The 70,978-nt window shown below is 42.8% G+C and overlaps 3 protein-coding genes and 1 long non-coding RNA gene across 5 annotated transcripts in view; all 4 read left to right on the top strand.

The window, feature by feature from the left end:
- LOC113022546 (uncharacterized) overlaps positions 1 to 2,249 on the top strand; it is a 2,699-nt gene extending 450 nt beyond the window's left edge. Inside the window, exon 3 of the long non-coding RNA XR_003272435.1 lies at positions 951 to 2,249. This is a non-coding gene — a long non-coding RNA (uncharacterized LOC113022546). The remainder of the gene's footprint in view (positions 1 to 950) is intronic.
- An 8,280-nt stretch (positions 2,250 to 10,529) lies between these two features.
- Positions 10,530 to 17,554, top strand: LOC113022544 (ADP-ribosylation factor 3). The gene is made up of 5 exons (XM_026168035.1): positions 10,530 to 10,601; positions 12,142 to 12,387; positions 12,472 to 12,582; positions 12,683 to 12,807; positions 15,409 to 17,554. The coding sequence occupies exons 2-5, from the start codon at positions 12,240 to 12,242 to the stop codon at positions 15,568 to 15,570; spliced, it is 546 nt and encodes a 181-aa protein (XP_026023820.1). The 5' UTR covers positions 10,530 to 10,601; positions 12,142 to 12,239; the 3' UTR covers positions 15,571 to 17,554.
- A 3,407-nt stretch (positions 17,555 to 20,961) lies between these two features.
- LOC113022543 (receptor tyrosine-protein kinase erbB-3-like) lies at positions 20,962 to 39,526 on the top strand. 2 transcript variants are annotated; one of them, XM_026168033.1, is made up of 16 exons: positions 20,962 to 21,054; positions 21,135 to 21,394; positions 28,931 to 29,088; positions 30,448 to 30,634; positions 31,035 to 31,160; positions 31,903 to 31,968; positions 32,190 to 32,308; positions 32,421 to 32,562; positions 32,767 to 32,880; positions 32,975 to 33,098; positions 33,227 to 33,300; positions 33,429 to 33,519; positions 33,655 to 33,672; positions 34,575 to 34,786; positions 34,880 to 35,012; positions 37,002 to 37,173. In XM_026168033.1, the coding sequence occupies exons 2-16, from the start codon at positions 21,307 to 21,309 to the stop codon at positions 37,036 to 37,038; spliced, it is 1,689 nt and encodes a 562-aa protein (XP_026023818.1). In that variant the 5' UTR covers positions 20,962 to 21,054; positions 21,135 to 21,306; the 3' UTR covers positions 37,039 to 37,173. The 2 variants fall into 2 exon arrangements, with proteins under 2 accessions (XP_026023818.1, XP_026023819.1); XM_026168034.1 differs by lacking the exon at positions 37,002 to 37,173 and adding an exon at positions 37,187 to 39,526 and having other exon boundaries at positions 20,962 to 21,394.
- A 6,141-nt stretch (positions 39,527 to 45,667) lies between these two features.
- crbn (cereblon) lies at positions 45,668 to 63,983 on the top strand. Its single transcript, XM_026168032.1, has 6 exons — positions 45,668 to 48,096; positions 48,198 to 48,282; positions 52,411 to 52,526; positions 55,636 to 55,700; positions 58,746 to 58,877; positions 60,295 to 63,983. Exons 2-6 carry the CDS (start codon positions 48,207 to 48,209, stop codon positions 60,476 to 60,478), a joined length of 573 nt encoding a protein of 190 aa, XP_026023817.1. The 5' UTR covers positions 45,668 to 48,096; positions 48,198 to 48,206; the 3' UTR covers positions 60,479 to 63,983.
- Positions 63,984 to 70,978: the final 6,995 nt, after the last annotated feature.

The raw sequence follows: 70,978 nt of genomic DNA, 5'->3' as shown, positions 1-70,978 counted from the left end.
AGATGGACATCCATGTTCTGCTTAATGTTTTATATATGTGGCTAAAGACCGGCCATGTACTAGTTCATTCTGTTCATCTGGACGTAGCGTTTTTAGTGGGAGAAGAAGTGTTAGGTCATTCATCCAAGTGACTCCTTCAGTATCAGCTGACTGCACATTTCCCCAACCTTATAAACAATACATTTACATATTGAATGAAACTAGCAACACTAACGAACAATGGGCTGTGAAGTCAGTTTCTTGATCAATAATATCCATATTGTCATGACCATTGCATTGATCAGTGATCACTGACAAATGGCTATGAGTACCGTTCAAAAAGTTGGGGAATGTCTGCAATCACAACACTGTAAGATGGTGAAATATGTACCCTCAGGCCCCCTCGATTCAGAAATGGTCTTTCCCTTTTCACGTGGCCTCCTTGACTCCCCACTCAAACCAGCATTCCTCCCTGTCCAGGATGTGTACATCCTCATCATTGAGTGTCTACTGGCCTGTAGGTGTAAATAGACTGCGGAGTTTTGGCCTGACGAGTTAGCTCTTGTGTGTTGTGCCATCCGCTTAGCCAGAGGTTGTTTGGTTTCCCCCATGTATAAATCACGGCAACCCTCGTGGCACTTAACAGCTTACGCTACATTACTCTGTTTGTCCTGGGGGACCCGATCCTTGGGGTGGACCAGTTTTTGGCACAGCTTGTTTTGGGGTTTGAAAACCACAGAGATGCTGTGTTTAGAAAAAATGCGTCTCCACTGTTTCAATACTCCTGACACATTAGCGAAAACCCTGCCAGCAGCCTCATCCAGATGAACAGAGTCACCTTTGTAATTTAAAGATCATAAATTGATCTTTCAAGCTACATATAACCATTTAACATTTGTACATGTGTTTTTTCATAATCTCTTTTTTATTGTGTCTCCCCTCCCTCATCTCCACCACCTCTCCTCCTCAAGCCTCATTTCCTGAAAATATGTACGAACATGCTTGTCAGCAGCAGACATGTGACCCCACCCTCTAAGGACAGCTGACAGCGAGCCGACCAAACAACAGCAATAGTTGCATATAAGATAAAATTATGCCAACTAATGTTAGACTCAAGTGTCCTAAGAATCACACTTTCCTTCCGATAAACAGTTTCATTACATTCTCACATTGTATGAGAGTTTATTTGGTGTTTCAGAGTCCAACAATGTTATCTCCACTTCAAAGTAAGTTTCACTAACGCTATCTAACAGCAGCTAACAGCAGCTAACAGAAGCTAACAGAAGCTAACAGCAACACTTTCTGATTAAAAAAAAAGTGTTAAAATAATATCCTTAAGAATTCACCTCTGTATCACTGTCATCAGACAGAAATGAGCTTTACTGACTCATCAATCATGTTAAACTTCTTTCATAAAGTTTTACAGCCTCCTCCAGCGTAATTAGACATGGACGCTTTTCACCCAGCGTATTGACAGCTGAGGTAAACAGGCTGGCAATATACAGTCACTAGAATTATTTGTAGTACAGCACCTAGTGTAGCTACCATCATGCACTTGAAGTGGGAGGGGCAAGAAAACCAAAATTATTTGACTGCAGTCTACTGACATCCACTGGTGAGATTTTACACACTGTAACTTTAAAGGGGACAGAAAATCACGTGCAGTAAAATACAAATGAATGAATAGACAAATATCCAGAAATGCTGTACTGGGCTGTGAAACATAATGACATCTTTAACGTAAAGAAAATGTGAAATGGTATAAATTCAGGTACAACTGGTCAAAACATCCAACATTTTAATTATGTCAGTCTCTCTGTGCCACCCCATATAGTCACAGTCATGCATGCCAAATTGATTATTTGTATCGCAAATCTGTTGTGTTTCATTTCATTTGTATTTTTATGTCTTCCTTAAATGCTGCCAGTTCTCAAAGCAAATTTTAAAGAAATGGCCTTCAGTCTATACACATTTAACTCAGGTTCTCTGCAAGAACACTGTCCCAGATTGCAGTATTTGTGCCACATGCTCATGTGTTAGACAAAGGATAGTTTTTCGTGCAGAGGAGTTAATTATAGTATTTAGCTCTGGTGTTAACTAAAACAAACATATAGTCTTGCTTGCTATGTGATTCTTCCAACACCGCATGCCGGGATGAAGCACCATGTGGCTTAGTCATATCCAGAGACCAAAATCTAATTATTTGACTGAACTACAATGATGGTGATAATATTCTGATTTGCCATTATGCGTCGTGGTACAGTTCGTATCTACATGATAAATCAGGTTGATTTATGCTAAACTACTTCCTCTCGTTTATGCAGTCCAGAATGATCATTTGCCATGTTACTGTTACGCAACAAATGCTTTACTTTGTTCCCCATCTGTGCAGGGAAGTATTGCACAAGTGTTACTAAGTTCTGAAAAACAATTTCAACCATTTCCTGAAAACCAAGTAATTTTGCACATAACAGAAGTTTTATGTAACATTGTGTCGGGCACAGTGGCACTTGGATTTCTTTCATTTACAGTTGCACCCATGCTGAAGCTGATGGTGATTGACTCATTCAAAATAATTGAAGTAAATCTGTAGCTTTTAGTTGTCTCTGGGTGAACCTGCTGAGCTGGTTTAAGAAGTTGTTTTCTCAGCACTTGTTATTGTGACTGTTGTTTGAACCTGTCCTAAAAATGCTCTAGCTCCATTAAAACAATTGCATGTGCTACATTACATGTTTAATTTTTTTTGCTTGTGCATTAGTGTAATGCAACATATTATTCACAATTTCAGTGTTGTCATAAGCAAGAATACTTCTATGTGTTATGTAGTACCATCAGGGAGCAGTCTGATTGGTCACAAATTCTTTCTACAGTATGTCAATGACTTTCAGCATACAGCCTGTTGTAAAAAGTTGTCTTCATGAAAAAGAACCATGAGTTCTGCAAAAGACAGTCCCAACATCATGAACTCAGTCTGGTCTCAACAACACAACGGTGGAGGCCCATAAATATACTATAAACTTATTCATGCAAACTTTTTATTGAATTCTACTGATCATTGAACTCCAAAAGTCAGCAGAAAATGCCACATGTCTGCTTAATCAACCACACTGGCTGCCTGTACCACAACAAATGAACTATGAAATACTCATGATAACATTTAAAGCTCTTCATAGTCTCTGCCCTGCATATTTTACTGATCTCCTCCAGTCTTGCACTCCTCCCCCACTCCCTGTTGTCTCTAGGTGCTAGATTGTCCTCTTATGCTACAATAAAACGTTCTAACTCTACTGTTCAGGAACTGATTTGTTTTCATATTGTACTTTGCAAAATCAAGATAAACTAAAATTGTAAGAAGAGAACATCTACTTAACCCCAATCAAGATTGTTTTAATTGAGTTAAAAACAGGTTTGTTATTTCATTAAAGATTATACATCCATAGTTTATGTAATTGAATGCATTTATGCTTAATAGGATCTCCACAAACTAAACCACTTTAAAAGAGTATTCCCTGAACTGGGGCAATGGTGGGTTTTGTGGCATCTGGGAAATGTTTAGAAATTCCCATGTGTTACAGCACACTGTGATGTGGGTGTCTGAGAAACTGTGCAGCTGATAGGCCCTCGAGGCACTGGTGATAAAATGAAGAGCACAGGTGTAATTAATAACACTGACGAAGCGTCTTTTCTGTATATTTTACCTCAGTGAGGAACAACACTGAGACCCTAAAAATGTTAAACCTAAACTGACTGTGACTGCTGTTGGTGTTAGTGCAGTTCCCTTTCAGTCGATTCACTCGGTACAACACATAAGTATGGGATATCACGCCCTCGCGTGTCCTGGCTGAAGAAACCTTTATTCACGCCTTTACGGCAGATGACGTGTGATGACACGCGCAAGGCCCCGCCCGCACATATAGCCGCTGCCATCACCGTCATCCCTCAGTTCTTACGCTCTTCACCTCGCTGAGAACACCTCTGCTGAGTTGGGCTAGCTAGCTACTGCTAGTTAGCTCCGTTGTCTGCCAACTTGAACCTAGCTTAACTGCCCCTGTTGGTGTTAGCCTCCACCGCCCAGCTGGTGCGTAGGCTGCCCGCGGAGCGCTATTTTCAAGTTTTTCTTGTGCAGCGTTTCGCTTTGCGTTTTGGGAATGGACTCCAAACCGAAGCGAGCAAAGCAGAAATCTTCTGTTCGCCCCTGTCCTCAGGGATGTGGTTTCTCTTTGCACGACAGCGACCAGCACGATGCCTGCCCTGTCTGCCTGGGGATCGTCCACGCTAGGAGAGCGTTGACGGAGCCCGAAGCTTGTGCGTTTTGTCGCCAGCTCCGACGCTCGACCCTGGAAAGACGGGTGACGTTTGTGGAAAGAGTGCTGGGACGCTCGGCTGTCGCACGGCATGACCCTCTTCTTTCCGAGTCTGGAGCCCCGGCTTCGTCCGAGTCCGAAGACGAAAATTTTCAGGTCGATGTCCCCGCGATTAGCTGGGCTGACCACATGGAATACGTTGACGGGTTAGCCGATGACGGACCGGAACCATGCAGGAGCGCTGACGGGCTTCAGCCTGGGTTGAAGCCCGCCAGCGCTCCCCAGGAAGACGATGACGTGCTGGACATCGGCCTGGACATCCATGGTTTGTCGGAGGATGAGCAGGAGAGCTCATTGTCGACCCAATATGCCGCCGCTGCTGCGCCGGTCGGCCACGATGACACCTCTCTTTTCTCCCTGTTTCGCCGTGCCGCTGAGAAGCTGCAGGTGGACTGGCCCTCTCCTCCACCAGCTCGGAAGCCGTCGCGGTTTGCGGGTTTTTTCCTTCCACCGGAGCCCGCAACGGCCAAAAACTGCCTCCCCATGTTCCCAGACTTTCTCTGCGAGCTAACAGCGTCATGGGACAAACCTCTGTCTACCCGCGTCACTGTGCCCGGCTATGGACAGTACATGGAATTGGACGGCGCCGAGGGAGCTGGTTTAGCTAACCCACCCCCTATGGAGCCGTCTCTGGCTGCTTATCTGGCCCCGTCCCATAACCATGGTGTCGGTGGCCCCGCAACTCTGCCGTCCAAGCACTGCAGATTCTCGGCCTCGCAGCTGGAGAAGATTTATCGGGCTCAGGCCGGCACCGCTCGAGCCATGAGCTCCGTCACCATGCTCCAGACGTACCAAGCAATGTGCCTGGCGGAGCTTGGATCGCTGGTTCCGGAGGACAGCCCGCTGTCACCTCTTCTTAACGAGGTTAGAGTCACCACGGATTACATCCTCCGTGCGTCTCGCTGTGCAGCGCTCTCCCTGGGCAGAGGGATGGCTTCGACAGTGGTGGCGCAGAGGCACCTGTGGCTGACCCTCTCCGACGTCCCTGATAGAGACAGAGCTGTGTATCTGGACGCACCAGCGTCTGCGGCTGGGTTATTCGGACATTCACTTGAAGCCATTCAGGCTCGATTCGATCTGAGGAAGAAGCAGACGGAAGCTCTGCGCGACATCATCCCCAGACGCCAGCCCAAGCCCACTGCTAGCTCTCACAGGCCCGCCGCTCCTCTGACAGCTGGCAAGAGACCGGCGCCCACTGCTGGAGTGGGAGGGCCGCCGGCGAGAGCACGTACTCCGGCCCGAGCTCCACGCCAGTCGGCCTGGGGCAAAGGCCGGGAGACGCAGGGAGACGCTGCTCTTACCCCTCTGTTGCCGCACAAGAGGTGCCGCTTAAGTTCTGTTCAGGTTGTCAGCCCCAGAAGGCGCTGCACTTCCCTATCGCGGTCTCCCAAGCACATAACCCCTGCACACGGTTCAGATGTGTTGAATGTTCAAGCGACCACATCGAGTGTTCCCGCTGTTTTTCATTGTTATGCCCCGGAAAAGGTGCACCCAACAAAATGTATAAATGTACATGTTCCCATGTTGCAATCAATAAAGAGTGTTGTTTACTCTCAAACAATCTCAAATGCTCAACCTGCAGGCGAAATGAGCCAGGTCAGGCAGGGGATGCAGTCCCCTGCAGACACACTGGGGGGCGACGGCGCCCCGCCGTCAGTGCTGCAGGCCAGCCGGCTGGCTGCTCACTTCCCTCAGTGGCGCGCTTGCGCCCCCTCTCCGTGGGTGCTGCAAACCGTTGCCATGGGTTACCGGTTGCAGTTCCGGGTCAAGCCGCCTCGTTTCCAAAGAGTCGTGAACACGATTGTCAACCCCGAGGCAGCCTTGGTACTCAGAGAGGAAATACAGGCGCTATTACAGAAGAGAGCAATACGGGTGGTCCCCGCTTCGGAGACGGACAAAGGTTGGTACAGCCGTTATTTTGTCATTCCGAAGAAAGGGGGAGGGCTTCGTCCCATCCTCGACCTGCGAGTCTTGAACACGTACCTGCGAACGTACAGGTTCAGGATGCTAACACTCAGACAGCTCCTGAGTGCAGTCGGCCCGGGAGATTGGTTTGCGACAATCGATCTAACAGATGCTTATTTTCATGTCGCTATACACCCGAAACACAGGCAGTTTCTGAGGTTTGCGTTCGAGGGCGTAGCCTACGAATACCTAGTGCTGCCGTTCGGGCTGTCGCTCGCTCCCCGCACCTTTACGAAATGTGCCGAGGCAGCGCTAGCGCCCCTCAGGAAGAGGGGCATCCGCATCTTGGCCTACCTGGACGACTGGGCTCTCGTGGCTTGCTCCAGAGAACAGGCGGAGACGCAGCTGTCGCGGGTTCTGTCACACATTCAGACACTGGGGTTCTCTGTGAACTTTCAGAAGAGCTCGCTAATCCCAGGTCAACAGATCGCTTTTCTCGGTCTGGAAATATGCTCTCTTTCCAGCCGCGCACGGTTGTCAGAGCACAGAGTGGCCGCGTTTCATCGCTGCCTCGCTCAATTTCAGCTGGGACGCAGACTGCGTTTCCAGACGATATTGCGCTTGTTGGGCATGATGGCATCTATGATCGCCGTAGTGCCGCTTGGGCTGTTGAAAATGAGAGCGTTTCAACGCTGGACTCTCTCTCACCGTTTGTGTGCTTCGCGTCACCTCCGGAGGAGGCTGCCGGTAACTGCGTCTTGCATGCTAGCTCTCCGTCCTTGGAGGGAGCCCGGGCTACTGCACCAGGGCTCTCGGATTGGGAGGGTGTTGTTTCGCAAGGTGGTGTCCACAGATGCTTCCCTAAGTGGGTGGGGAGCGCTGTGCGAGGGTGCGTCAGTGAGAGGGATCTGGTCCGCGGCTCAGCGCCAGCTGCACATCAACCACTTAGAGCTGTTGGCAGTGTTCTTAGCTCTAAAGCGTTTCCGTCCAGTCCTGCAGGGCCAGCATGTCTTAGTCAGGACGGACAATTCAACAGTGGTGTCTTATATAAACAGGCAGGGAGGAACACGCTCTCTTCCCCTGTTGCAGCTGTCTCGCTCTCTGCTGTTATGGTGCAGTGTTCATTTTCTGACTCTAAGAGCCACCCATGTCCCGGGCCACCTGAACCTGGGGCCGGACCTTCTCTCCAGGGGGGGTCCTCTGGTGAGAGAATGGAGGTTACACCCTTCAATAGTGGCTCAGATTTGGGATCTATTTGGCGAGGCGCAAATAGATCTTTTTGCTTCCAGGGTGAATGCTCACTGCCCCCTGTACTTCTCCATAATCGACCACGATGCACCCTTGGGCTTGGACGCGCTAGCGCACCAATGGCCAGACGTGCTCCTGTATGCATTTCCCCCAGTGGAAATGATATCTCCAATTCTGGAGAGGGTGCGTCGGCATTCCCTCTCTCTGATCCTGGTGGCCCCTTGGTGGCCCGCGAAGTCGTGGTATGCAGAAATAATCAGCCTGCTTGCAGCAAGTCCTTGGCAGCTTCCTCTCCGCAGGGATCTCCTCTCTCAGGCGGGGGGGGAAGTGTTTCATCCGCGCCCGGATCTGTGGCACCTTCATGCTTACCTGCTGAGAGGTTAAACTTGGTTGCTAAGGGTCTGCCACCTAGTGTGGTAGCGACGATTCAGAGCGCCAGGGCCTCGTCTACTAGAGGCTTGTACGCTTACAAATGGCGAGCCTTCGAGCGATGGTGCCAGGACCGCCACACTCTCCCATTTCAGTGCTCTATTGTGGATGTTTTGACATTCCTGCAGGAGCTGTTGGATAAAGGCCTTTCGTTTTCAACGATCAAGGTTTATTTAGCGGCTATATCTGCTTGTCATATCGGTTTTGACGGGGTGACACCAGGTGCGCATCCCCTCGCCGTGCGTTTTCTGAAAGGGGTTCGCCGGCTGAGGCCCGTGCTTAAGTCCAGTGTCCCGGCTTGGGACTTGTCTTTGGTGCTGGAGGCCCTTTGTGGCCCTCCGTTTGAACCCGTTGAGTCGGTAGATATGAAACTTCTTTCGTATAAGACCGCATTACTTCTCGCTTTGGCCTCGGCGAAGCGAGTGGGGGACCTTCATGCGCTGTCTGTGCATCCTGCCTGCACACAGTTTTCTCCTGATGGCCGCAAGGTCGTATTGCGTCCGAATGCCGCCTATCTTCCCAAGGTCATGCCTGCATCTTATAGTTCAATGGAGTTTGAGTTGCTGAGCTTTTGCTCCCCTCCTTTTGAATCTGAGGAGCAGAGGAGGGTGCATTCTCTTTGTCCGGTGCGTGCGCTACGCACCTACATTGAGCGCACTCGGGATGTGCGTTTGTGTGACCAGTTGTTTGTCTGCTTCGCTAATCCGAATAGAGGTAGAGCTCTGTCCAGACAGAGGCTGTCCCACTGGATTGTGGAAGCTATCTCGCTGGCATACGGCACCGGAGGTTTTGCGTTGCCCCACGGGGTGGGAGCTCATTCCACCAGGGGGATGGCGACCTCATGGGCTCTTTTTAGAGGGGTGCCTGTGGCTGATATTTGTGCAGCGGCTAATTGGGCGTCGCCGCACACTTTTGTGCGGTTTTATCGGTTGGACGTTACAGCCCCTTCGGTGGCTCATGCTGTCCTTTCTGCTGGGTCTACCACTCACTAAGGATGTGGTGGTCCCGTTCCGGTTCGGTGGCTGCTCTGCGGGGCGTGTATATAGGTCCCATACTTATGTGTTGTACCGAGTGAATCGACTGAAAGGGAACGATTAGTTATGTCTATAACTTCTGTTCCCTGAAGGAGAGGAACGAGGTACAACACAGGGTGGCCCCACTGAGCAGTTGGCTCGGTGAAGAGCGGCTATCGAACTGAGGGATGACGGTGATGGCAGCGGCTATATGTGCGGGCGGGGCCTTGCGCGTGTCATCACACGTCATCTGCCGTAAAGGCGTGAATAAAGGTTTCTTCAGCCAGGACACGCGAGGGCGTGATATCCCATACTTATGTGTTGTACCTCGTTCCTCTCCTTCAGGGAACAGAAGTTATAGACATAACTAATCGTTTTCCTGCTCTGACATGTCAGAATTTTGCATTTAATCCTAATAAGGACCCCAACTTTTGGACTTTTTCATACATGGAGCAGCTGGTTGTTTTTCCATGGTGTGCAGTGTAAATTTATATGTCTCATTCATGTTTCAGACTATTTACATGACTTAAGATTTCAAAGATCCAAAAGATTGCCCATTGATTTAAAAGCACTGCATATCTATACAGTTGTTTTCCCATAAACTGGCTCATTTAAATGAGTGACCTCATTTAACCAACTCAACCAAGCATGAGGTAAGGTAGAATGCTATGTGTAATAAGTATTCTTATTTTATTTCACCCCCTGCAAAAGACTGGAGGCTCCAAGCAGCTCCTTAAGCAGCATGCTGTTACAGTGTGTGTGTGTGTGTGTGTGTGTGAGATAGAGAGAAGGGGAGTGTCAATGAGTGCTTGTCATGAAACATACTTGAAAATGAGGGTGAGAGACTGCAAAAACTCCCCCCACCGAGAGCCAGAGGTGGACAGAGAGACACACAGGAGACCCTGGCTGTCCACAGCCCACTGAATAATGCTCAAGACCCAAGGTTTTTATTGTTTCTAAAATATATCTTATTCACTTTTTCTTTCTGACCCTTGTACTGTTGTAAGAAGTGAATTTCCCCAGTGTGGCGTTAATAAAGTCTGTATCTATCTGTTTTCACTCCTCACTTCCTTTTTTAAAAAATCCTCTTTACTTCCTTTACCTCTTCCTCATTTAGCTGTTTGTATTAGTTTTGGTGTTAGTTTTAACCTTTTTAATTATTAAAGGCTGAACAGATAGTTAGTTTAGAATAGATAACCCATTAAAGAATTTACTGAATCGAGTTGAATCTCAGTCATAGGCATCTCAAAGCCTCATGATTAAGGTTCAGACAACCCATTTGCTAATGAGTAAAATAAAGGACAGCTTCCCTATACATTTTTAAATGTTTATTAGTGTTGAGTAGCTTGCTCAGCATCCTTTCACAGAGTTCCCGGTTTTTGTGTTTCAGTCTAGTTTCTATTTTTATTTCAGTTAACCAAAATACTAACTAAAATTCACGGTTCGCTCTTTTACGTGACGTTTTAGTTAACTATAATAATCTTACAGACAACCTGGTTTTGTTTTTAAAAGAAAAGAAAAACAGAGAGAAGAGTTTTTACAACCTTTTGGTCGTACTGTACTGTTGAAGTGACACCTGCTCTCGCGAGATCCCGCTTGCTGCTGAGTCGCTTCTCTCGGAAAGTGTCGTGAGACGTTGATAGTAGAGGACTGCTCGGCTAAGGTAAGTGAGGATACTGGCTCCACCATCAGCACGACAAAAATCCATGTAGTTCCCGGCAGGTGATGAAACTGTAGTGGAGCAGATGTCTGTCCGGTGGGGGATGTATTAAGCTCCGGGTAACAACGAGTGACGGCTCGCTAGCAGCCGGATGCCCGCTGAGGTGATGAGCGGACGGATGGATGAATGGGGCGGATCAACACGCTAGCTACGGTCACGTCTAATCGATTCCGCGATTGAAGCAAACTAGACTGATAAATAGAGTTATTATAGAAGCGATAATTCGGGGGGGAAGGCGCGACTTTGTGCAACTAAGCTTGGGTAACGACGAGAGATTTTACAGGAGCCCCGTGTAAGGGTTACCTAACGTAGCATTCCGGGCTAACCTGAGTCACTGGCAGCTGAATGAATTCTATCAGACCGGCACATCGCGGCCCTTCGCCCACCTAAGATCACCATTTAATGAAATATGCCGTGTTTGAACCTGCGGTAGCTGGATGAGGAGAGGAGCTGGTGTCAGAAACAGCAGCAGGGTGCCGATCGTGTTCAGCACCATGGACAGGGCTGCGGGAAGTCCTCGTTTACTTTTATTTTCTAGTCTTAAATTTCACCTTACTGAGCCTGTTTACTCGCTTTCTGAATAGCTGTCAGCATAGGACTGTTTAATTACTGCACTTACAACATATTAAAAACTAGGCATTGGGCAGCTCTTGTCCACATTAAAAATAAACATACAATCAACAGTGTTTGAGTACCTTTTATAGTTTCATTTGATTTGTTCGTCTTTGGCTTGTGTGACCTTACTTGAATACTTAGGTGGTGGAGTGTGCAGAGCATATTTTGCAGCCTTAGAAAAGAAATCCCACCTGTGTTGAGTATTTTTAGTTATTTTTGTCCCTTGAGTTGTCATTTGACTATTTCTACTTGCTGTGTCCACCCTGAAAGAAATATCCTTCCTCTTGCTGCTTTCCCTGAGGTTATCCCTCCTTTCCCCTTCGTGCTGTATAGATTTTACACCCACCTAGGGCACTTTTTTAAAAATCATTATTTGTGTCTGATATGACTCGGTGTAAAAGTAATCTAAAGGGAGAATTTTAGTCATTTGTCCCTGGTTATGACCAGATGGCTTTGTTATAGATGTGTTCAAGCCACGCTCTGTAATATAGGACATTTTTCATGTGCTTTAAGGGCTTGGCACCATTACAGGCTAACATTTGAAGGAGAAAAAAGCATCAGAAAGGGTCTGAACAGATTGTGCTGAAGCCTGGAGTCATGGCATCTCCATCACCCGCTCTGTGATAATGACTGTGGGCGAGTAACACAGCTTTGCACCTGTCTTGCTGCGTGCATGTAGAAGTGAGATTTCTCTGGCTTGATTTTGTCATTTTAGTGTTTGAGAGGTGAGAGGAGGAGTGAGCCAGAGTATTTACTGGATTGTAATTTAACAGACTTGACAGTTTGGCTCGTTAATCATTCTGTCTCATTCCAGCATGTTAATAATTAAGACCAGCATGATTGCTTCTCAATGTCTGTTTCTTTTCAGCCCTCCTAAAAAAAAAAAATCAATCCCCGCTGGACAACTGACACTTTGCAGAAAGGCCTCAAGCACTTAAACTGACGTTTAGGAACATCGTCTGAATCATGGGGAACATTTTTGGGAATTTGCTGAAGAGCCTCATAGGGAAGAAAGAGATGAGGATCTTGATGGTGGGGCTTGATGCTGCTGGAAAAACAACGATCCTCTATAAGCTCAAACTGGGGGAAATAGTCACCACAATCCCAACAATCGGTATGTGAAAGCAGCTTTCTACTCGCATCAGCCAACAGTGGATATGATGTTTTGCTTCACGCACTGTGTGACCTCTTATTTCAGGGTTCAACGTGGAGACAGTGGAATACAAGAACATCAGCTTCACTGTGTGGGACGTGGGTGGGCAGGACAAGATCCGTCCTCTCTGGAGACACTACTTTCAAAACACGCAGGGTGAGCAGAGCTAATCAGAGGGTCACAGCAACATAAATGCTTGCATTTCTCTTCTTCTAATGCAAATGGTTTATTTTGTTTCTTACTCTTGCCGCTGCAGGTCTAATCTTTGTGGTGGACAGTAATGACAGAGAGCGTGTGAACGAAGCGCGAGAGGAGCTGATGAGGATGCTGGCTGAGGACGAGCTGAGGGATGCCGTGCTCCTCGTGTTTGCTAATAAACAGGCAAGAGACTCTAGTGTTACGTATATTCATACACATAGCAGGCTCATAGCAGAGGGTGAGCCCCCAAATACCAGCTTCCTTATCTGTGTAATTTTAAAGCAGTTCTGGAAATTAGGTGGCATTAAATTATAGTGTGAGTTGTAATCATTACCAGGGTAGTAAAAAGGTAGTAAAACAGTCATTGTGACATGAACTAATGGGTAATCACAGATGTTACTAGTCACATTAGTGAGGTCAGTGATATTTAGGTGCAGACTTATAATTAACATCATGTGATATTCCACATCGAGAAAGGTTTTCACAGGAGTATTAGGGAGCAGTTACTTTCTAAGCTCTAATGTCTTAAGACTACTCTCTAATGAAGCAGGAATATTATAGAGCAGTTTAGAGATTAGTTACTCTGTAATAATACTATTATTATATGTTATAATACTATTGTTATGCTTTGTTAAAGAGCTCTAATATTCCTGTGTTTTCACAGGACTACTCTTAGACTCTACTACAGAAAAGTTACTCTCTAATACTCCTATGAAAGAAGAAGACTTAGAGAATAACTACCGTATTTTCACGACCATAAGGCGCACTTAAAAGGCTTAGATTTTCTTCAAAAAGTGCGGCGCGCCCTATAGCGCGGTGCGCCCTATGTGTTGTAAGGAGGACGTAGTAGAGAACACCATGAGAACGTTAAAGGGTGAAGTGTGGGCGTTGATCGTATATACCGGGACAATCGCACATACCTGTATAAAAGAACAGGTATGTGCATTATGCAGGACATCGTTGTTTTAACAACCCTGAAAATGGCAAAGAGACACGCTTACGAAGCACAGTTTAAACTGAAGGCCATCAGCTACGCGGAGGAACATGGAAATCGAGCAGCGGCGAGAGAATTTAAGATTAACGAATCGATGGTTCGCAAATGGAGGAAGCTGGAAAACAAGCTCCGGCAGGTCAAGAAAACGCAGCTGAGTTTCCGCGGACATAAGGCGAGGTGGCTCGAGTTGGAGGAAAGACTCGAGCGGTGGATCATCGAGCAAAGAGCGAGCGGGAGAAGCGTTTCGACGGTCACCATTCGGCTAAAAGCAGTTTCACTAGCTGAAGAGATGAACATTGAACATTTCCAAGGAGGTCCGTCTTGGTGCTTTCGTTTTATGAAACGGTGCCATTTTTCCATCCGGACCAGGACTACGGTAGCGCAGCAACTTCCAGCGGATTATAAGGAAAAGCTGGCCATCTTCCGCTCCTACTGCAGCAAACACATCGGCGACAAAAACATCCAGCCCAGCCACATCACAAACATGGACGAGGTCCCACTCACTTTTGACATCCCGGTGAGTCACACTGTGGAGAAGAAGGGGACCAGCACGGTAGCGATACGCACAACGGGGTATGAAAAGTCTTCTTTTACTGTTGTGCTTGGCTGCCATGCTAATGGACAGAAACTGCCGCCTATGGTGATTTTTAAGTGAAAGACTTTGCCTAAAGAGAAGTTTCCAGCAGAAATCATCATTAAGGCAAATGAAAAGGGCTGGATGGATGAGGAAATGATGAAAGAGTGGCTGAGGGAGGTGTATGTAAGGAGACCAGGTGGTTTTTTCCACGCATCACCATCGCTCTTAATCTGTGACCTCTATGCGTGCCCATCTCACAGCCGATGTGAAAAAACTAGTGAAGCAAATGAACTGTGAGCTTGCTGTCATTCCGGGAGGCCTGACAAAGGAACTCCAACCGCTGGGCATCGGTGTGAACCGCCCGTTCAAAGTAAGGCTGCGAGCGGCCTGGGAGCGATGGATGAGCGGTGGAGACCACAGTTTCACTAAGAGTGGAAGGCAGCGCCGGGCGAGTTACGCCACAATTTGCCAATGGATTGTAGATGCTTGGGCTAACATGTCTGCTGGCACTGTTGTTCGAGCTTTCGCAAAAGCCGGCATCGTTTCCGAGGAGCCGCACGGCACGGAAAGTGACTCTGACGGTGAAGACAGTGAACCTGGCATGTTTGATGGAGATTTAGCGCAGCTGTTCAATTCAGACACAGAGGATGAGGACTTCGATGGGTTTGATTGATGATAAAAATGTGAGTACCAAACTTTGTTTTGCTCCTGCTTTATTTTTAAATACGCACACTTGTATGCTTGTGTGTTGTTGATGATGACGATTATTGGTAATAAAAATGTGAGTACCAAACTCAGTTTTGCTCCTGCTTTATTTTTAAATACGCACACTTGTATGCTTGTGTGTTGTTGATGATGACGATTACCGGCAATAGAAATGTGAGTAAGGTACCGAATTCAGGTTTGCTCCCGCTTTATTTTTAAATACGCATACGGTACTTGTATGCGCCCTATGGTCCAGTGCGCCTTATGTGTGTGTTAAATACAGTAAGGGCACACATAACTGAGACTGCGCCTTTTAGCATAGTGCGCCTTATGGTCGTGAAAATACGGTACCCCTCATACTACTCTCTAAAGCTCCTGTGAAAACACTGGAGTATTGCAAAGTAGTAATAATAATACTCCAGTCAAAATAAAACATGCAGAAAATTCATCCACGCAGAGATGGAAAGCGCAATTTTCTCTCCTCACTGACCCGTCTGCTCTTTGACAGGACTTACCAAATGCCATGAACGCCGCAGAGATCACAGACAAGTTGGGCTTGCACTCTCTGCGTCATCGCAACTGGTACATCCAGGCCACCTGCGCCACCAGCGGCGATGGCCTCTACGAGGGCCTCGATTGGCTGGCCAATCAACTCAAGAACAAGAAGTAAGAAGAAAACTGGAAGAAAGCATCCAGCGACCACACCCATACCAACTTTTTATTTCTTTTTAGGGATGAGGGTGCGGGTTGAGCACCGAGGTTTTTGATTGATAAAAGATTCTGGGTCTTGGGTGGGGGCGGCGGGGTGTCAGATTTAGATTTTTGGTCTGGTCCTTCTGGTTTTCTGTGGTTATAAAAAAAACACATTCTCATGTTCGTATCTAACCAGTCACTCACAGACACACACACATGCACACTAACAATAAGCAATCACAGCAGGCACTTGCTTTTCCTCCGTCCACCTCTCGTCCACCAATCGTCTTTAGGTATATAATGTACTGTATGTTAGTCTCTAGGTGCTGTGTCGAGTCACATGGGACTCCAGCAATGAGTCCAATCTGACTTTGTTGATGTATGTTTTCCCGTTGTCAGTGGTCCATGAAAGGAACTGTTCCACGTCCTGTTTTTTTTTTCTTGTTTTTGTTGTCTTTTATGTCTTTTCCTACAGAGTTCCAGAGCCATGTTTGAGAACAGTCACATCTGGCAGATTCATGTCACAATGATTAATATGATTGCTTTGCTTTTCCTTTTGACTTGCGAGCGTGTACTTGAACTCCGCAGCCTAGACAGTATTATCCCAAGCAGCTCTCTGACGTCTTTTGATATCTGTGCCATGTTTCTACTCCCCGTGTGGCAACCCGAAGCGTCGAAGCCGCCCTTTTTAAATATTTTAAAACGCACAACACTCTTTCTCAGTTGCCTCACCTGCATGCATCCTGCCACCACTGTTGGGTACTTCTCCATCCAGAGAACCGCATAGATGTTATTTGTATGTTTTCCCCCCTCATCGTGTTCTCGCGCCGTTTACAGTAGGATGCGCAAAACTATCCGAAATCACCACTTTTAGTGCAGTTGGTGGCAACATTTGCTCAGAACAACAACAACAAAAAAAAGCCAACAAAAAAAGCGACTAGTCAGCTTTATGGTCTTTTTAGATGTGAAAACAGCATATAGCACATTAACTCAGCACAGATGGCCTGTGCTGCTTGTCTATACGAGTACTCGAACTGCGTCAGGTTGCTCTTGCTTGTGTGGATTTTTTTTTTTTTAATTTTTTAATTTTTTGTGTCTAATTTGCATACCGGGGGGGGGGGGATGGGGAGGGGGACGATGCTGTAACTGATAACTCCGTATTACTGAATGTGAATATTGTTGATGAATCTATAAGTGGCTGTAATGATGTTTATCTGACATGCCATCATTTCAGTGATGTATCTGCATAAGTCATGCAAAACGAAGCAGGGTAACCGGATTGGTATGTTGATTTTGTAGTTTGCAGAAATTCACAAACCACCAACTTTCCGAACAGCAGACGGGATTGCGGCGTCGCCACTGATACCAGCAGAATCCGCAGACTCCTGTCAATGAAACGATTCCTTTGTGCCACACATGGGTACTGCTGCCACTCATATACCAGTCACAGTGCAACACGCTGTGCATCCGCCCTACCAACTTATCAGCACATATCCAGCATCTGTTGTAACCATGAGTTAGATCCTTTGGTTTTTGTGGCCTTATATTCCGATTGGTTTCCTCTCACAGAGTTTGGTTTCATACTTACCAGTAAAGAATGATTTATTCCTTATTGCCCTCTAACGGCAGGTTTCGCACCACAGCTCACTATGGTAAGGCAAAGATTTCGTCGTATAATGTGTTCTTTTGATTTTTGCCCGTATACTTGATTCATATTTGGTGGTAGATTTCTTCAGTTCTCTTTGGGGTTTAAATGAACTTTGATGTAGACTGTGTCTGTGAAACAATCAGTGCAGAGAAATAAAAGATTCTGATGATTCATTCTGTACCGTTATAGTTACACAAGTAGATTTAAAAAAAAATGTTGAAGACCATGTTTCAATGCTGAATGCATGGAGACATCTGTATGTGATGTAAGAAACCAAAATCCTGCTGTATTACGAATAAACCCATTTTCTGAATGATCTGTCTCATCAGCTGGGAGCGGGAACTAATAGGCTTCAATGCTACATACGTACAGCTTCTTCTTCTTGTTTTGGCTGATTTCACAGCAGCTCATCTGCCTCCATTTCACCCTGGCATTTTCCTTTGTCACACCAGCTCTTCTCCACATCCATGAATCTTTGCTGTCTTTGTTTTTTTTTCTCTGGCAGCTTCATAGTCAACATGCTTTGTCCAGTACATTCACAATCCCCGTCTCTGACTTTGTTTCCAAGCTGCTCAACCTGACCTGTCCCTCTGATGTTCCAATCCTGTCCATTATGGTCACTCCTAGTAAAAATCTTATCATCTCCAACTCAGCTTTCAGTCCTTTTCTCAGTATCACCGTCTGTAAACCGTACATGGCAGCAGGTCTCACTACCACCTTGTAAACTACTTCCTCTCTTGCTGCTATTCTTCTGTCACAAATCACCCCTGACAGTCGTCTCCACCCTACTCCACCCTGCCTGCACTCTCTTCTCATTCTGCACTCACCTGTCTTGTGCACTGTCCAATATCTTGGATTGCTGACCACAGGTATTTCAACTCCTCCACTTCATTACACTTCACTGTTACACCTGCCTCTATGTCTACGTGACAAATGTCTTGCTGTGACAGGCTCCAACCAGGAGAGGACACTGTTCCACAATGATATCTGTTCGGTCAAAGAGGTCCCAAAGCATTAATCAAATCCATTAAAAATTGAAAGGTTTATTTGTCCTCTGAGACACCCCTGCTGAACAACATGCAGTAGCTGACATGATTTTAATTGTTCATCTCAGGCAAGATCGGTTCAATCTTATCCAAAAGAAATAGAGATGGTCATAAGTGCGTCCATTTCCTCTAAATCAGACTATTGCTACTCTTTAAACACATGCTTGAGCCAGCAAGAGCTACTTAGATTAACGCTGAAGTGTGCTGCAGCTGGACTCCTCAGAAATAGATATATATGCATAACTCATACATCACAAAACATATGAAATAATTCCTAAATCTGCAGTGAAAGGGGAAATATACTGTCATGTGAAAAAGGAAGTCCACTGTTTGTAGAGCCACCTTCAGCAGCCATAAGCTGAAGCAACTGTTTTCTGTAATCAGGGTCTCGTTTTGTCGTAGAGCAATTTCAGCCCACTCTTCTTCTTTTTTTTTAATTTAAATTTTCAGTCCATTGAGGTTTGCAGGCATTCATTTATGCACAGTGTTGTAAAGGCTCACCTTTCAGCACATTCACTTGACCAGATGCACCTTGTTTCTTTTCCTCACCTTTGATTGGGTGTGGTGCTTGCCCTTAATTGCACTCACCTGTCACTCGTTATATAAGGACTGCAGTCACCTACAGCTCACTCTTTCTTCACTCCCACATGGGGCAGCAGCTGAGGTGAGTTTCTGTTTGAGTCTCCTGAGTTTATGTATTATTTTGAGTTACTTAAATCATATTTTATTTCCTTTCAGAGATGGCAGTCCATGTGTCTTTCCTTTACTGATTTGAGAATAAAAGGAGAACCCTGTGAATGATTGATGACTGCTTATTTTCATTCTAATCGGATGAGCCCATGATGATGACTACTTAAATCCTGAGCCTTCCTCCAGAACACACAGCTCCCTTATTTTCAGGCATTCTGTTGTAGATTTATTGCTGTCCTTGCAATCATTGTCCTATTGTGTGATTTACATGTTAGACAGTCTCACTGGCCTCTAAAATACTTTGGTACACATGGGAGTTCATGGTGGACTCAATGACTGCAAAGTGTCCAAGTCCTGTGGCTGCAAAACAAGCCCAAATCATCACCCCTCCACCACTGTGCTTGACTCTTGGTATGAGGCGCTTGTGCTGATCCTGTGGTTTTTGCCAAACAGAGCACTGTGTATTATGCCCAAACATCTTCACTCCAAAGGGATGTTTGAGAGGTCTTGTGGTTTATTTAGATGCAACTTGATGCTAACCCGAGCCCTGCTGCCATGTTCTTTATCCTAGCAACCTTTCCAAACAACCTCTCAGCCCGTGTCTAACTGTAGTTTCATATCTAACATGCTAGCTGAGTCTTGTAGAGTTTGAGACGTGGCTCTTGGGTTCCTTGCACCCACTTACCTTTCTGAACTTTTAACTATGCATATGCCCAATGACAAATATTGACATATGGAAAAAGTGCATATTTAGGAGCTGAACATTTTAGTGGTGTGTACAAAACAGTTTAATGCACTTTTTCAAGGTTTGCATCAGGTGCAAAACGAGTCCATTTACTTTCACTACTCTCAGCTTTGCCCTGAAGCACCAACATACTTCAGTTACACTTCAGTAGCTTTCTGTGAGATTTTTCTTTGGTAAAACAGCCTGAGAGTAGAGTGTTAATTTGAGCATCAGGTTCCATTAAAGATGTTAAAGTCTTTTAATGTTTCTCTGAACTTCTGTTCCTAAGCAGGCAGCTTCTGTGAAGAGAAAAAGGAAAGAAATGCTTTTGATAATGATTCCTGTCATTGGTAAAACATTAACCATTTGTTTTTGAGTTTCCTTCTTACCTTTAGGCAGGGGGGAGAAAGAGAGGTTATACATGTGAAGAAAAAACAAACTTGCATCAATCAGATTTATGCAATCAGTGTGTCAGTCTTTGTTTTCCACTGAAGTTATTTTGTATGGCAGTGTGTGCGTGACATGAACTGGAGGTTCAGGAAGAGCCAGTTTCCACAGAGCTGTTCAGCTCGCTCATCCACTGTAACTGGTACACGGTGTTTGTGTGAAGATAAACAAGATGACAACAGATATGTTTTTGTTTTTTGTTACAATACCTCACATTAGTTTGGTTTAAACGTGCAGTTTGACTTACTCCCCTGTACTGAAACTATTCAAGAACTGCCTTTGTTATACAAGCATTTAACAAACTTTGCAAGGAGTCCCAAGTACAACTGTAAAATCACGCAGGAGCAATGATATGATGCAGCAATAAAAAAATAAATAAAAAAAAAGCAATCGTACATTTTCAGACTTTGAGGAGGTCAAAGTCCTGTTATCAAGAAAACAGATGTAAGAAACATGCCATCAGATCATATGTGGAACATGCAAAGAAGCAGAGAACAAACTGAAGACGTCAATCTAAGCATTTGTTGTTTTCTGTAGCAAAGGAATATAATGGGAGGGAGTGACTTGCATGCGCTGACTGTAATAATAAAGCTATTTACACGAGCAGGAAAACAAGACGGATAAATAAGGGCTGAATTTTACGTGATTTAACGAATGATAAAAACAACAACACAAACTTGTTTGCCTGAATAATGTTGGGGAATTTACCCACTCAAAGTCTAGCTACATTTAATCACTTTACAAATTATGATAACAGCAGACACACACACACGTTTTGCTCCCGCCCACAAAAATCAGTGCTAGAGGAAAACAGCCGCTCCCGCTACTGATTGGCTCCGCGGTGCGCTCCAATCACCGCGATGTAGTGACTCTTCTCCACACAAACCCGAGCGGTCGACTAGTAAGGTTGTGACAAATGTAGCGAAAACACAAACAGGTTTTGTTTGGTTTTGTTTTTCTAACTGGATGTACTCCTGTTCGTGAAGACTAGAACAAGTTGAAGCAGAGGATTAAGAAAACGACAGCCGAGTAGTGGTCTAAATGGTCAGACTCGGAAGCAACGAGGGGATTTGGGAAGATTCAAGGACACATTTCTTCTCTATAAATACGATGGTGATGTTTATTTGATTCGACGCCAGCCTGGAGATTTGAATAAGAATGAAGGTCCTTGTGAAGAAGGTGCAGCAGGTGCTCTACGTCCTGCTGCCGTGTGTACTCCAGCTCTGCTGCGCTCAGACTCAAGGAGGTGGGTATAAACACCCGCACACACATATTCACACACGTTTATTTTTATCATTAGCCTGGGAGAGGAACGATGAATACAGTGGCGGTCCTAGGCTGTTTGGAACCCTGGGTGAACACTCCCCCCCCCCCCCACACACACACACACTAATTAATGTTATCTTGTTGTATCCCTGTTGTGGTCAGTGCTATCCTCTATGTTGTTGCATGCTGGGGGCAGCAGGTTGAGGGTCACAGATACCAACAGACTAAATAAACTGATCCACAAGGCCAGTAATGTTGTGGGGATGGAGCTGGACTCTGTTAGGGTGGTGTCTGAGAGGCAGATGTTGTCCAAGATATGGATAATACCTCCCACCCATTCCATGACGTCCTGGCTACTCACAGGAGCACGCTCAGTGAGCGACTGAGTTTACCAAAAAGCGCCACTGAACGACACAGGAAATCATTCCTGCCCGTGGCCATCTCCCTGTACAATTCCTCCATCTAATACACTGTAAACACTGCAATAGTTACACCCTTTTTATACACGCTCTTTTTTACTCTGTAATATTCTTGTCATATTTTTTTTTATATTTATTTCTAATCACCAATTTTAATCCTTGATATTTAAAACTGAGTGATCCGTATACAGGGCTGGACTGGGACAAAAAATCGGCCCGGGCATTTTGACTAGAGACCGGCCCACCAGGTATTATACGAAAAAACATTAAGCCTTTGAATGAAAACGAACGCTGTTGTGACAGTGATGTACGCTGTCTTATTGGTCTATGTATGATTTCTATACGTTGTAAATCAGATAAAAACTTTGGTTGTAAGATTCAGATAATTATTTAATAAAAGCGAGATATTTTAAATGAGAATAAGAAAGAAAAGTATTTCTTTGTGCCCCTCTCCCTGTTAATGCCATACCTGGCCCCTGGCAAAACTTTGCTAGACCCGCCCCTGCACAGTTACCAGCTGTCAGCTACACAGAAAGGATCCTGGGGTTATTTGTCGCTCAGAAACAGTTCATAACTTCCCTTCAACTCATCCATGTCACCTAAAAGGTAAACCTGTTTCTCCATCACCTGTTCAGCTCTGATGATTCAATAAGGAAATCTCCTGGTTTCATCTTCATGTTTCCCTCTCACCAGATAACCAAACCGACATAATGACCAGCAGCTTTTACAGCTGTGGTTCCAGCAAACATCAGCTGATACTAGAAATTAATATGAAATAAATTCTAACAACAGCTGATCAAGCTTAAACATGCTGCTGTTGTTTAGCGCGACAACCGCTGGTTTCTCCTTTCTGGCGCAAAGTGGGCGATAAACAAGCGAGAGAGAAAAGCCGATCAGCTGATCATTGATCAGTTTCACGATTGAATGAGAGAAGAAGAGACAACTGACAGCGTAAAGACAGAGAAAAACTCCAGCTTTGTGTCTTTTTCTATTCTAGCTGAAGTCCGGGACAAACTGCGTTCCTTTTCACCTCAATACGAAACGCGTAATATTTTCTCTGAATACGGAACAATTCTGTTTTTTAGGGGACAGTTGGCAACTCTAGTAACTAACCTTATGAATAAAATAAAGTTCACTATCAGTAACATAGCACCATAACCACCCAGCTGTAGAAACTCCGTCATGCTAGCTAGTACGCAGTACAAGTTATTGTAACTGACGGGAAAAAGTCAGCACAACGAAAATAAACTCCACCTAAACTTGGTTTATATCTGACCCAGATAGACTGCAGGTCATAACTTCTTACCTGAAGTTCAGTTCACCTGACACTCGGACCGGCGGCCGCCTCGGGTCTCTCCTCCTCCTGCCTCACCTTTCCCTCATCCACCTGGCCTCTTGTAGCAGCTCCGCCATAGCCACCACCAAACAACTGAGTTGTTTTTACACATCTGTCAGCATCTGGCCAATCCACCACCTTTCATTGTTTATACTGTTATAAAAATACATTTTAAAAAAATCATCGGCCCATAAAAACCAAAAATCACCATCGGCCCACCGGGCAAATGCCCGGTATGCCCGTGGCCAGTCCAGCTATGTCTGTATATATTAGTGCTATTTCTTAGATGTGTAAAATCTGTAACATCATTATTGTTTGGAGTTTAGTCTGTTACTGTTACTATTTTTACAATTTCTTCTTGGACCAACTGTAACCCACATAATGTCCTTAGGGATTAATAAAGTGTTCTGATTCTGATTGTTTCAGGATGACCTGCCATTATCCAATGACACATCTGCTTACCTGTATCTTTTGCTCGTTTCTCCTCTTCTTCTTTGCTCTTTTTTTTTCTAAACTGAGCACCTGATGGCTTAGAAGTTTTCTTGTCCATCTTCCATTGGTTTGAATTTTGCACTCCAGTATGACCCATCCCCTAACCCAAGGTTCACAACAACATAACCTAATAAATCTACACCTTAGTTCACAGATTTGCTTTGTCTGGGTTTATTTCTGGGATTTCACACAACCCAGGATTCAAATCATGAATACATAATGGGCTTGGATTTACAACATTATGAATGAAATGTGCTCTATTTGGAAGCAGCCGGCCCCCCTCCCCTTTCGACGGGTTGTGTGAGACTTTAAATCATCAAACTGTAAATTATAAATTTTAAATTGTTATTGATCCGTTTACCCCTGGTCCTAAAGTGTATATTTATTTTCTTAATCTTTTTATATTTATTGTTTGTTTAATTGCACTTCTGCAACTGGGGCCTCGTCGTCTCATCTCTCTATATACTGGACTGTATATAGCGGAGATGACAATAAAGTTTACATTGACTTCAGCACAGCAGCAAGCAGGCGCACAGAGGGCTCTCGCGCTCACTTGCAAATTATAAGTCTGTATCATAAAGTATAGTGTTTTCGTGTTTGTTGGTTTGTTTTTAGTTTGTTTTATTTTGCGAGCAGGGCCCTATTTCAGGAAGCCGGTTTAGAAAACTCAGAGTGAAAAACGATACTCAGGGTTGAGTAACCCCGAACTGTCCAACTCGGAATATTCGGTTTCAGAAAGGCTGATAACAATTAGTTCAGTCAACGCGGAGTTGCTTTAACCCCAAGTTAAACGCGCGCACGAGGATACATAAAGCCCTGATTAGTGGAGCACAGATTAAGCGAGTCACCATGGAGACGGAGGGAAAGAAGGCGCGGTCAATGTATTTTACAGCGCTTGAGGCCGAAATTCTGATGGCAGCATATGCCGATAACATGCAAATTTCGCGGAAAAAAAGTAACACAGCCTCAGCTGCAAAAGAAAGGGAGCATGCATGGCAAAACATAGCCGACAGAGTCAATGCGTGAGTGTTAATTTAAACATTGATCTAGGGATTTCCACCCATTCAACACGTTATTTTATTTTATTTTATTTTATTTTTTTTATTTCATACATTTTATTTCGTGATGTGATGTGAGCGCAGGTGCAACCCAACAGGCCCCCAATGTTCCTGGCAGCAAGTAAAAATGAAATATAAAAATATAGTCCAAACAGGTAAGGTGTAATTGTATTATGAGCCATAGTGCTTGGTCTGTTTGTCCGATGTAAATCAATTGCAGTTAGAGGCTACATTAATTTCCCCTCTGTAAGCACTTATTGAAATTATCTGAGCACATTACAAGTACATATTTGCTTACTCTGTATGCTCAAATGTGACCCGTTATAGCCAACAGAAAAAAAAGCGGAGGCCCGAAAAACAGGTAGAGGTCGTCCACCACCACCACTCACAGAGGCTGAGCAGTTGGCTTCCATATTTGTGATAATGTTGGCAGCATCACATATGATCTTCACAGTGCAGAGAACACAAATTAGCATCCATTACTATAATGGAATTATTTGTTAGTTTGAAATGCTACAGGGAACTATGTACCTGTATGCTGTGGAAAGACTTCCTGTTCACATAGTCTCCTTCATTTACTGAAGGAGCAATGATTGGAATGTGAGTGCCATCTATACAGCCAATCACGCCTGGGAACCGTGAAAATAAATGTAAAATTTAAGTAGTAGGCCTAGTTCAAATATCACCACATCATGAATTAAGTTTCGTTCATCCTGCTACCTGCAAATTTGTGGCATCCCTCTTTGATAAATCTTGTGGGTCTGTGACCGGGGAACACCACAAACGAGTACAGGAGACGTTTCAGTGCAACTGTAACATTCCTGACTGCCCGACAGACGGTAGCCTTGGAAACGTGCTCAGCGTCACCAATATTATACAGAAAGCTCCCGTTTGCAAGAAACCGAAGTGCAATACAAATAATATGTACAGAACTGAGAGAATGTCCACGATGTGTCACATGAGCAATATTAAGCCTGAGGATGTTATTCAAATAAATTATAGATTGTGCTGAAAAACGGTAACGTTCACACAGAAAATCATCAGGAAATGATAAAATGTCCGAACGCGCTCTAATCACTCTCTCCTGGCGGAGAGCTCTGTGGAGAATTTGGGCTTCAACATCTACTGGCTCTTCAAGGAAGGAGCACGCCATGTCTGACACTTCCTACAGTCAGGTTTCCGACAAAGAGGCGGAGAAAGTCAGGGTTAGTTGAAGTAAACCTGCTAGGGGGCAGGTTAGCTTCACGGAGTGTGTCGTCATAGTAACTCACTCAGAATTAATCTAAACTCGCTTTGTGAAACCGAAAACCCAGAGTTTCCGTTAACTCAGGGTATACTTACTCAGAGTTTGCACTAAACCGGCTTCCTGAAATAGGGCCCAGGGGTCCGTTCTTCGTATACCTCGCTTACTACATCCAAGATCAAATCATCGCGCCAACTTTGAGCTCGCTATTCCGGTTCTCCGAACACATCTGTTGTTGACGATTATTAGTATAGCTGGATGAAGTAATGTGAGATCACTGGGTGGCTTAACAGGGGCTACGCATCGATAGTAGAAACATTGATCGGCAACCCTTTGATTGGTCGGCGAAAATGTCGAAGGAGCGCGCTCAGTATTTTTCGGCAGCAGAGCAAGAACTCATGATTGAGGGATTTCAGGAGTTTCAGAGTTTAATTAAAACGCAAGGGAACACTGCAAAGGCTGCAAAGGCAAGGAGAGAGGGCTGGCAGAAAGTTGCTGACAAATTAAACTCGTAAGTAATTTAATAATAATAATGGTAAATGGCCTGCATTTGTATAGCGCTTTTCTAGTCCCTAAGGACCCCAAAGCGCTACATTCAGTCATTCACCCATTCACACACACATTCACACACTGGCGATGGCAAGCTACATTGTAGCCACAGCTACCCTGGGGCGCACTGACAGAGGCGAATAATAATGGATTGGAGTTATATAGCGCTTTTCAAGGCACCCAAAGCGCTTTACAATGCCACTATTCATTCACTCTCACATTCACACACTGGTGGAGGCAAGCTACGGTTGTAGCCACAGCTGCCCTGGGGCAGACTGACAGAAGCCAGGCTGCCATATCGCGCCATCGGCCCCTCTGGCCAACACCAGTAGGCGGTAGGGTAAATTTATTATATTATATTACATTATATCCTCTTTCACATTAGAGCCACAACAGGACCCACTAGAACATGGGAACAAGTAAAGGTGAAATATAAGAATATTCTACAGAATGGTACTATTTATCACTAATATTGCTTTTAGTCTCTTGAAAAGAGACCCTGAAATAATCTGTTTGTTTGTTTATCAGAATCAGAAACTTTATTGTCATTGTCACGAGAACAACGAAATGAAGAATGGTCCCCGATCATTGCATCATCCCTGGCAATATCAAAATATAAATAAAACAATAAAATTCAATAAATAAAATAGATGGAATACTTAAAATACTAATAAGATGTAACAGTAAAACATTCACATACATTCCCACACACATGCTATAACAGCAACCAAGAAAAGGGCAGAGGAAAAAAAGACAGGTGGTGGTCCTGCACCCCCTCGTCAACAAGTTGGTTAAGTAAATAATACCCTCACGGGGAAATCGATATGTCTCTATGAGCACACTGTCGCGCTGAGCTAAAGGATCCTGTCTATCCCGCAATATACGCTGAATTCTGAAAACTCTCCTTATCAGTCTTGCACCTTCCGCAATGGGTGGCTCGCGTAAACGGACAGGACATGGCTGCGACAGACTTCCCAAATCCACCTTCGCTTTTATAGCCGTGGTCTCTCATCTTGATTACACGAAGTAATTTACTATTACTACTCTAAAATATGAATTACATCTGAAATAATCAAATACATGAAATAGAATGATTAATAGTACATTTCCCTTTTTTTAGGAAATGGCCTGTATGTATCTGTATGAAATCAATAAAAGAATCAAGTACTGCATTATCTTTAGTTACATTGATAATATTTATTTATGGAAAAACAGTGGAAAAATATTGCTGTTGCTTTCGTATAAATGAAGCGGACATACCTGAGTGGCCGCGATCTAATCCTGTTTACATAAAGTAAACCTGCTCCCGAGCAGGTTTACGCTTACAGCTCTGTTGCTATGACAGCAAGTCCCGGATGAGCTTCGGAGAACCGAACGATCAAAGATCACGCGAAATCGTCAACAATCTAATCCAGCTAACTTACTTAGCGAGGTACGAAGAACGGGCCCCTGGTTATTAAATGCCGCTCCAGCCAGCCAGAGAATCCCCCGTCGCCCCGCCCCTCTCCTCCCTGTGCCGCAAGCAGCAGGCACACCTCGCAAACTGAGGGCGCCCTTACTCCCACCGATCGGTGCCTATGACATCCCCAAAATGCGCTCGCATGATGTTTTCTTTTCTTTTCTTTTCTTTCCTTTTTTTTCCTCCTTTTTTTTTTTTGGCCGATGCCCGTGATGCTGCCCCCACCACGATGCCGCCCTGGGCAACCGCCCATGTCGCCCTTATCAAAAATCGCTACTGTCTGTGGGTTTTTTTTTTTATAGTTTAAAAACGGCTCTTAAACTTGCAAGTTGATCTTTAAAATCAAGCCAGAAAGGTGTGAACAGATGCCTAGATACAGATATCCAAGAAACCAAGTAGCTGTGTGGCGTCTGTTTGTCAAACTAAAGACTTCCACTTTCTTTTCTGATAGGAGCCAGTTTGGTCTATCTGAAGGTAGTGGCACGCAGCGCCGGCACTACGGTTTCATAAGTCAGTTTTTTGGGATTGTACCCTGTAACCAGATTGTAGACTGTAACCAGTGTTGAGGTCATTACCCAAAAAAAGTAATGTATCGAACAATTTCACCTGAAACTCATTGACACATACACACACCAGTTAGCTATGTAAACCTATAGGCTAGAGTCAAACACACCAACACAGTGAGGAGACAGCCCAAAGCCACCCCAGAGTGATCTCCACAGCCACACAAACAGCCACATTTCTAAATATGTTTCTTTAATTGACAGAACATCTCTCTGCTGTGCTAACGTGAATGGAAAGTGTTTATTTTTAGCTCATTAATTAAACTGTTAAAACTGAACATGATAAACTAGGTAACGCAGTGTGCTGGAGGTTGTGGGAAATGGCTCGCTGTATACTGACGTGGATAGCCTTTTAAAAATCAGATGATTAATGAATTCGAACCTTTGCTTTTCACAGTGACCGTTTGTGACGGCACCAAGAACTTTCTGAGCACGACTGGGAATTCAGAGATCCAGTACAACTTGATGAAGACGAGGTACAATAACTGCGACATTGTGATGGGCAACCTCGAGATCACCATGATGGACCACACCAGAGACTTCAGCTTTCTGGAGGTGAGGTTGCAAACATTACAAACAACAAACCAAGAGAGAGTTTGACTACCATTTTCTCCAGCTAAACAAAAACAAAGCTGAGGTAATAGTCTTTGGCGCCAAAGAAAAATGATTACAGGTCACCAGAGAACTTCAATCTATACATCTAAAAACCACAAACCAGGCGAGAAATTTGGGTGTAGTGATGGATGCAGACCCAAACTTAGAAAAACACATTAAGACAATAACAAAGTCAGCTTACTATCACCTCAAGAATATTTCAAGGATAAAAGATCTGATGTCTCAACAGGACCTGGAAAAACTAGTGCATGCATTCATCTTTAGTAGGCTTGATTACTGTAACAGCATCTTTACAGGTCTACCTAAAAAAACCAGTCAGACAACTACAGCTCATTTAGAACTCTGCTGCTCGAGTCCTCACTAAGACCAAAAAAGTGGACCACATCAGTCCAGCTCTGAGGTCTTTACACTGGCTGCCTGTCCGTCAGAGGATAGACTTTAAAGTTCTGATGCTGGCCTATAAAGCTCTGAATGGTTTAGGACCAAAATACATCAGTGACCTCCTGACCCAGTATGAACCTTCCAGATCCCTCAGGTCATCTGGATCCGGTTTTTTATCAGTTCCCAGAGTCAGAACCAGACACGGAGAAGCTGCATTCAGCTTTTATGCTCCTTATATCTGGAACAAACTCCCAGAAAGCCTCAGATCAGCTGAAACACTCAGTTTATTTAAATCCAGGTTGAAGACTCACCTATTCTCAGCTGCATTTGAATAAAGCACCAAATCCACACGTTTAAGCTTAAATTTCAAAACGTATATTTTAACTACTGATTTTATCTACTGTTCTGATTTTATCTGTTTTGATTTTATATACAGTTTTGTTTGTTTGTTTGTTAATTAGTTTGTTTGTTTGCTTGTTTTAATCAATTTTAAATCATGCTTTTTATTTGGTTTTGTTTCTAATGTCTCTGTAAAGCACTTTGAATCACCTTGTTGTTGAATTGTGCTATACAAATAAACTTGCCTTGGCTTGCCTTACCATTATTCCTTTCACTGCAAATTGTGTCACTGACAAGATGAGTAAGTATGTGAATCAACCATTTTCATTCGCCCAGGAGAACACAGAGGGTCAACACTTGTTCTGTTTGATCGCTCTCTGTAATGGATTTTGTCTCAAATCCAGAATGAGCTCATTTATGCCCCCACTCCTTTTGTGCTAGTCATGCCACTGAAGTCAGTGACTAACTCAGTAAGCAAACACGCCCCTGCTGATTTGTGACCCTGATAACAATTTGATTGAGCAGAAGAATTGACAAACTGCATTTTTCTCTTCCTTGTTCTTTTCTTTTGCCTTGCAGTCTATCAAGGAGGTGACAGGGTACATCCTTTTTGCTATCAATGAGTTCAGCCGCCTCCCACTGCACCACCTGCGCATCATCAGAGGCAGCACACTGTATGAGGACCAGTATGCCTTGGCTGTCATGGTCAACTATCAGAGGGATGGGGAGCATGGCCTTCAAGAACTGGGCCTGACTCACCTCACAGGTACACAGAGAGTCACTCATTTGATGTATAGAGTGTGTTTAACATGTGGGAGGCTGGATTGGAGCAGATAAGAGGTCAAGTTGGATGTGGCACTCTTACTGTTGGAGCTCCCACACCTACACAGTTCAGCCACACCTTTAGAATACCGGTTGTTGAAACGCAGCAGTGTGTGTGTTTGTGCCCGTGTGTGTGCTTGTGTGTGTAGGAGTGATATGAAGTCCCTGGAATGTACCATGTGCTCAACCGCTCAACTGCCAGTGTAACATGAGCTCCAGCACATGATACGTTTGCTGTGTAGTAAACAGAGAATGGCAGAGTTTGTTAGGATGAGTCACAGGCCTGTTCGGGCTTGCTTTCCTAATTGTACTGCCCCATTTACACCTATGTGTACCTTCTACAGAGATCCTCAGGGGAGGAGTGAAGATCATCCAGAATAAGTATCTGAGCTACGCCCCGCAGGTGAATTGGCTGGACATAGTGAAGGATGGAACAGCCCAAATTGTGATAGAGGACAATGGGCCTGAAAGTGAGTGCACTGGGTTGTAACTACACACATAGATATATCTGCGTCTTGTTTTTAGGAGCCAGAAGTGAATCCGTTTTAGCCGACAGGTTGGAATCTTAAGCTAATACTAGCAAGCTTAATGTTAATGTGCATCCATAGACTGATGCATTGCATTACACAGACACAAATACCTGCTAATTGTACTAACATACAAATAAAATAGTAGAATTTCACTCCACAAAATGATGCAATTAACCACACAGAAAACACCCAAAAACCTCCTTAAAAGGTGCAAACACGACAAACATGGTAAAGTGGACCATCTGAGGTGACACCTAGCAGACACGTGGTGGTCTAGCAGCCCCTGGTCTCAAACTTCAAAGCCTTAAAACAATTTAAACATGTGATTCATTAAAAAAAATAAGCACAGAAGGTCAAATTAGTTCTAAAGACAGAAACCATTTTTTGTTTAAGTCTGTAAACATGTTTACACTGGCGAAACGTCTTAATATGAATGTCTTATTGGGGTTAACTCGCACTTGGATTCACCCTCAACTGGCCATTAGAGGAACTGCAGGCTTCATTTTTCAGCGCTGCAAGTTGCATCTTGTAACTTGTTGAGGTTTCATTTTTTTCTTCTGCTGAACTTTGGATTTAAAACAAAAAACAAAATCTGAACTTTTCCTTTAATTTAAGACTTTTGTTCTGGTTTTGTATTAAAATGCGGAAACTAATGAGAGTTTGTTTTTTTTTTTTATCTCAGAGCCTTGTCACAAAGCCTGTGGAGACGTGCCATGCTGGGGTCCAGGAAATGACACATGCCAGATCTGTGAGTCATATCAAGCACCTTTATCTTTAATGTCTTGATTTTCCACGCACTGGTTACCTTGTGAGATGTCTCACACATGAATCATGGCTGCTGCCAGAGTTGTTCATTTACATTGCACATTGTTAATAATATACGTAACTTCAAAGTTAAAAATTTAATATGCATCTACGGTACAGTTTTAGTTTCACGCCAGGTTTTTACAAGCGTCGACTCTCTTACAGTGACAAAGACCGTGTGCGCCCCTCAGTGTAGTGGCCGCTGCTTTGGTAGAAACCCGAGCGAGTGCTGCCACGTTGAGTGTGCTGGAGGTTGCACTGGGCCCAAGGATACAGACTGCTTTGTGAGTTCAAGTCTTCCACAGGCTTTAATGAGAAGATATTTTCACATGTTGCAGTACAGAAAACGCAGATGTAAAAATAAAACGTTCCTCTGTTATAAATTGCATTTTGCAGGCCTGCAGGAACTTCAACAACTCGGGCTCCTGCGTGCCTCAGTGCCCACAAACTGTGATCTACAACAGGCTTACATATAGAATGGAGCCCAACCCCAATGCCAAGTACCAGTACGGCTCTATTTGTGTGACCCAATGCCCCAGTGAGTCCCACACATGACAATATTCACATAAACTCAGAATTTATACATAGTTTCTTCCTGTAAGATTTCTGTTTTTATATATTTTTAATCATTGTTATGACTGCGCTGTTCAGCTTTCTTCACAGTGTTTACTGAAGGCGTAACGCAGTCACTGACGATCATTTATGCATTTATTCTCATGTGTTTTCTGTTTTTTTTTAATAGAAATCTTTGTGGTGGATGGCAGTTCATGTGTGAGCAACTGCCCATCTAATAAAATGGAAGTGGAGAAAAATGGTGTGAAAACATGTGAGCCCTGCAAAGGCCTCTGCCCTAAAGGTATTTCATGCAGATCGAACTCAAGCTCTCTCTACAGATACCTTACAGCTTTGCTGTTATTAACTGTTTCCTTCTCATCTTTTTTTTTTCCCAGTTTGCCATGGCACAAGCTGGACTGATTCAAACAGCGAAACGGTCGATGCTCGCAACATAGAAAGTTTCATAAACTGCACTAAGATCCAGGGAAGTCTTAACTTCCTGGTGACGGGAATAGAAGGGTAAAAAAAACTTTCTTTCATAAAACGCAGCAAAGATTTAAAAAAAAATTTCTCTAGATCAACCTGCACTTTTTTGACGTTTTTGCAACATGCTTTTCCTTTTACTTACTTATTTCATTTTTGCTCAGTGATGACTACAACAAGGTACCACCCCTTGATCCAGAAAAACTGAAAATCTTCAACACGGTGGAGGAGATTACAGGTGTGTGTATGTTGTGGGGTTGTGCTTTTTTTTTAGACTGTCACTTAGACTGCTTTTATCTTTTTATGTTATTTAATGCCATTTGCAGTCTGGTTGAGGCTTCTGAAAAACAATCTCTCTGTTTTCAGACTTCCTCAACATCCAGTCGTGGCCTGCAAGCATGTCTGACCTGTCAGTCTTCTCCAACCTCCAAACAATTCAGGGAAGAAAACTTTACAAGTGAGAAACAGTTGTTTTGTTTTTGTCTTTTCTGCATTGTTATGCAGACAGAGTATTTGCTGGAATATAAAAGTAATTTTGTTTTTATTTTCTTTGTTATTTCTAATTTTTATCCTATCTTGTTATCCTGTTTAGAGGAGTGATTAGTAAAAGGTACAGTAAAGATTTCACATGCTCACATCTCTCTATCTCCTCTTAGAGCCTACAAATGTTCTGTCCGAATCCGTGGTGTTGGTATTTTTCAGTATGATTTTTTCAGGGGTAATTCAGCACTGGGATTGTTTGGTTAAGCTGGCCGTGGGCACAACTTTTTAAAGCTGGGAGAGGCAGCATGTTTTTGACATCAATTTGACAAAGAAAAAGCTCTTTTCAGGCTGGTCTCAAGCTTCAGTAAATGAGAGGAAAGCAAGATGGGGTACATCAGAGTACTTTTACCTGGGTTTAAATCCCGTCTGAAACCAAAAGCACTAAAGCATTAAAAACAAACCGCCTTCTCAGCTTTAATGAGTTCACATATAACTAAAGAATTTACCAAAGTAGATTCTACAAAATTGATACCGCAGTATCAGTTTTGTTGTAGTATTTCCATACTACATACTACATGATGCATGAAAATACTGAAGATTAAACATGAATATGTTTGTTGGCTGTTTGTCTTTTTAAGTACACGGGTTATGCAATTTGAAAAACATGACATTCAGACACCGAATCACTGAATTCATATTGTGTCTAAAAGGTATCAAAATGAATAGATGGTGACAAACTTCTCAAAGAAAACACACTGTGAAAGATTATATTACATCATTAAATGTGATCAGTAAGAACAACAAGAAACACAAAGTGCCACACTGCTGGATTTTGTGCAAATACAGCTAAAGTGCATTAATTGTGTTTGTAAACCTTAAAAAATAATGTCTGACATCATGTTCTTGAAAACTGCTAAACCTAAAAGAAATATGGCTTTCAATATTCACTTTGACTTTGTGGTATTTTAAACAAAATTGGAACATTTTCATCCACTTTCTGACCTTTATTTACTTCCTGCTGTTCTACAGGAGCTATGCACTCATGGTGGTTAAGATCAATTCTCTGACCTCGCTGGGGTTGCGCTCGCTGCAAAACATAAATGATGGTGCCGTGTACATTAAAGGAAACAAGAATCTCTGCTATCATGATACTGTCAACTGGACACGGCTTTTAGGCTCCCGTCCACAGAAACGTTCAAAGCTCTTAGACGTCACCGACAACCAAAAGAAGGGTGAATGTGGTGAGTGGGGGCGGACCATTTAAAACTTGCAAGACGTGATTGTGAACAATGGCTCTGCTCATAACATCGTTTCTGTTTTGGTTGCGTCCTTAGTTAAAGAGAAGCATGTGTGTCACCCGCTGTGCTCCTCTGATGGCTGCTGGGGTCCGGGCCCAGACCAGTGTGTCAGCTGTAAGAAATACAGCAGGGGAGGAACCTGTGTACCAGACTGCATGTTCTTAACTGGGTCAGTATTCACAAAATGACGTATAAAGCGATTATTAATATAAAGCTTTAACGGTGTAACATGTATGCAGGTTGTTAGAGAGTGAATGACAAGAAGGAGTGGTATTAAAGAAACAAGCAGTGATTTAGAGAATTGATATTTTCTGATAGTTTTAAACAGAATTTACATTTTAAAGCACAAATACTCACACCCTGTTTGAAGTGCCACATTGCAAATAGATTATGTGCAAATACAGATAAAGTACATGCTTAATCGTATCCACCGTGCTCTCTGTGTACAAATCAACAGGGGAGACAAATTCGAATGACTGATTCAAATGCATTGCTGCCCACTTCTAGTGTGTTATAAACAATTTTCCCTCTAAACTGCGCGCGTGCAGTCTCTGCGCACAGAAATCTGCGTTGCGCACAAAAAAAAAATCTAACCTGAATTGAAATTAAAATTAAAATGTTAACAATTTTTGTTTTGCAGTGTTAGTCAGTAAGTGACTGGCTGCTCCTGTATGGGATTAGAACGATGCCAACCTTATCCCGTAGTTCAGCCAATAATGCGATTCACATTTGTATATACGCAGCTAATCAACGTCGTTGACAGGCTATGACAGCGTCCTTGTGTGCCGACACCGGTAGCAAAGCGACGTGGCTGATGTGGAGTGAAGCCACGTTAATGACAACGTGTACAACCATTGGAGATGTGAGCAGGACAGATGGCACAAATGACGGAAAAGTGTGGACTTTATACCAGTTTTTAAATTGTGTTGATAAGCCACGTAAAACCAGACTTATGATAAAAATATATGTAATGTTTGGTTTTCTTCCTGAATACTATCGTTGTTTATATTTACTGCAGGAAGAAACGGTAAAAACAGCGTTTTATAAAGAAAACCTCGAAAGCACTCTCCGCCTGTGAGTGAAAAAACAAAACAGGAAAAAAAACCCCACCCTTTCCTATTGGTCGAACAATGTACCATGTCGACCAATCAAAAAATGATATGGCAACCTGGCATTTAGTTGTTTAGGAAAGGGTGGCGGTGTTTTGAGACGTGAGAGATTCGCGATGTTTAGCGCAAATCTTGTGTAGTTAGTGTGCAGCGACTGCTGAATGTTACAGGTGTTACAGGAGTGATACATCTCCTGTTGTCAGGCCTGCAGGTATCAAGCTGTTGTTCTTCTTTATCTCATAGTGGACAGAAATGTTTTTTTGGAGTGGCACAAATAATTTGTGTGGCATCAAATTTGATGCAGAACACCTGATTGTTCTGTAAATAGTTTAAAATGTTTATTTTAACAAAAAAACCCCCGCCTTGGCTGCATTTTTAGGTAAACGGCTGCAAAAAACATATTGCATAACTCAGTTACTTTTTTGAAGAAGTAACTATATAATTAATTGCCCAACATTGGTCATTATATTGTTCTGAAGGCAGGACTGTGATGCAGTTTTCTGCCTCGCCATTAGAGGGCGCGGCCGTTTTGTGAGTAATGTTTTGACTGGGATGAAAAATGGTGTTCATGGAGGCGGTGTGAATCACAAGTTATGCTCGGGAGCAGTTTATGTGGGTTCATTGAGAGTGTGCGTCCATAAGACTGGTGAGTTTCAGGATATTTCTTGTGTAAGAAGGATAGCCTGTATGTTTATCACTCTGGACATCCTCTGTTTGTACATTTTCTATACATTTTCTTATTTTCTATAAGTTATCGCTAAGCTAAGCAAAGTTCGCCTAGGCCATACTGAGTTCGGTTTCAGTTGGTGATTTGTTATGTGTATTTGCCTTCTTTAGTTGGCATCATAAGTGAGTGGGGCGCAAGAGTTAAGTGATGGAAAGATGTTTATTTTCTTTGTTGCCAAATATGGTTCAGACTATAAGTAAAAGCCGCCAGCTTAGTAGTAGGGCCTATAAGACAAGTATGTGGCTGTAATATATTATATTGTGATTATTGTTGTCTATAATTTGATTGTAATTTGTGTTCTGTTTTTCCATTCTGTTTGTAGAACCACACACACACACATATACCCACGCCCACGCTAAATCTGCCATTAAAGAGTTGAACAATCATCCCCTGTCCTCATTATTTTCTGGAGGGTCATAGTGGCACTTGACCTGTGCACACCCTGCGATCACCACCGTAGAACTGAACCTCATATCAGAAATCATCATAACAAAATTGGTCCTTCAGGTGATTACAGAGTGAAGATGGATTATGACCCCCAGAGAGCAGGTGCACGTCCATGGAGGGCTGTGCGACCTCCAGGATGGATGACTCAGTATGAAGGCTACACACTGCCACAACTGCTACATTGGAGCAACAGCAGACTAGAGAAGGATACGCCAAGATGACGCCCCTCACCCAGACTCCTGGTTCTATTGGAGCTGCAGGACAGACCCCAGTGTCATCCAGCATCCCTCAGGAGTTCATGAACATTGTGCAGCAACTGCAGAAGACAACAGGCAACTTCAGCTGATGGTAGGAGACATGAGGAGGCAGATGGACCGTAATGTCACCACGTTGGAACCAACCTGCTTACGTTCTGCCCAGCAACCAGGGGGCTACATTTCAGCTGATGACACTTGGGTCTCCACACCTCTAACTACACAGCCTTTTCCCCTGAGACCAGAGCAGCACAATATATCCTACACACAGGATGCAGCTGAAGAATGGCCAGTACCACCACCTCCAGTTTTTCTCCCGAGAGATCATTCTGATCTACCAGAGGTACAGTCTTTTCCACCTCCACGGCTACCAGCCATTGCACAAGAGCATAGCCAACGCTTACAAGAGCTACAGTTACAGCAACCCTCAGCCACTGAAGCTCCTGACTTTCAGCCTTGTGCACCACAGTCCACCCCCTTATCTCGATCACTAGCTGGACCTAGTTTCGACGCGAACATGCTCCCCCCAGAACAAGTGTTGGCTCCCACTACAGCTGTAGCTGTAAAGGAGAAGACCTACAGAGGACCATCGCCCTCCATCCCAGAGTTCACGAAGGGTGATCCCAGGCAGTTTGCTAGATTAAGGCTTGCCCTAGACAATATTCTCCCCTTTGATGCAACCGAGAGGTTCAAATATCAGGTCTTATGTGACCACCTTAAGTTTGAGGAAGCTCTTTTAATTGCTGACTCCTACAGTAACTCACCTCACCCCTACTTTGACACGATGGCCTCGCTCACTAAACATTACGGTCAGCCGCACCAGCTGTCACTGCAGAGGATAGCAAAGCTTATGGATGAGCCCAGCATCCGCCCAGGTGACACAACTGGATTCAGAAGGTTTGCACTGAGAGTCCGTGCTCTGGTCGGCATGTTAGAGCAACTTGGGGAAGATGGACACATAGAGCTGCAATGCGGGTCTCATGTTGCTAGACTGACACGAAAGCTACCCCGAGACCTACGTGCTGCTTTCCGCCGCTACCTTTACCCACAGAAAGATGGAATACCATCATTGAGAGACTTTGCAGAGTGGCTGGAGTATGAGCTGGTCATTCAAGAGGGCGGAGATCACACAGAGAAGGTAGAGGAGAGCTCGAGAGACAGGAGCAGCATGAAAAGAGATAAAAGAGCCACCAAAAGGACTACCACCGTGCTGCACGGTGCAACACACAACACTGCCCCCCAAAGGTCCTCAGCCACAACCCCTTACACTTCTGAGGTCCAAGACAAGCCCACAGCTTATTGTCCATATTGTAATAACACTCTGCACTTCCTAGATCAATGTGTCAACTTCAAGATGCTGACTAAGGAGCAGAAATCAACTTGGATTAAGTCCAACAATCGCTGCTGGTGTTGTGGGCGGCACCACCAGGCCGCTCAGTGTTGACTTAAAATGCAGTGTAAGGCATGCAGGGGAAAACACCTAGAGGCCCTCCATGAAGTGAATCTCAGACCTGCTGCACCCAATCCACCAATGGAACACGTCGCTGTGCTTCTGAAGATAACCAAAGTGCTCCTGCAGAACGGTGAGCACACCCTGGAGACATTCGCCATATTGGATGATGGATCTGAGAGGACGATCCTTCTCCCTGAGGCCACTCAAAGACTGCAGTTACAGGGCATGGCAGAGAGTCTTACTCTACGTATGGTGAGACAAGGATTGAGAACCTTGCATGGTGCATCAGTGACAGTCAAAGTCTCCCCTGCCAGCCAACCATCCAGAACATTCACCATTGAGAGAGCCTTCACAGCTGATGACCTAGGCTTGGCTGAGCATTCATACCCCGTGAAAGCACTTCAACAGAAATATAGACACTTGAGAAGGCTTCCCTTGCAGCCCTTCACAAATGCCCAGCCACTCCTTCTGATCGGCTCTGACTGTCCTCACCTAGTAACGCCCATCAAACCTGTGCGCCTAGGCTTACCTGGAGGACCAGCTGCAGTCAAGACTAGACTTGGTTGGGTACTACAGGGACCAATTGTTAACTTGTTATTTTCTGTTTTATCGCGAGAGTACTGTTGCCCGCGAAGTGTTGTTGTTGTGGTGGGTATAAAAAATGGCGGAACGAATAAAGCGCTGTGAATGAGAGTACGACGTCGTGTCTTTTGAGTTAACATTGGTAGCAGAGGATGGTTTCCAATTACAAAGTACCACCAAAGCTTGATGAAGCCAGGCCATACGAATGCTGGAAGAATGAAGTCAATATCTGGAGACGAGTTACAGAGCTGGATAAAAAGAAACAGGCACTCGCGGTGGCGCTGGGGCTCGAGGGAAGAGCCAGAGAAACGGCCATGGAGATACCCGCGGAAGATTTGGACAAAGATGACGGTATGGAAATACTACTTGCAAAACTTGACGCGGTGTTTCAGAGAGAAGAGAAAGACCGCGTTTATGAAGCCTACTCGTGTTTTGACTCCATTGCAAAGAACCACAGCATGTCGATGGCAGACTACATTATAGACTTTGAACAGCGTTATAACCGGATGAAAAAGTACAACATGACGCTGCCTGACGCTGTGCTAGCATTTAAGCTTCTAGATACAGCTTGTCTTGATGAGAAAAGTCGACAGCTTGCACTGACAGCGTGCACGGACTTAACGTTTGCGTCTATGAAGTCTGCACTGAAACGGATTTTCGGAGGGAAAGTAACCGGAGTTTTCAGCGGAATTCAACTGAACCAAGAAGCAGTTTTCCTTACGGAACAAAAAGGTCCCAAATACAAACGAAACAACGGTACTTCGTCGCGGAGTGGACAGCAACAACCACTACAAGGTACCAACCCAGTTGACAAGTTTGGCAAGCGAACAAGATGTGCTATTTGTCAGAGCACTTACCACTGGGCGAAAGACTGTCCTCATTGTAATGGTGACCAAGTAAAGCTAACTGAAGATGGGAAAGTGGAGGAGTGTAACATTACTTTGTACACTAAAGCCTCAATGACAGACTCTGAAATCTTCCTGACTGAGGCACTGGGGTCAGCCATTATTGATACTGCATGTACACGTACAGTTTGTGGTCAGAAGTGGCTAGATAGTTACATGCGTGACCTCAGCCAAGGCCAAGTAAACAAGCTGTTGCAATCAGAAACCCCCAGCTCCAGACCATTTCGCTTTGGGGATGGTATTGTAGTGTATTCCAGCAGAAAAGTGAAACTTCCAGCCAAAATTGGACAAACAAAATGTGACATTGAAAGTGAAGTAGTTCCTGTTGACATTCCACTACTACTGAGCAAAACGTCTCTCAAGAAAGCAGGGACTGTTCTAGACATGGAGAATGACAGTGTTGTCATGTTCAAGCAGCCTGTTCCCCTAGAGCTCACTAGTTCGGGACACTATTGTGTGGACATTAGAGATGAAAATACTACAGAAAGCTGCAATGAAAATGAAGTTCTCATGGTAACTGCTGAAATGTCTACAAAAGAGAAACAGAAAGTCCTTGTGAAACTTCATAAGCAGTTTGGTCATGCATCTGCAGAGAGGTTATTGAGGCTCATCCAAAGCTCTGGCAATACAGATAAACAATGTGCAGTTATTCTACAAGAGATAGTTCGTGACTGTGACATTTGTCAGAAATATTGCAAAACCAAGCCGAGACCTACTGTTGGTCTACCCCTGGCTTCTGAGTATAATGAGACAGTAGCGATGGATCTACATGAGCTGGAGCCCAATGTGTGGTACCTTCACATCATCGACCACTTCACACGCTTCAGTGCCGGCAGCATCGTAAAGACAAAGAAAGCTGCAGAGATCGTCAACTCCTTCATTCACACCTGGATAAGCATTCACGGTGCCCCCAGACGGCTCTACACAGACAACGACGGAGAGTTCAACAACACAGACAATCGGGACATGGCTGAAAACTTCAACATTGAGGTAAAAACAACGGCGGGGTATAGTCCCTGGAGCAACGGACTACTGGAGAGACATAACATGACACTTACAGAAATCCTCCTGAAGGTAAAAAAGGAATGAGGATGTGACTGGCACACTGCGCTAGACTGGGCCCTTATGGCCAAAAACAGTATGCTTAATGTACATGGTTATAGTCCACATCAACTTGTGTTTGGCCAAAACCCCAACCTTCCTTCTGTGTTGATGGATAAGCCACCTGCCTTAGAGGGCACAACTGTAAGTGCAAGAGTAGCTGAACATATCTCAGCATTACATGCTTCCAGGAAAGCATTTACTGAGGCAGAGTGTTCAGAAAGGATCAGGAGAGCACTACGCAAACAACTTGGGCCTACAGATGACAAATATGAGGCAGGAGATAAAGTATACTACAAACGAGTCGACTGTACAGAGTGGAAGGGTCCAGGTGTAGTTATTGGGCAGGATGGAACTGTTGTATTTGTAAGACATGGGGGGACTCTTGTAAGAGTACACCAGTCAAGATTGACTAAAGTGGATTCACAGACTGGAGATAAACAAATACCACACAGTACTACTGATGATGACAACAAAGACGCAGTTGAAAATGATGACACTGACACACCCGATGGTGAACAGAGTATTAGTGAGGAAGAAGACATCACTATTGACAGAGAAACTAACACTATTGACAGAGAAACTAACACTACAGAAAACATGTCTGTCACACAAACTGCAAATGAGCCCTCTACACCCACTGATCATGTCTCTGCAAATGTAAAGTTAAGATAAGGACAGCTGATTGCTTTTACCAACAGAGACAACGGTGTTCAACACACAGCCAGAGTGCTAGGCAGAGCGGGAAAAGCAAAAGGGCAATACAAAAACTGGTACAATGTGCAATATCTTGAGCATGATGGTAGTGAAGGTGAAAAGAAAGCTGTAGACATGTCACTTGTTGATGGTCTTTGCACTGAAGCTGAAAACAGAGATGCAGATGTACTCACAACAAAAGATATTTCCTTTGATTCTGCTAAGCAGCAGGAGATTGAGAGCTGGCAAAGTAATGGTGTGTTTGATGAAGTGAAAGACCTGGGTCAAAAATGTGTGTCTACTAAATGGGTCTGTACACTCAAAGAAACTACTAATGGTGTTGTCCCAAAGGCTCGACTTGTGACACGGGGGTTTGAAGAGGTAAATACTAAAGAACTACAGAAAGACTCTCCAACATGTGCGTCTGAGTCCCTCAGACTGGTGCTAGCTGTGATATGTCAAAACAAGTGGAGAGTAAATTCAATGGACATTAAATCTGCCTTCTTGCAGGGAATGGAACTGTCAAGAGACATCTATCTTCGTCCCCCACCTGAAGCTGGCAAGGACAATGTTCTATGGAAACTGAAAAAGTGTGTTTATGGACTTGCAGATGCTTCACTTTATTGGTACAATAAGGTCAAAGACATTATGCTCAAAACTGGTGGTAAAATATCACAGGTTGATCCTGCAGTGTTCTATTGGCAGAATGAACAATCTGAGGTTACAGGAGTGCTTGCATGTCACGTTGATGATTTCCTTTGGGCTGGTTCAAGTCACTTTGCAACTCATATCATTCCTGTACTGAGATCTACCTTCCTTGTGGGCCGTGAAGAACATGACAGCTTTTCTTATGTTGGTATGGACATTTGTACAGTTAATGATGTAATAGAGGTGCATCAACAACTTTACATTGACAACCTACAACCGGTTCAGTTACAAGCAGCACGGGCTGTACAGAGGGAGGCTTCCTTAAGTGAAACAGAACGTGAGCAACTCAGGTCAAAAATAGGACAGATTTTGTGGGTTGCCAAACAAACAAGGCCTGATGTTATGTTTGACACATGTAGCCTTGGATCTAATATCAAAGATGCAACTGTACAGTCCATTCATGAAGTGAACAAAGTTATCCGTAAACTTAAGGCAGAGAAAGTGACTCTTAAGTTTCGGTAACAGTGGGTAACAGTGAGGATCATTTGGCAACCTTCCTGATGGCGGTACTCAAGGAGGGGCATTAATCGTCCTTATGGGTAAAGGAGGAAAGTTTTGTTCTCTTTTCTGGCAGTCTAAAAAAATCAGGCGCGTGGTCAGAAGTACACTGGCAGGAGAAACTCTTGCCATGTCAGATGGAATAGACAGTGCTGTCTTCCTGGCAACACTTTTTTCTGAGCTTACAACTGGTAACACTGGTCTAAACGCTCTTCCTTTGATCTGTGTAACTGATAATCATTCCTTGTTTGATGCACTCAAGTCTACTAAGCAGGTTACAGAGAAGAGACTGAGGCTAGAAATGAGCAGCATTAAAGAGCTCATACAAGCCAAGAAAATCAGACAGGTTTGTTGGTCAGATTCAAAATCTCAACTTGCTGATTGTCTGACAAAAAAGGGAGTTTCACCTTTAACCCTTCTAAAGGCGCTAGATGAAGGACTCTGGATACTGTAATCCTTTGTCTACAAAGTTGTCTTTGCATTCAAATGTACCATTGGTTATTGTGTGCAATGATAGTATGCTTTAAGTAAAGCAAAGCACTTTTGAAATGTTTTTTTTGTTTATATAAATATATACATATATGTATACAAATGTTTACAGGGGTGTGTTTATACTTTTATTTAATTTTTTTTTAAGAAAGAGGGAGATTGTTAACTTGTTATTTTCTGTTTTATCGCGAGAGTACTGTTGCCCGCGAAGTGTTGTTGTTGTGGTGGGTATAAAAAATGGCGGAACGAATAAAGCGCTGTGAATGAGAATACGACGTCATGTCTTTTGAGTTAACACCAATCCCCTCCCTTAAGCACTATGCTCAACCGCGATAGTGCCTCTTCCTCTCAACTGCCTCTCCTCAATCAGAGCTTCATAGTCAAGTAGATAGGCTTTGGCATCTCGACACTCTCCCATATCGGAGTGAGAAACTAGTGACACGTCTCGGAGGGAAGAGCAAGCTATGAGGGTTTTGGAGGCAAAGACGACAAGACTGAATGTCGAGGGAGTAAACAGATATTCAACTCCCCTTCTGCGTGTCAGTGATATGCCTACACTCCGGAGCCACCTGAAGCAGTACTCTCCAATCTACGTGGCACGGAGAAGTGCCTCAGTCGAGACCCAGAGAAGACTAAAGCTTATCAAGCGAAGATTACAAAGTTGATAGCAGCAGGCTATGTCAGAGAAATCAGTGAAGAGGAAATGAGGGCCTCCAAAGAATCATGGTTCATCCCCCACCACATGGTGACACACAACGGAAAGAACCGTGTGGTGTTTAATTGCTCATTCACCTATAGCAGGGGTCTGCAACCTTTAACACCCAAAGAGCCACTTGGACCTGGTTTCCACGCAAAAGAAAACACTGGGAGCCGCAAATACTTTTTGAAATCTAAAATGAAGATAACACTGTATATATTATTTTGTTTTTTTACCTTAATGCTTTGTGTGAACAACTAAAGTAAGTAAGTAAAGTTTATTTATCAAGCGCTTTTCACAGACAGGCAGTTACAAAGTGCTGTACACAAATATTAAAATAAACAATACAATCAATAGACATTATACACAATGTAAAAGATCAAATGTAAATAATGTAAAGAATATAAAATACGTAGATCAACAAAAGGCTTGTTTGAACAGAAAAGTTTTTAACTGCTTTTTAAAAGAATCCACAGATCAACTAAGGTGTGTTGCTTATGAAATCCATGAAGTGCTACAGAGAAAATAGAGAACTTCTGCAGGAAGCACTGGGTGGAATTGTGGGAGAAGTCTGCAGTGTAGATGGTGAAGAGGAACGGAGCCAGAACCGTTCCCTGTGGGGCCCCCGTACTGCAGACGACCCTGTCCGACACACAGCCCTGAGTCCTCACATACTGTGGTCGGTCGGTGAGGTAGTCCAGGATCCAGGTAGTGAGGTGATGGTCCACTCCAGAGTTCACCAGCTTGTCCTTTAGAACCGAGGGAAGAATAGTGTTGAAGGCACTGGAGAAATCAAAGAACATGATTCTCACAGTGCTTCCAGCGGTCTCCAGGTGAGCGAGGGAACGATGTAGGAGGTGAATGACGGCATCATCCGCTCCAATGCCAGGCTGGTAGGCAAACTGAAGTGGGTCCAGTGATGAGCTTATTAGGCGCCGAAGCTGAGCCAGGACCAACCGCTCCAGGGTCTTCATCAGGTGGGATGTCAGAGCCACCGGCCTGTAGCTGTTGAGGTCCTTGGGGCGTGAAGTCTTTGGCACTGGTACAACACAGGAGGTTTTCCAGAGCTGTGGGACTCTTCCCAACCTCAGGCTCAGGTTGAAGAGGTGCTCCATCACCCCACACAGTTGGTCCGCGCAGGACCTGACGACCCTCGAGCTGTCAGGTCCTGCGCGGACCAACTAAATAATCAAAGTCTAGTTTTGTGTGAAAGTGAAGACCTGAAATACATTCAAAGAATTACTAGAAATATGTGGTGAAGTTTCCATTTGAATCATGAGCAAAATGAGCATTTTCACCTGAATCCTTTTCACTGAATCCCACCCTAATCCTATACTGTTAGATCCAAAGGTTTTTGGACAGTGACATAAAAAAAGATTATGCCTCTCTACACCACCACAGTAGATTTTAAATCAAATCACAATTTTTCCTAAAATGTTGCATTAACTACCTAAAAGTAATTGGACAAACTAACATAATGTTAATTACATGGAATGTCTTTAATACTTGATGAAAGTCTGTGGACATAATCAAAAGCTGTTTCCTCCCCTGAGATCCTCTGCTAGACCTTGGCTCTCTCTGCCTTTAGTTTTGTCTTTGATAACTGAAAAGCATGCTCTGTTGGGTTGAGATCAGGTGACTAACTTGGCCACCGAAGAATATCTAAAATATTTTGCCCTGAGAAAATCTCAGCTTGCTTTTGCAGTATGCTTTGGGTCATAGTCCATTTGCAGTGTGAAGTGCAGGATTTGGTTGAATCTGAGCAGACATAGCCCTGTACACTTTTATCAGTCATTCATCCTCCTGCTTCTATCAGCAGTCACATCGTCAATAAACACTAGTGGTCCAGTTCCACTGGCAAACGATACATGCCTGTATCATGACACTTCCTGCACTATGTTTCACAGATGTATTTTGATTTGGCTCAAGGGCTGTTTTTTTCCTTCTCCATACTTTTCTCTTCCTAGCTCGTACAAGTTCTTCTTGGGTTCATCTGTCCAAAGAACTTATTTTAGACCAACGCGGGCTCTTTTAGATGTTTTCTTTAGATGTTTTCTGGGAAAGTCTAATCTGTCCTCTTATGGCTGAAGGGGTATTGTCGTCATCACAGTTAGCGGGATGATTGTGAGTTTGTGAATGTGATAACTCGAGAATGAGGCAATGTTTGAATTTAATACAGTGGGTGCAGCTAATAAAAATCTCAACGACCTTGAGTTTGAGCCCAAGGTCAAGTTTTCTGAAAATCTTTTAAACGCAGTAACACAAGAAGAAGTTCATGTAGGGTTTTGAAATTGATCCCACAGGTGTCTCTGCTACTAGGGTGAGTCATACCATTGGCGATTATCAGTGTTTTTGTTCTTTAGTGTAACCAGTAGTTTGCACCTTCTTGTAAATCCTCCTTTCCCAATCATGAAGTCATCTCTTAATTGTAGACTTTGACAATGATGCAACTGTATCTCACTGAGTGTTCTTGACTTGGTCAGATGTTGCTATTAAATTAATTTGGTTATGATCATTTGGTAGGGGTCGTCTGTGGTCTTTCAGGCCTTTGATTGTTGATTTGGACCTAAAGTTTGTGCTGTCCCTCGTAGGTTTATTTACTTTTTTCAGTCTAATGATGGCCTCCCTCACTTCCAACAACATCTCGCCAACGAGGGAAGAGACCTTATCTGCCCATTATACTGATTAACATTCAATTGTCCAATTACCTCTGAGCCCCTGAAAATTGTTATTAAAAACAATTTAAAAAAAACCCAAGATAAAAACGTCTCTAACTCCTAAACTGTTAATGCAGTTAGTAAAACTACTTGAATTAAAGCTGAAATCCTGCCAATTCAAACGCATTTTGATTGTCTGATTCAGATCTGTTGTGATGAAGTACTGAGGCAAAATTGCAAAAAATGTGTCATTGTCCAAAAATTCTGGGATTTTTACCTCCATAAACTGTAAGTGGTAAAAAAAAAAAAGATAAGCGGCTTTTTTCTGTCTTGTAATATTAAATACTGCCTACATTTAACTGAGTGCTGAATTAGCTTGATATTTTTATGGTTCAGCATGTTTGGAGTTGGGCATGCTAATCTTTATTGTTTGACATTTCCAAATACAACCTGTACATATAACCTATGGTGTGTTTAGTTAGTACATAGTTCATTTTAATCCAGTTCACTCACATGAATTGACTAGTTGTTGCAGCTGATGTGTTTCATAATGTAAAGATGTGAAATAAATCAATACAGTTAAAAACAGTAGAGAAAGTGACTTAGTGCAGATGTGTTGGCAGGTGTTAGATTGTTTTAGTAGGAGAAAATGTTAATGTCTACTGTTAAAGGAGAATAAGTAGATGACATGTTAAGGTATCTGTGCAGGTGACATTAACACTGGATGTGAAAGTAGCCCATGTGCAAAACCGTGACCTGGAACATGCTACTTTTACTTCTCTATATGACAAAGGGACGGATCTTGTGTTGCTTCCATAATCATCAGATTAGATTTGATTTAAGTGATACATGTGTTATTGACCACAGAGAAAGTTTCACTGTGCCAGTCTGACGCCATGGCCACCCTGGGTCTACGCACTCTATGATTCAGTAAGTACTGCAGCCCGCGGCACTTCCTCCTCTATATATAAACATGACACACAAATGAATATAAACCAAGATTTCTCGGCTTTTGGTGGTTCACCTCACAGGAGTCGCTCATGAACAGGGTGAAGAAACAGCTTCATGAATGGGATGAGAATCTGAAGGATGATTCCCTCCCGGCGAATGCAGTAGGTCAGACTATGTTGATTTTATTCCAGAAGGTACAGGTACAGATGCAGACAAAATTATTACCTCCCCTATTATTAAAGTGATAAAGTCAAGGGGAATTTCTACATAGCTTTTCTAAACACACTAGTTTTTTTGCAGAATGTCACTTGAGAAAGTGTTGTTCCAAAAATAAAATAAGTTTAGATTTAAGAAAAGGAATTGTTGATGGTCACAAGGCAGGAGATGGATATACAAGGTTTTCTGAGAGTCACGAACTGGAGTGAGACGTATCAATAATAAATTCAAAGAGAGCTATTAATACAGAGCAAGCCTGGCAGAGGCAGGAAGCCAAAAAGGCTTCCAAAGGCTCTGGAATGAAAACTAGTGAGAGATGTGTTTAAAGACCCCAGAACAAAATGCAGAGACACTAGTAAATGATTTAGCAAAGTCAGAAATTGTAGGATCAAAGGACACTCACTGGAACGCCGCACAGGAATGGACTGTACGCCATCAACATGGCCCTACACTTCATCCTGCAGCATCTGGACTCCCCAGGAACCTACGCCAGGATCCTGTTTGTGGACTTCAGCTCTGCCTTCAACACCATCCTTCCAGACCATCTCCGAGGCAAGCTTTCCCAGATGAATGTGCCTGATCCCATCTGCCGGTGGATCACTGACTTCCTGATGGACAGGAAGCAGCATGTGAGGCTGGGAAAGAATGTCTCGGACTCCCGGACCATCAGCACCGGCTCCCCTCAGGGCTATGTTCTTTCTCCTCTGCTCTTCTCCCTGTACACCAACTGCTGCACCTCCACCCACCAGTCTGTCAAGCTAATCAAGTTTGCAGATGACACCACCGTTATTGGACTCATCTCGTTATTGGACTCAGGCAGGAGGCTCCGGTCCATTCGCACCAGAACCTCTCGCCATAAGAACAGTTTCTTCCCCTCTGCTGTTGGACACATGAACAATAACCATATGACTGTACCCGCCACTAACACATGACCCTACGCTGTGTCACTGCATCATTCTATGTTTGGCACTGATCACCACCTGCACTCATGTATATATCTTTCAACGTAGCACTCTTAATTCTTATTCTCATGTATATATCTCATGTATATCTCATGCACATATCTTTCCACGTAGCACTTTTAATTCTTATCCCTACTTTTATTTTTTTCATGTCTATTTAAGTGCTATTTATGACAGCATGTTTGCACTGAAGCACCGCAGCAATTTCCTAATGTTGTATATTCATGTAATTAACACATTTTGAACTCATAAAGAAATATAACAAAAGGAAAGACACCCAGCTGAACTAAAATGATCCATGTAGCAAACAAAAACTGTTGTGAGCTGCCACCCTTATATCGCCTTTGGGCTTTTGGAGCCTTGATCTGACTTTTAAAAAATAATTGGAAAAAAAAGCACAATGCTGCTAAAACAAATAGATATTTGCAAAATTCTGCCTAAATATGTATTTTACCTGGTTAATGTGTGTGGCGGGGCGTGGTCTGCAGTGCCGCTGTATGGGAGTCGGACGCACCTCAGCGGCACCCGCAATCACGTCTCGCCACCTTAAAGTCTGTGCTCTCTCTGCTGTTGTGTTGTCAGGCTGTGAGCTGCAAAGCTACAGCTGGCTGTATGCGTACAGCAACCGTGTGTGAAAAGTGGTCAATAAAGAGATGCTGAAAAGAGTGTTCATGCAAACATTGTCGGGTCTGCCGTGGTATGTTTACAATGGGACTTCTGGTCCCAAACCTCTGTGCGCAGCGTCTGCAAATTGGGGCTGTACGAAGTCACTTTCATCTTCACGCAGGACTGTAAGCTGTCATCTGTGAGGCGTGAGCGGTGTTTGTTTTTAACATAGTTCACGGTGGAGAACAGCTGCCGACATAATATGGATCCGAAGATCCATATTTGGCCTACCTGGGGTCGAAAGTCTCGATAAATGCATGCCGTTTCAGCGGGTACACCGGCTTCCGCGAGTGTGACGCTTATTTTGAGCGATGAAAAAAACAAGATATAATTTTATTTTTATATTTCAAAATCACAACAATCTTCCAATTTAGAACTACAAGTTAAAAAAAGAACTAAACATATAAAAAAAAACACTTCAGCTAAATACTTCTAATTTAATTTCCCAAACCACCCGGAGCCGCAAAATAAAGACTAAAGAGCCGCATGCGGCTCCGGAGCTGCGGGTTGCCGACCCCTGACCTATAGGGATCAGAACCTCAACGAGCTGCTTTTACCAGGCCCGAACCTGGGGGCCTCTCTTCTTGGTGTGCTGCTACGCTTCAGAGAATGCTCCATCGCAGTTAGCAGTGACATCAAGGGGATGTTCCACCAGGTGAGGCTACTGCCCGATGACCGGCCACTACTACGTTTCATCTGGCGCGATCTGCAAAGAGACACCCATCCCAAGGTGTAGAATGGCAGGTGCTCCCCTTTGGGACAACATGCTCACCATGCTGTGCAATTTATGCACTCCAGCGACACGTCCATGACCACAGTGACCAGGGAGATGACGTGCGTGACTCCATTGAGAAGAATTTTTATGTTGACAACTGGTTACAGAGCTTCTCTTCTCCAGATGTGGCAACAAAGGTTGTGGACAAACTACGGTCACTATTATAGGAGGGAGGATTTGAGCTAAGACAGTGGGCCAGCAGCACCCCAGATCTCATCAGCCATCTACCAAAGGAAATAAGATCGGAGAGCAGCGTACAGTGGCTGAATCAAACTGATATGGACCCTCAAGAATCTGCTCTAGGTCTGCGCTGGATGTGCTGCTCTGACACTCTGCACTACAATGCAGTTGGAGAGGAATCCTCCTACCATGAGAAACCTCTACCGGGTTCTGGCGAGTCAGTATGACCCACTAGGGTTTCTCGTCCCCTTCACAACGAGGGCGAGTACTAGTCCAGCAGTTGTGGGACAAAAAGCGTGAGTGGGATGACCCCCTGTTACCAAGTGACCTGCTCTGCATGGAACGAATGGGAAGGTGAGCTGCAACATCTGGACAACATCAGTCTACAACGTTGTTATGTGAGCCCAGAGCTGGACAAATCCTACAGTAGACGTGAATTGCACATCTTCTGCGATGCATCTCCACAGGCATATGGAAGTGTTGCCTACCTACAGATGCTGCTGGAAAGGTGGAAGTTGCTTTCCTGACTGCCTGCTCTAGGGTGGCTCCTAAACGGCAGATCTCCATGCCACTTTTGGAACTATGTGCAGCCTTGACTGGAGCTCTGCTCAACATTTGGCAATAAACCCCATTCTGATTCTGATTCTGATTCTGATTCTGACTGCAAGGTTGCTGAAGGGGAAAAACTCCACTTCTGTAGAAAAAGACACTTTTAAACCAGACTGAAATATGCTAAAGACAACCTGGAAAAAGATTACGCAGAACTATTTGGCCACAGAAACGTTGCTTATATCTGGAGGAAGAAGAGCGGTGGACAGCCCAGAGAGCACCACAATGAAACATGGTGGTCGGAGTATCATGTAGGGATTCTTCGGTGCATCTGGAACTAGGAATCTCATCAAGGTGGAAGGAATAAAGAAGAAAGACATGGAGATTTTAAAAGAAAGCAGTCAGCAGCATAACTGGTTCTGGGTCATTGCTTTGTCTTCCAGCACAGTGACTCAAAACATACATGGCTCCTGGTGAAGAATTGCTATCAGAAGACCAAAGTGAACATTACTGGCTAGTCTGCACAAAGCCCTGGCTTGAATCCGAATGAAAATTTATGTTGTGTACCGAAGACCAGAAGGAGGAGGGGGTGGTGGAGATTGACCAAAGAAGAATGGGCTGGGATTGCTCAGAAGACGTGTGTGAAAACCACAACAAATATCTGCAAGGTGTTACCCAGAAAAAAGGATACGCAATAGATTATTAGCATCAGGGGGGTTAATAATTTTCACCTGATTGTTTCTGTTTCTTGTGAAATTGTTTTGTTTCTGTGTGCAAAGTAAAATATGGTACGCAATCCCTATTGGGAACTACTTTTTTAGGGGGGCTAATAATTCTGTCCTCATCTGTATGTAAACATGCACACTCGCAATTTGTTTGTGTTCATTGTACTTTCTGTCCTCTTTATTTCATCGCTCTCTTGTCCTTCTGTCTACGCTCTGTCAGATTTCTCCTACAGAGTAGCAGCCTGTCTGCCCATAGATGATGCTCTGCGGCTCCAGCTATTAAAGATTGGCAGCGCCATCCAGAGACTTCGCTGTGAGCTAGACATTATGGATCGGGTAAGTAAAAGTCACCAACAGCCTCGCTGACCTGCCCCAAACCTCAGACATAATTTGTCTTATGCAGTGATAAGATTCCTACTTGTGCTTTACTGAGCACACAGTGTCCCTCTGGTGTGTCTTGTTATATTTAACCATGTCTGACGGGGGCTGACAGATGTGTTAGTGCTGCAATATTTCAGTTTTCAGAGTCAAAAGCAGCCATTGCAGCATTTAAGGTTAATGGACCGGTATTTAGCATGCAGTGAACATCAGCTGTTTGTCACCTTGAAGGGGTTGATCTGATTTTAAGGAGAGGTTGGACACAGCAAGAGAGCTATCCATATTTCAATTAAAGAAAAAAACTCAAAACAAAGCACTCTGGCCACTGTAGATCTGCTTTTACTCAGTCATGTGGGCCAAAGCAGTCACAGGTTGTTTTTAGCCGTGTTAGCAGTATGGCTTTGTAGTAAGGACACTTATGCTGGTCAGTGGTTTCATCACTTTGCTGCGATTGAAATTGCTTCATAATTGTTACATTTGGCAAAAACATTTAACTCCCACTCCAGATGATTTGAAATCATCTCTGGTCTGGTAGCTGTTCTTCTAATCCCTTTAGTCAGCTCCGCTATTTACAGAGACTATTCTTCAGGCCCTCTTCAGTCATTGCCATACTTGAGCACAGGAAGACATGTTCCACACATGCTCAGTGGAGAACAGCAATAGCTACTTTGTTTGTGTTCATCTGAAGAGGATGACAAAAAGCTATGTGTGAGTGCTTAATGAGAGTAAAATCAAAGAAGGGAAGGAGAGGAGTTGCATTAAAGCTCCTATATTGTGTAGCGTATTGGTTAATACGGAGACGGGTTACGCCCTCACGGGGCTTTCATCAGCATCAAACACACATTGTTTACTCCTTCTTCTCTTAGATACTCCCATTAGGATTCCACATTGTCGATCATCCATTTTCATCTCTCCCAGTCTTTTTTGTCTTTCTCTGTCACATGTCCAGCACCTGACTGTCTGCTCTCACAACATCCACAAACCTCTTGTGCCTTCTTTTTTTTCCCCTCTTGCCCAGAAGCTCAAACTTTAATAACCTTCTCTTAAAGATAACCATCATTTCTCCTTCCTCTCCATTTTGTCCCTGAGCCTTCCCTCTAATATGCTCATTCCTAATCCTGTCCATCATTTTCATTCCCAGTGTAAATCTCCTTCGCATGAGAAACTACCTACAGTTCTGCTTCCTGACCTTTTATCTCGAACCTGCAATTGAGTCCATAAGTTTCTGTGACATTTCTTGTCATTTTGCCTCTGTACACCAACATAGTGGATTTTATATACTCAAGATTGAAGTGATTGAAGTGCAGCGTTTTAGCTTTCATTCAAAGGTTTTTTACAGAAAGCTTTGTATTACCTGTTTAGGAATTTTGGCAATTTATGTGCATAGTCCCTCATTTTCAGAGGTACAAAATGAACTGGACGATTGACTGACAAGGCTAGTTGAAGCCTTTTCCCCGTTATTTAATGAGAAATAAAGTATATGTAATATATGTAAGTTAAGATCATCTAACTAAGTCAGGTTCTGTCAGGTTCTCCAATCAAGAGTCTTCTTCATGAGTTTTAGACTTTAGGCTCCTTATTCAAATTATGTAATTTTTTTTCCAGTTGCTTTTGAGTCTCTGAAAATGGGAGACTGTATAAAAATGGCTGAAATCCCCACACAGTTAATGCAGGACTTGAAGCGTCTGGAATTAAAGCTCAAAGTCTACAATCTTGATTCTTTAATTTGAAACTCACTGTGGTGGTGTAAAGGTGCTTAATTACAACAAATTATGGACCTAACTGTATATGACACACCCGATCTCACTGCCACCTTTCCTTTTACTTCCATCACAAATCATCCTGATATGCTCTTCACCTTTCTTCCATGACCGGCGGCTCTCTGAATGGACAACACATCTGATATCGTAGTGGCTCACACTATGATATCAGGGTCTTAATCTAATAACAAATTAAAAAAAAAAAAAGATTGCAATCAAGGTACTTAAAAATATTAAATATAAATCACAACAACAGTCGCCTCAAGGCGCGTTATATTGTAAGGTAGACCCTACAATGATAAATTCAGAGAAAAACCCCAAAATCATATGACCCCCTATGAGCAAGCGCTTTGGCCACAGTGGGAAGGAAAAACTCCCTTTTAACACGGAGAAACCTCCAGCAGAACTAGGCTGGCCTGGAGGGGTGGCCATCTGCTGCGACCGTTTGGGGTAAGAGGATATGTTAAGCTGTTTGATGGCAGCACCATGTCTCTGAAAGCTGGGATGAAAACAAAAAAGTCTGGGAAAGGAAGCAAGGTACTAAAAAGAAATCATTTTGCAACTAATGAATTAAATTGACAAGAGGCCAGTAACATGAGTGGGTATAACATTTTTTTTAAAAAAAGCACCTTAGAGAGGTAGAGTTCCTCAGAAGTAAAGATGGGCTGGCCTTCACCAATCTGCAACAAATTGTTCCTCAGTGTAAACATACAGTACGTAACATCAAATGACTTGGAGAAGAATAGGACAACATTCCTCTCGTCAGTTCTTAGTCATTTACAGACTGATTTACTAACATGTTTTCTATGTTGTGAATGAAAAATGGTTTTTAAAAAAAAAAAAGAAAAAAAGGTGTGGCTCTAGTCAGTTAGCCAAATCCAAATAATAAGGAGTAAAATTAGAAAAACAAACAAACATCTAATTGGTTAGCAAGCTCAGATGACTGATTCAGGAGGAGGATGGTAAGTTAATGTTAATGATTTTCCAGGCATGTTTATATAAACCGTGATCAGTGTGTCGCACTTGTGTTGAATCAGAAGCTGAAGCTTGATTTGTGAAGTGCTCGTTAAATGTGTTTGCCCATTATCTGTTGTCCCTTCTTTCTGATTGAGGATAATAATCCCTCTCACCAACGACACTGACGTGACCTGAGCTCGGGCCATGTTTTGAGTCGCATTTGTGGAAGCGTGACGAATGGCATGATTAATATAACGCCCTCAATGAGCCTCAACAGTGGACGCTTTGCTTTGAAAATATGTGACATGTATACATATTGTTAAAACCCTCTTTTCTCTCCTCCTCCTCAGTGCACGTCGCTGTGCTGTAAACAGTGCCAGGACACGGAAATCACCACAAAAAATGAGATCTTCAGGTGAGCGCTTGTTTTTGATTTTTGTTAAAATAGTAGTTGATAGTGATCAGCACATAGTGGTTCCGTCTCAGCACTAGTAACATCCTTCTCACATCACTGGAAATTTGGATTCAGTAATAGAATAAAAGATGATGTAACCAACTTCACAGATTTCACAGATTTCCATGTTCAAGTCGGCAGTTTTTCCTGCTTTTAACAATAATGGAGTGTAGTAGACTTTTATAGTTTTTTGAGTTGTTTCCGGAGCAGCTGGCATAATTGGGGGTGGAGGTTTATGACAGTTTTATTAGGTCTTATTATCCAAGTTCTTCTTGTTTTTTTTTCTTCATTGTAATCACTGAAATTATTAGCACGTCAAAGTTAAGACCAATTTGTCTGTCTGAGAGTTACGTAAACTCTGGGATTACATCAGGAAAGTAAGTGGTGCTTCTCTACACCTCCTCACTCACACAGTCTAAGTGCACTCTCTTATATGCACACTGTTATATAATGTCATTTTCTGACGGTTTGCTGTGTAATGGTTAATCTGTTTGTCCAACAGTGACACAAAAAACCTTGAACAGTCATGAAATTGCCCAGAACATTCTTAGGGGTTTATGAGAAAAGTGCACTCTCTGTTTTGTCATCCATATATTTTGAGTCAGTGAGTGATTATGTGTGAGAGAGGCAAGCAGACTAATAGTTGAAGCACTGCCTCTGACGAATTTACATACTGTATGGTGCTAATGCATCTTCTTTCAATGCCAGAGCAGAAGTACATTAAATGTAACCAAATTACCGCTTTAAAGACTGACTGAAAATGAAGTTTTTGGGGCTGATTATACTTAGTGTGTTTGTGTGTGTGGGACATCAAAATGTCTTTTGATGCGTCATTTCTGATTGTGTTTGGCTTTTGATACTTCAAACCTTATTCATGGTGTGGGTTTAGCGCTGTACAGGAGCTGCTCTACCGCCTGGCTGTAGCGGTAGAGCAGCCAGGCGGTAGAATTGGTCACCTACTAATCGGAAGGTTGGTGGTTCGATCCCTGGCTACTCCAGTCTGCATGTCAAGTGTCCTTGGGCATCGGAGAGCAACCCCAAGTTGCTCTCCGATGCATCCATCGGAGTATGAATGTGCGTGACCGTAGTTAGGAAGCACTCAGTATAGAGAAAGTGCTTGTGAGAATGGGTGTGATTGGGTGCATGTGGCATGTTGTATAGAGCGCTTTGAGTACTCCAGGAGAGTAGAAAAGAGCTATACAAGAATCAGTCAATTTACAATTTTACCACTTACAGTACTGTGCAAAAGTCTCGAGTCATCTTCATTTCTTTATATTTTGCTTCCAAGCAGCCAGACTTTCTTGTAACCTTTTCAAGTTGTTTTAAGCAATAGTTCTTCAGGCTTTTCTGAAGGTCTTTGGAAGTTTTCCGTTCGACATTTTCACTCCGTTTCAGTGTAAACCTTGTAACTGACCATTTTGAGAGGAATGTTTTTATTTATTAAGCCACGTAACACTGACCTATGGATCATTCAAGCATAAAAAAGACACCTAGCTCAAGTGATGAACCAGTATTGTGTCTAGACGTAATACAAACAACCAATTTTAAATGGCGTCTTTAGGTACTTTGTTACTGTCAGCCTACTACAAAACACATAATTTAATCACATTTGTTTTTGTTGACTCTATAATAAATGCCACAGATAATACAGTTTACAGCATAAAATAGTATTTTTTGCACCAACAAGGTGATTCGCAAAGAGATATTAGGAAAACCTGCCATTGTCTATGGTCTGTCCTTAAAGAAATGTAGGAAAACTGGACAGGACAAAAGAAGAAATGACAGGCTGAAGTAACATCAGCAGATGAACAATATCGGAAAGTCTGAAAGACGAATCCAAATTTGAAAAATGCACAATGGAACGATATCAGCCTTGGCTTAGCCTCTCCAGGTTATTGAAACAGTGTGGGGTAATCTTGACAGCACAAACAAAAGACAGTCAAAGAAGCTCTTTGAATGTCCTTCAAGAAGCCTGGAGAACTATTCCTGAAGACTCCTTAAATAAATTAGAAGAAAGCTTTCATAAGTAAGTTCAGGCTGTGTTGAAGTATAAAGGTGATCATAGTAAATATTGACTTTCAAGCTCATTTTACAAACTCTTATTTTACCTTAGATACTGTATTTCATTGTATCATTGCACATGTTTTAATAAATCACTGCACTTTCTTCCCATTTTTCTCCAGGGATGAGTTGAAACTTTTGCGCAGTCCTTTTGAGTTTCCAAATTTCACTCTTAGCTCCATGAAAAGGAGCAAATGTTCTCCTCCAGCTAAAGGTAGATGACAAATAAAGGCAAAAAAAGCCCCCATCATAAGAAGCCTTAACCTCAGCCTAACATAACAGCTTCACTGGTCCTGGAGATGAACACCACTCCTCTAAAAGACATTTCCTCATTTTTTTTCTCTCCCTGTTTTAATGATGCCACTGTGTAATCAGACCAAATGGGTTGTTATCTGGTGGTGCTAAGGTCTTAGCATAAGATTCATGTTATTTTCATATTCTTCTGTCACTCTGAAAGAGATCATGACCAACAGGAGAGAGGTGATTTCTCCCTCTAAGGCAGGAAGTGGATACCAACCATGCCAGTAAAATGCCTTCACGGTATATCAGAGCCAAAGTCCTTCCATCTAGTGGTCAAGCATTCAGTTTTTAAAATTGTGTGAGTCATGCGTACGCCTGCAGTTTTATGTTGCATTTTTAGCTTAGCTGAAAATAGCACAGATGAGATTCAAAGTTCTTAAGAAGCTCCACTGAAAACATTACCCAAAAGAGTTAAAATGCTCTAAGAAGGAAACGATGAAGACAGAAAATTTGTCTTCATTGTTAATATAAAAATGATGAGCACAGCTGAACTTTTTGGCATTTTCAATTTTAGACCTCTTAAAGCCCGTTTCCCCTTTTCATTTTCAGTGTCTCACTTTCATGATGTTTTGTTTTGGCTCAACAGTTTACTGAATTCACACATTTTCCACCTGCCTCTCTCTCTCTCTCTGCCTCTCTCTGCAGCCTGTCCTTGTACGGCCCCATGGCTGCGTACGTCAACCCTCACGGTTACGTCCACGAAACGCTGACTGTCTACAAAGCCAACAACCTTAACCTGGTTGGAAGGCCATCTACGCTGCACAGCTGGTTTCCAGGGTAAATATTTTTAGCATACAGCATGAGTGTGCTTTCCATAAATGGATGTTTTAAGTAAGAGACACATCTCTTGATACCTCACAGCCCAGGGCTTAGAATTTAATGGCATCTGGTGTAGCTGCAAGTTGCTGTGACACTGCTCAGTGCCTGAAATTAAAATGCTTTGTACTGTACTTTGTGTCAACTTGGTTATCAATGGTGCATCTCTTTATGCATGTTCAGGTTGTGCAATCTTGGATTCTGCAGTCAGTGAAGCCTCCAAATTACTTACACTAATAATCCGCTCATCCTTCTTCTCCTGCTTTTCCCATTCAGGGTCACAGGGTGTTAGTCTGTCCTACCTGCCATAGGGCAAAAGTGAGGGTAATCCCTGGACAGGCCATCAGGCTGTCACTGGGCTCATTTAGTAATTAAATAACCCAATTTAAATTCCTGCAACATGATACCTGTGCAAAGCACTTTATGCTGACAGTAATGTCAGTTTTTCTTTTAAAATTTTAAGATATTTTTAAGGTTGTATCGCTGAACTACACTGTGAGAGATTTGGTGAATGATAACAGAATTAAACAGACCTGTAAGAATCTGTTTCAGAGTTTTAGAAGTTGAGGTTTAGATTCGACCAGGCGAATCAGACTCCAGAGTGGGACTTGTGATTTGGTTCTGTCGCAGACAAAAACAGTCACACTCTTAAGAGGAATGAGTTTGGACACAAATGACTTCTAGATCAATTTTACTTTTCAGTGCAAACGTGATCTGACCTCATTCCGACTCATCTGAGAGATGTACACATAAACAACTCCAGCAGCTGTGCATGCTCTGAATATTGATACACAGATGAGCAAAATCAACAGTTTCTGTAGTTGCAAACCACTACTTATGTTTTTTCTGCCACATGATAAAATGGGCTACTCCAGTATAATACAGAGTTATTCTAGAAGTTTCTTGAGACATGGTTTGCTTTTGTTTTGTTTTTGCTTTGACTCTGGGCTTACAGAGTAATACTGTGAACTTCTTAGTTATGTGAATTCAAGGTATATTTGACTTTCTGTACATAGTTTTCATTTGTATGTTTCACCTTTACTGTACATGTGATTCGGCGCGTTTTTTACTGAGACATCGTTGAATCTATTCTTATGGCACACTCACAGGGAGGACTGTGTTGGCATTAACTTGGAACTTGGAAGTCATCTAATCATGCGACAATAGAGTACAGTGCATAAGTCTTAAGTTGCACTTTATTTTTTTATTTGCATTGTTTTCTTGCCTCCAAAGAGCCGGACCTCCTTGTAATTTTTAAAGTGGTCCTGAGCAACAGTTCTTCAGGCTTTCTGCTTGTAGCAAAGTGCCAAAAGTATACACAGTACTGTATGCACTACTGATCACAAATGTGAAAATGTGGCACTTTAATTGCTTTCAGGTACGCCTGGACGATTGCTCAGTGTCGAACCTGCGGATCCCACATGGGTTGGAAGTTCACAGCCACCAAGAAGGACTTGTCTCCACCTCGTTTCTGGGGTCTGACCCGTTCAGCCATGCTCCCTCGTATCCCACAGAGTGAAGGGGAGGAGGGCAGAGAGGGTTCTCGCCTCTTCTGTCTGTGATACCAGACCATCTATTTGCCTCATTCAGAAAATTCCTGCAAACTTCCCACAGTCTGCATCTTTAGCCACTGTCTGGCTGCAGTTTCTTCAATCACAATGCCTGTCACCCCTGGCAACAAATTCAGCATATTAGCAGAAAGGTCATTTTGGCCTTCAGATGGCAATTTTTAAGTGCATATTTGAACTGGCTGGATGTAATTATTATTCTAAAAGGTTCTTAAAATGCGGAGGCGGTGTCGAGGTTGAAAGCAGTCTGTTAGAGTGAGAGTCAAACTGAGACTTGCAGAATAGACCATGATATGTGGTTAAGATCCCAGCATGCAGCTGCCTGATCTGCACCTCTTTCCAGCTGTTTTCCAAATAGAAGAACACACAGACCCACAGGGGGACGCTGAATGCATAATACTCTTTACCTTCACCTCCTCTCCTCTGTCTTAGCTGGCTGCATGCAGCTAAAATTGAGATGTCGTCGGCAAGCTGCGATGGCCACTTTAAGCTGTTGTAAAATCCGCACACAGTAATTTAATAGTCTAGCATTCAGATCCTTTGTGAGTTTCTCAGATAGGATTTCTAATATTATTATCAGCTGCGAGAGACCGGTGGAGAAAACTGTTAGAAAGAGAGTGCACTCATGTATGTGTAGATCTGTCACGATAGGAGATATTTTGAATTTTGGAATTACAGCGGATGTATTTTTGTATGCAAGAAGGTTGGAAATTAAGCTAACATATTCATTGATGTTTGGTGAAACTGCAATTTGTTATCACAGTGGATTTGTTTTGTTCGAAACAAAAGAAACTGAAGTGACAATAATGATATTGTGTAATATATCTGATATAATCTGTGTCTGTTTTGTATTCACTAGAGACTCATTATCCCATCTGGAGACGAGCATCATCTTTGATTGCACGAGTGAAAATTAGCGATGCATTGGTGCCTTGCGGCAGACTGTTTATCAAAGGTCAAAGCCCACTGAGACAGAGCAAGAGGAGCATTTACCCTTCTTTTAGTTTGTTCACGCGTGGTATGTTAAAATGGTGTGCCTACGTTCCAGCTCGGTGTCTTTTGAAGTGCGAGGAATCGGATTCAGAAAGGCAAAATAATGATAAGATTTAAGAGTTATTATTATTATTATTATTATTATTATTATTATTTTAATATTCTCTTGGGTTTGTAGGGTGACAGTTTTCAGGATTCTGTTGCAAGGGTAATGGCTCACGTCTGTATTTATGTACGGTAAAACTGAGGCAGTATTTGTTGTTTATATGGCTGTCGACCGACTGTTTGTAGAGTCTAATTTATTTATTTTTTTGCAAAACTCTTTTGCTGATTCTTTGTTAGGAAATTATCTTTTTATGAGTAAGCTGAGTAACACAATGAGAAATCATCTCGAATGTTTGTCTGATGACATGTTTTTGGATAGAGAACATCATTTTTTGGATAAACGCGTCTTTTTCTTCACTTTTTCTGCTGAGAGAGGAAAACATTGTTCATGTCTGTGGATCACATTAAACTGGCAATAGATACATTTTAACTTTACCCCTCTACCCTTCAAGCAATGCTGCAAAAACTGCAACACTTTCTGTTTACCCCCCCCCCCCCCCTCCCCCCCGTTTCTTTCTACCCTTGATTGTTACTCTGGTTGTTCTGCAGTCTTCTATTATTGCTGCCTGGTGTAAGCTATAGTAGTATGCGCATCTACAGACTGGTTTGCAACCATCTAGCAACCACCAGTTACAAGGGAAAAATGAGCATTTCCTGACTGATTAAGAGTGGTTGCTGGGGGTTAATGGTAGCTGCTGGGGAAGTGGTTGCTAAAGATCCAGTTGTGCAGGCCTATTCAGTGACCCCATGGCAACCAGCAGGCACCAGGAGAAAAACTGCCAACTAGTTGACCAAAATCTCCTTGTGATTGCTTTGGTTGCTAGCATATTGCTGTGGTTGTAGTTTGAATTTAAGTGTCTGAGTGTGACACAGACAGGAAATAGAGAAAGTTCACCTTCACAGTAAAAGTTGTCTCAGCTCTGCAGCTAATTTATTCAAGCCACAATTTTTCTTCAAGTTGGGCTAGTGTATAGGAAGTATTTGCAGACGAACATTAAAACCACATGCAACACCTGTGGGTTTTGGTGAAACATCGTGTTTGCTTACGATTTCATCCAGTGAGAGCCAGAGACCTCCGCGAACTGGTGCCAAACATTCGAGGAACATATCCCATTTAAATTTGGCTACACCTACCCTCAAATGATGTACAAATGATCCAAACAGGTCTTCCAGAAAGCCGTCATGAGACAGAAGCTGCCCAGGAACGGGAGAAGTCCTTTAAGGGACAGAAGGTGCTTGGCCATGTTTAAATCAAGTATACTTTCTGCTCTTTCAGGATGGAGTCATAGAATTTTTATCATTGGAGCCTCTGATAGCCACTACATTGTAATAGCTACTTTCAGCTGCTGCATCAGTCAAAGGGGGCCACCAAATATTTGACTTCCAGTTGATACCCTTCCTTATGCAACCCCAAAGGGATATGTTTCTCCTCCTGGGATTTAACCAGGGATTGTTTGCTTGTCAGGCAAATGTGTAAATGTGTACATTATGTAATCCACATTTTCTTAATGAGGATTTAAAGTAATTATTGCCACTTTAAGCCACATCCACTGCCTGTTAAACAGAAAGCTGGAGGAAACTGCTTGTATGTGACAGTAATTTAACTCAAAAATTGAAAAGCAAGATTAGTGGTTCAATCAGGCAGAGGCTCATAATATTACTACTTAACTATTAAACCTTAAAGAAAGGAGATGATGGTACAAAGTTGTTTTTTTTGTTTTTTTTTGTTTTTTGTTTTGGCCTTAGGACAGAGGCACATTAGTTGTTCTCACTGGTTTCCAGTCTTCACGCTAACCTAACCAGCAGCTGGTTCTGGGCTTTCTTCTAACAGACATGTCATATTTCTCTCAGCATTAAAAAAAACTAACAAGCCAATTTAAAAAAAGAATCTATTTCTCTAAAGGGGAGCAACTTACAATTTCAAATTTCTTCCTTGTTATTCTTACTGCTGAAACATGAAGTGTACAGAGTTGTATTGATACTTGGTGGGGAAATACCTTTGTTATTTAATAGTTTATCTAGATGTAATCCAATCACCAATCTTCATATTATTGCTGTTCCCTCAAAAATCTGAAAATGTGAGCTTCCGAGTATTTATTTTTTAAGCTTTTACTCATAATCTTCATATTTCATATCAAAACACTTTGTTTCGTCGAGCAGATATATCCGCTTTGAGAGGAGCTCAGAAATTTAAATGACTGTCTTGTGATCTTTTGATGACATTCTCCATCATATAACTGATTTGAGTGTTTGCCATGCCGTCTGATTTACACTCACATATTAAAAACTATAACCTGGATGCTTCACTGGATAAATCATCTGTTTGCAAAAGCCTTTGCTCGTTTCACCAAGCCATTCGTTGTACCACAAATTTAAATAAACACGCAGGTTCCAAGCAGTAGCTCTTGTCTCATGTTTGTCTAAAGAGGACATCTGTGGGAGGTTTTTGAGATGATCTGCTGAGCTGTAACATGCAGGTAGAGCTAACCAACTACCATGCGCCTTCATTGCAGCGTGCAGTATGCAGATGTGACTACGTGCAACTATGCAGATGCAAGTGGCTGGAGGATCATTGATATTCTGTAGCACGTGTGAGAATCTAATCAGTCCATGTATGGGAGCGGAGAATTGTCAGCCACTGTGGCCTTGAACGTGAGGGCCCATCGGAGAGGAGCATTTATAGTAAAAAAAAAAAAAAATGTTCACTTGGTTTCACACGTGGACTACGTGACCTATGGTCGTGGTTAAAAAGTAAAAACACCTCATCCCAGATCTTCTGGTCATTATCAGGTCTTAAATGAGGTTAATACACCCTCAGAACAAAAACACATGAAATATTACACTATGTCATTATGAATTTAACATAAGTTGAGCAAAAATACAGGTCCCATAAGTAAAATTTACCCATGCCTCCAAGAATAAATGCTTACATATACTATATTTCTCATAGTATGATTTTTGTCATGAATGTTGCCCCCCTGTTTTTCTCTGTAAAACATTAGACAGCTTCATTCATTTTTATACGAAAAATGGAAGGCACCGTACGATGACCATTTGAAAAACAAACAAAAAAATTATTCAAAACAAAAACAAATTATTCACAGTCACCACAGCAGGAACCTCTGCAGTATTTAATTTGGCAGATTTTTACGCCAGATGCCCTTCCAGATGCAACCCCCAGGGGATTTGTGTGTCCTCCCAGGAGGGGAGGCTTGTTAGGAAAATGTTTAAACTGCTACACCACAGAAAACAAATATTTAGCATACTGTTGTTTGCATATTGGTCAGCTTGTTTTGTGGCTTTAGCAGTTGTTTTGTTTCTCTCTTTCCTCCTTTATGAAAGGGATGATGAGGTGGTGCTTTTTCCTTAGTCGTCTGCGACCAGTTTCTGTAAAGTCGTTCCTCGATTTGTGGTCAACAAAAATCACGTAAATATAGAAAATCCTCCCTACAGTTCTCTATTGGAATTTGTTTAGATATAAATGTAGATACTCATTGATAGGCTAACTGGTAAAGTGCTTTAATTATTTTTTGAGTAAGTGTAAATGTACTTTTTTTTTTTTTTTTTTTTTTACAATTAGTCCAAATTGATGACAGCTGACTCATTATTATTAATTAAAGTGAGGTTTTTATTCTCACATAAGTTTCATATTGTAAAAAATATATATATACCTGTGTATGTATGTATGTGTTGTGTGTGTATATCTATCTATCTATCTATATCTATCTATATATATATATTACACATATGCTAACAGGTCACTTTATTAGGTACACCCGCTCAGCACTTTTAAACACACGTCTAATTAGCCAATCATATTGCAGCAATGCCATGCATTTAGGCAGGTGCACAACCTGCAAAAGTTCAAACTGGTCATCAGAAGGGAGACAGATTTAAATGACTTTGAATGTTGTTGGTGCCAGACAGGCTGGTCTGAGCATTTCGGAAACTACTGAAGTGATGGTACTTTCCCACACATGCATCTCTCAGGTTTACAGAAAATGGTCAGAAAAACAGAAAATGTCCAGTAGTGGTGAAAACACCTTGTTGATGCCAGAGATCAGAGGAGAATAGCTCGACTGCTTTGATCTTATTGGAAGGTAACAGTAACTCAAATAACCACTCATTACAACCAAGGTATGCAGGAGAGCATCTTTAAATGCAAAACAGGTCCAACTTAGAAGCAGATGGACTACAGCAGCAGAAGACCACACTGGGTGCCTCTTCTGTCACCAAACCAAAACTGGACAACAGAAAACTGGGGGGAAAAAAGAAGCTGTGACATTTGTAGTGTCAGAATTTAGTGTAAACAACACCTTGGATAGCTGCTGGTATGGTATCAAATATTTTCTTTGCACTTTGGGCCCCCTAATATCAGCTGAGCATTGTTTAAATGCCACGGCTTACCTGAGTATGGCTGCTGACCACATCCATCCTTATACGACCACACTGTACCCATTGTCTGATGGCTCAAATCATCTCAAACTGGTTCCCTAAACATGACCGAGTACCTAAATCACCAGGTATCAGCCCAATGGAGAATCTTTGGGATGTGGTGGAACAGGAGATTCACATCATGGATGTGCAGCAGACAAATCTGCAGCGGCTGTTTGATGCCATCATGTCAAAATGAAGATTTTTTTAAACATTCTGCTTTTATCAGCTAATTTGGGTTCAAGCATATATCCCCAGTCTTCTGATTATTATAAGAATATGCCTAACAAGCTCACGCTTCTCTAACTTCCTTGTTTATTTTAAAACTTCCATTCTTCCGCCTGTGCCATGCAGACTCAAGTGACATCGTTTGAGGACATGCACCGGATTCCTTTTCTGCTTATGCAGCGTGAAGGGCACATGTAAGTTTTACTCTACCCCCAAAATGTGAAAAACAATTTACAAAAAGATCAAAAACTAAACTAAATGCAACATAAAATTAAACAACTTGACTTTTTTTTAAGGCCGAGATAAGATAAAGTGCCCAAAGTTGACAAAGCAGACAAAAGACAAAGGAGATCTTTGGCTGATCACAATAATGTAGATACATAAAGGCAAACAGACACTAACAAAGTGACTAAATAGAAAGAAGTAAACCAAACGGTAATGTGTAACCAAATAAAAAACATGAAAGTAAATCATTTGAATTCCCCCCATGATGTATCTTTAAGGAATTCACACATTCAGACAAAAAACTCAACAACAGTTGCAGAAATGCAGTCCCAGCATGCTTCACAGGCTGCCTAAAGCCTCTCGTCGCTGTGGCTGTCTCCACCCTCCGAGTTGGAGTAAGATCTCTCATCTGCTGAATCTCCAGTCCACACCTTTTGTTCCCCCTGCTTCTCCTGCTCCCCTTGTTCCCCCTGCTCCCATTGTTCCTCCTCCTCTTGCTTCAGTTTGTTGACATCCAAGTCCTCCTGTTTCTGTTCACCTGAGAGTGTCTTGTCTTCGCTCGATTCACACATCTGGACCTGCTTTTTGCTCCCTCTCCTCCCATTAAGACCGCTCCTGGCCAAACATCTCCGCACGGTGGATGGGTCCACCAGAGTGCCGCTGGTCACCGCCAGCTCTGAGGTGATGGCGCTACTGGACATGGTCCGATTCTCCAGGAAAGTCAGCTTAATGAGTCTTTCGTCCGCTTTACTCAGCTTCCTCGGTCGGCCGCTGCGTTTCTGATCTTCAACCGTACCCGTTTTTTTGTGCTTCTGCAGAAGAGCTTGGACAGCACGTTTGGAAACACCTGTCTGACGCGAGATTTCCGCCTGTGAGAGACCTTGCTGGCGCAGGCTCACCACCTTGTGTCTCGTTTCTATGCTCACTTTAGCCATGGTGTTTGATCTTTCTGATCCCAGCAGCCTCACCTTAACCAGGTAGACCAGACGACGGGAATCACAACCAAAACAGCAGGCGGAAGAGCGTCTTCTTCTGCGTCTTCTTCTTGATGCATACTTGAGGTTGGCACACATCTAATTGGTGCATTACCGCCACCAGCTGGTCCCGATAGCGTTCACCACTTAAAGACTTCAACAGCCAGGTTAACTTTTAGTTTCTTGAGGTTTTTGGACCACTTTGCGTCTCCTGTCTTCATATTTTTCATAGTATAATACAACATGTTTGGTGTTTTCCTGTTACGAATGACAGATGGGAATCTCTCCTGCTCCTCCCCAGAACCATTACCCTTTCATTTCGTCCTTTCATTGCTTTTGCCACCTTTTCAACATTTTCTGCATCACGATGCTCTTTATTCCTGTCAGCCTGAGTTTAACTAAAACATTTTTTTTTCTAAAAAAAGAACTTTATTCATGAACATCAGTGCAAACAAAAAGGCACTCATAATAGTTGTCTTGATTAACTATCATTAGTGTCTTTTTATTATAGTTATTCAAATAACCTATATACACAAGGTGGGGTGGCTGTGCTGGGAAATGAGAAAGAAAACACAAGATCATTTTAAAATTGTATATACATGAAGACAGGTAGGTAGGTAGGTAGGTAGGTAGGTAGGTAGGTAGGTAGGTAGGTAGGTAGGTAGGTAGATAGGTAGATAGATATACTGTACACTATGTGAGTGTTTTGAGTGAATTTGAGTCAAGTTATTGGTCTTGCATCTTCAAGTACTATGAACATTTCTCCCATGTTCATTCATAATCTGTCAGTAATGTTTTCCTCTACTTTGATAAGAAACTCAGAAACAGTGACCATCACTCTAATTGATGCATCTGCATCAATGTGGACAAAACTGCAGTGCTGATGAATGTATGCCTGTACTGTGTGTTTAAAATAAAATCCCCATCCTTACTCTTTCTTTTCCATTAATGTAAATTCTTCTGTGGCGACAGGAAGTATTTGTTGCTCTTTTGCCTGTAATGGCACGGTCTGACTAATGTTTAACTGGCCTATTTTAAGTTCTGTTGCTCTCTGAGACAAGCCAAAGCGCTTTGTTTTTTCTTTCCTTTTCCCATAAAGCTCTTACGAACGCCTCATGTTGGATGACCCCGTTCATGGCCCTGTAACTTTGCTCAGCAATTTAGTGTTAGCTGCTCCCTTCTGATTTCTAGTGGCATTCCACCCAGCTCTGCTCATTATGCTGCTATTGGGGTTGTTTTACACGCAGGTGCGCTGGGTGCAATTGTATGTTTGTATGTATCTGATGCTGAACCATACACTACAATACTCCATAATCTAATACTGGCCTGATAAATCTGCTGTATATGGTCCTCATAGAATTCCTGTCTGCTTAGTTATTTTCAATTAAACATATGATTACATTTAACACTCTTGCATTTCTTACTGTTTTTCTTCATTGTGTGTGACCCATGTAATCCTTTCATGAAACCACGACCAACTCTTGATTACTTACATTTTCCAGTGTAAAGCTTCCCTTGACATGTATGTATTTATCCTGCTGTAGTTTTTAAAAGAAATGTATCTGTGTAATAATTTGTAATGCCTATTTTCCTCACTTTCATTAGTTGACCTTCTCTTCACATTGTGTCATATTGTATGTCATGGCACTTTGTTTGTTTACATTGCCTTTTCTAATTTCATGTTTTAAACATAAAGCTGGTTCAGTTGTACTTCTCCCTCTTCTAAGCCCACTTTCAATTTTATTATCTATATAGTACTTTAACCATTCATTTCATATATTCTCCATTGTTTTGCAGATTTGGATTTTTTAAGTTACTGGTCTGTAATTTCCTAGTTCTCTCTCATCTTTCCCTGGTTTTCACATTGTTACTACCACTGCTAACAGAGCCTCCCAGTCTCTGTTACACAGCTCTAATAAGATATTTCTAGATGTCTCACTAAGATTGGTTATTAGATTTTCTCTTAGTGCTGAATCTGCTTTAATACTGATTCTGTCCCAACTTCCATCATTTAGACATAAAACATTTTCCATATTTCCATTTCTTCCTCGTGTCTCTTGTGCAGGTGAAGTAATTTATTATATTTCAAATATTTATTTCAGTTATGTCACAAGTTAAACTAAACAGGACTCTCTGGCTGCATAGTACTATGCACTCGTAGACATGATATGAAAACTGTTTGACTCCACAGCTAGAAGGAGAGCCTCCATTACTCCTGGATGCCAGAGTCTAAGATGTGTGCTGTTGCAGTGTAATAAAGAAAAAGTATGCAGAAACCAAACAGGTGTGAAAATACTAATTTAATATGAAACAATAATATGGACTCAAAGTAAAATGAAATCTTCCTATCATGTTTGGCTTATCCACAATTATTCAAAATCAAAAGTTATTATCAAAGTTTACATCCTGAAATAATACTATGGTTACATTTTAACTAACAAACTGCTCTTTGTCTAAAACAATAGTTACTTCTGAGTGGCATTCATTAATTCCAGTGAGAGCCTACTACATGGGTTGTAAAAACTGACTGACTAAAAACGTCTTCCTGTGTCTACCCCGGTCTTGAGACTGTGCAGGGAGACACAGCAAACCATACTGGTTGAGATGGAGTGCCTGTGCAGTCTGAATGGACTGCTTGTTTCACAGCGAGCCTGAACTGTACCTGCAATAAAACATTAAATTGCTGTCTACAAGTGTCCAGACATATTCAGGGGTGCTGCAGCACCAGGTGAACTCACCATGAACAGTGTGATTCTAAATTTAGGGTTTAATTGGTAGATTTTTGGATGCTTGCATTTATTGTCCCGGTTTCAATTTTAGCACATGCTGAAAAACAACTCAAAAATTCTAAAAATCATACAGTGACACTTACATTTTTAGATCCTGCTCCCATTTTGTTTTGCTTTTTTCTAATCAGCGCATTTAAAAAGTGTGAGAGGAGCACAGAAAACAACGAAGCACATGAGCTGCTGTCTTCTCTTCTATATCCTGCAGTCTCACACATGGTCTGTCTTTCTGCCTTTACTGAGCTTTGTATTTTTACCGAGACAAGAGTGTCAAATAACTGAAGGTGATGGTGAAATACATATCTTGTTAAGGCCTTTAATCAGGTTAAACCCACCAATTTCAAGATCAGACTGCACATTACTGCTATCCCTGGGGAAACTGAATTGGTGCAGCAAATATAAAAGGGTCCACGGGGGGAAAGGTTAATCATTTTTACAGGATAACACATGCAACATGGATTAAATGGATGTCCACCAATTTTCACAAAAAAATATGTCTATGTGACCTGGTGAATGCCTGCCTCTTTAAAATAAAAATAAACTTTTTAAATAGGCAGAACAAGGAGAACTTAACAACTTCTCAAACATCTCATATTTATTGCACTTTCTACTGAAGTGTAAAAATATATTTCAGATAATAATTTTTCTTTGAAACGAATACAAACACACGGCAGCTGAACATGTATGATAGTTTTGCGCTTTAAGTTTAACATGAACTGATCTATATAAATATATAACTCTGAGATTGT

This window comes from Astatotilapia calliptera, chromosome 5 (genome assembly GCF_900246225.1).
Source record: "Astatotilapia calliptera chromosome 5, fAstCal1.2, whole genome shotgun sequence".
NCBI lineage: Eukaryota > Metazoa > Chordata > Actinopteri > Cichliformes > Cichlidae > Astatotilapia > Astatotilapia calliptera.
Note: the sequence above shows the minus strand (reverse complement) of the source record. Positions and strands in the feature narration are given on the sequence as shown.

Coding starts and splice junctions, on each gene's coding strand:
- LOC113022544 (XM_026168035.1), top strand. CDS start 12,240: ATGGGGAACATTTTTGGGAATTTGCTGAAGAGCCTCATAGGGAAGAAA. Junction 12,388..12,471: donor CACCACAATCCCAACAATCG/GTATGTGAAAGC, acceptor CTCTTATTTCAG/GGTTCAACGTGGAGACAGTG. Junction 12,583..12,682: donor CTACTTTCAAAACACGCAGG/GTGAGCAGAGCT, acceptor TTGCCGCTGCAG/GTCTAATCTTTGTGGTGGAC.
- LOC113022543 (XM_026168033.1), top strand. CDS start 21,307: ATGAAGGTCCTTGTGAAGAAGGTGCAGCAGGTGCTCTACGTCCTGCTG. Junction 21,395..28,930: donor CTGCGCTCAGACTCAAGGAG/GTGGGTATAAAC, acceptor TGCTTTTCACAG/TGACCGTTTGTGACGGCACC. Junction 29,089..30,447: donor GAGACTTCAGCTTTCTGGAG/GTGAGGTTGCAA, acceptor TTTGCCTTGCAG/TCTATCAAGGAGGTGACAGG.
- crbn (XM_026168032.1), top strand. CDS start 48,207: ATGAACAGGGTGAAGAAACAGCTTCATGAATGGGATGAGAATCTGAAG. Junction 48,283..52,410: donor CCTCCCGGCGAATGCAGTAG/GTCAGACTATGT, acceptor ACGCTCTGTCAG/ATTTCTCCTACAGAGTAGCA. Junction 55,701..58,745: donor ACAAAAAATGAGATCTTCAG/GTGAGCGCTTGT, acceptor CTCTCTCTGCAG/CCTGTCCTTGTACGGCCCCA.